The sequence below is a fragment of the Nelumbo lutea genome, chromosome 5 (genome assembly GCF_056320005.1).
Source record: "Nelumbo lutea isolate HS-2025 chromosome 5, American lotus-T2T, whole genome shotgun sequence".
Classification (NCBI taxonomy): domain Eukaryota; kingdom Viridiplantae; phylum Streptophyta; class Magnoliopsida; order Proteales; family Nelumbonaceae; genus Nelumbo; species Nelumbo lutea.
The window spans coordinates 31,402,358-31,474,446 of record NC_142688.1 but is presented as its reverse complement, the minus strand read 5'-3'; the positions used below and the strand labels follow the sequence as shown (position 1 = coordinate 31,474,446).

The 72,089-nt window shown below is 39.4% G+C and overlaps 3 protein-coding genes, 2 long non-coding RNA genes and 1 pseudogene across 5 annotated transcripts in view; 3 read left to right on the top strand and 3 right to left on the bottom strand.

Annotated features, from left to right (window-relative positions):
* The window catches only part of LOC148851454 (NAC domain-containing protein 17-like), a 4,816-nt gene extending 4,586 nt beyond the window's left edge, over positions 1-230 (top strand). The window contains exon 5 of the mRNA XM_088942460.1: positions 1-230. This exon is cut by the window's left edge and continues 264 nt beyond it. Within this exon, the coding sequence (XP_088798586.1) occupies positions 1-119 (119 nt within the window). The 3' untranslated portion in view covers positions 120-230.
* Positions 231-11,599: 11,369 nt separating this feature from the next.
* LOC148851453 (peroxidase 3-like) lies at positions 11,600-13,619 on the bottom strand. The gene is made up of 4 exons (XM_088946968.1): positions 13,312-13,619; positions 13,008-13,199; positions 12,713-12,878; positions 11,600-12,170 (listed from the first exon to the last, which is right to left on the bottom strand). The coding sequence occupies exons 1-4, from the start codon at positions 13,522-13,524 to the stop codon at positions 11,764-11,766; spliced, it is 978 nt and encodes a 325-aa protein (XP_088803094.1). The 5' UTR covers positions 13,525-13,619; the 3' UTR covers positions 11,600-11,763.
* A 9,377-nt stretch (positions 13,620-22,996) lies between these two features.
* On the bottom strand, positions 22,997-36,007 carry LOC148851452 (peroxidase 3-like; annotated as a pseudogene).
* Positions 36,008-55,209: 19,202 nt separating this feature from the next.
* Positions 55,210-61,609, top strand: LOC148851451 (beta-xylosidase/alpha-L-arabinofuranosidase 2-like). Its single transcript, XM_088945395.1, has 7 exons — positions 55,210-56,330; positions 58,066-58,353; positions 58,440-58,609; positions 58,931-59,028; positions 59,340-59,690; positions 60,336-60,746; positions 60,843-61,609. The coding sequence occupies exons 1-7, from the start codon at positions 55,899-55,901 to the stop codon at positions 61,412-61,414; spliced, it is 2,322 nt and encodes a 773-aa protein (XP_088801521.1). The 5' UTR covers positions 55,210-55,898; the 3' UTR covers positions 61,415-61,609.
* On the bottom strand, positions 61,532-62,123 carry LOC148851450 (uncharacterized). Its single transcript, XR_016099364.1, has 2 exons — positions 62,034-62,123; positions 61,532-61,871 (listed from the first exon to the last, which is right to left on the bottom strand). It is a non-coding gene; the product is annotated as an uncharacterized LOC148851450 (long non-coding RNA).
* A 1,163-nt stretch (positions 62,124-63,286) lies between these two features.
* LOC148851449 (uncharacterized) lies at positions 63,287-71,164 on the top strand. The gene is made up of 2 exons (XR_016099204.1): positions 63,287-63,494; positions 70,747-71,164. It is a non-coding gene; the product is annotated as an uncharacterized LOC148851449 (long non-coding RNA).
* Positions 71,165-72,089: the final 925 nt, after the last annotated feature.

Genomic DNA, 72,089 nt, shown 5'->3' with positions numbered 1-72,089 from the left:
ACAGGGGATTCTTCTTGCTTTCAGTTCTTGGGGTGGTATTTGCCATTTCATGGGTGCTGATGATGGGAACCCCACTGAAAGATTTTAGGACTTTCTTGAGGAGATTTGTATCCTCGTAAATATGTGAAGGTTATTATGTACGTTTTCACAGTTCTGTGAATGAACTGGAAAACCATAACTGAAGAGGTTAGATATATAAAGGGTCTGCTCTATTAAGTTTTCCTACAAAATGATTATCATGTACTTCTTATTCATCTCATTTCTTAAGGCTCAGTTTGGAAGGAGTACAAATGCAAATATGTAGAGTGCAAAAACTTATATTTTGTAATATTTTGTATGTATATGCACTGTATATATTTGCATTTGTACTCTTTCCAAACTGAGCCTAAGGGGTACAGTACAAATATATACAAAATACAAGGTTTTATACTACATATTTGTATTTGTATCCCTTTCCTCAGTTTGGAGGGGTACAAATACAAATATGTAAGGTGTAAATACATACAAAATAATATAAAATACAAGATTTTGCACTCTAGATATTTGCATTTACACTCTTCACAAGGAGTACAAATACAAATAGTATTAAAACCTTGTATTTTGTATATATTTGTACTTATACTCTTTCCGAATTGAGCCTTAATTCGGAAAGAATGCAATTGTGCAAATACAAGGTTTAGAAATACCTTATATAAGATTTTGCATTATACATATTTTTATTTGTACTTTTCCCAAACTAAGCCTAAATGTGTTAAAATAAGACGAAATGACTGCTCTTCTGGTTGGGGCTGTAAAATACATGGATAGAAAGTTGAGAGTGATCACATTACAAACCTAGCCCTCCACAAAAAGCCACCCGATATATTTAGGTCACATAACATGTCAGGCCTAGATGGCACAAGCAGTCCTTCGGGCCGGCCCAAGTAATTAATAATCCCTCTCCCCAAAAGTTGTCTACGTCTATACTGGAGTGAACCTGCTAACATACCTCAGTGGCTCAGTTGGGTTATGAAAGCTATAAAAGGGACTCCAAATATACGTGCAAATGAAATTTTCTCGTAGACAAGTACTACGATATACATCTTATTTTATGCATATAGTTATAATAAAAATTTTAAGACTTGCATATTATATTTTCATTGGGAAACCACTAACCAGGTAGCAGGTTCAGAGTTGGATTTAATTGCAATCAAGGTCGAAGGTAGAACCTGATTATGGTGGGGTTGAATGTTTGTAGGCTTAGACTCTTTTTTGACGCCAAGCATTATTGGACGACTGTCACTGACAAGAAGATTAAATATTTGAAAAGGTTCCTACTACTTTGTAGAAAAGTAAAATGAACAAATAATCATGATCTTTTTGTTTTCTTGGAGCTCTTTTAGAATCTCTCGTGATTGCGTACATCATTCAAATGAAAGCAATAAAAAGCCCCCTTGATGTTTATAAACTACGTTGATATATGCTAATTTTGTGAAAATTTTTCGGAATCTGATCCGTTCTGACCCTAATAAGATCTGTTTATCAAAACCGTATAGGGTTTGGGTTTTGATTTTAGAATATTTTGGTTTTATTTGGCATGAATATCTGTTTTTGATACCTGATTATAATCCCGGCTATTATATATATGTACATACATACATATATAATATGTGGTATGGTATAATATATAGTATAAAATACTTTATAATATATAATATATTAAGAGAATTTCTTGTTTTAATCAAGTTCCAATCCTTTAACCTTCATGTTTATTTGTTTACCCATTTACCCAAGGTTTAACAGTTAAGAACAAGAGTCCAATACCTATTGACGAGTAACTTTTGGGTTTTTTTTTCTTGGATTTTTGGTTCTTTGAAATTACAAACTTATTTGTTTATCCATTCTCTTATGTCTATTAGTTTTATTTATTTATTTTTTGACTTATACCATCTTGTTTTGCTCTTTTATATGAAAGTGTTTTATATAATGTTGGTTATTGTTGAATGTTGTTGGTTGATAATGAACTTTGAAGAATATTCTTTTATATGTTTAATATTGAACAAAAGATTAAAGTATCAATATCGAGTGTCGTATCAGATAACTTGGATACGGATAGGGATACATATATGCTTTGAAAATACATGGATATAGATGAAAAACATGAAAAAGCCTAGATACACTAGAGAAATGCATACAAATTTCATAAATACATTCCTAACACTAAATTTAAAGTTAAATAGCCATAAATAATTCATATATATATATATATATATGTTACAATATACTATAGTAATTAATATAGCGGGATGCATAAATATCAAATGATACATTAGAGTCCAAGACACAAAACATATGAACCTATTATATTTATCCTAGTTATTATATCAATTATTTCCTATTTTATTATTTTTTCTTCTTAACATTAACAAAAAGGTTAACCAAATATTAAATTCTCAAAATTTTAAATTTTAATTATTAAAATAATTATTTCATTATTAAAATTTGAACTTTTATAAATTTTTTGAAACTAAAAATCCTTTCTTCATATAAATGTAAATTAGTGGATTTGATAGGTTCAATTTAATATTATATTCTTGAATATTTTGTAAATAATTTATTTTGTAAATGATAAATATGATGCTATTTAATATAGATTAAAATATTAACTAATAAATATAAAAAATATATAAAAATTCTAAGCAAATTTACAAATTTTAAGTACTAAGAAAGTTATCTTAATATAATATTTTATTAGTATATATTTCTTGGGATTAAAATCATCATTTGGTGTAAATTTGGATTTAATAGATTATTTATTTCATTAATTTATAAAATGATAATTTTAAATATTATTTCTTTTATTTTTAGTTTGAATTGTTAATCATAAATATGTATTGTTTGTTTGGATGAACACAAAAGTCAATAAAACTTATTTTATTTTATTAAATAACACAAAAGGTGAGATGGCTCAATGGCTTAAAGTAGTGTTAAGAGTTTCGGTGATATCATTTACTGATCTAGGTTCAAGTCATGCTTTAAGCATTAAGAAAACTTTTTTAGTAGAAAACGTTAATTAACCTTTCAAATCAGGAGGGATGGGATAGGATAGGTTTAACGGGTTTGGAAAATTGAGAAGAAAAATTAAATGGGCTTGAAATCCCTATTCCAAACTCCAAACTAGCATTCTTATTACACTTTCATATCTATCTTCAATTCACTGGATTTATTAGAGCGGGTTAATCTGGGTTTTGCTGAAGCCTTTTCTTCCTTTTACCTCTTTTTTGGAGGAAGAAAAGGGATTGGTTAATCTCTTTGACCCTCTTCCTGTTTGATACCTCTTGGGTCAATTGTGAGTCCACACTAGCATTCTTCTTGCATTTTCATGCCTGGCTTCACTTTTTTTTTTTTTTTATGAGCACACATCTGTCTTCACTTAACCGGATTGATACTCTGATGAACATTCCTTTTTTAGGGTTCATAAAGACTTTATTTGTATTGTCTTAACTGAAAGGTTTCGACATTAAATCGTATAAGGCTTAGTTTAGAAACAGTACAAATACAAATATGTGCAGCATAAATACATACAAAATAATACAAAATATGAGGTTTTGCACTCTATATATTTGCATTTATAATTCTTCTAAACTGAGCCTAAGGAAAACAACACAGGTTGGATCCAAAGAAAGGATCTGCATCTCCCTCCTAGTGAAATTGCAGAGACTGTTGCTGAAGGAAAATGGTGCTTCTGTCCAATAATCTAGTTGTATGTGCAGCTACACCAAACCATCGTATTTTGGTTGGCAATATTAGAGAATATAAACAATTTGTATTTGTAGTTTTTGGTTGGGGTGATCAATTTGAGTAAGAAGGCAATAGTTTGGGTAGAGTTAAAATGAGGTTGCGTTGGAAAATGCAAGCCCTAGCCCGACCCATTTATAAATGCGGGCATGTAACCTGGCTTTAGCGCAGCCGATAGGTCTTCAGGGCCTGGCCTGGGCCTAGAATATCTGTCCAGATTACCAGGCTGGGCTGGGGGCTGGTGGGAGCAGCATTCTTCCTGGGTAGATTAGAAACGTGAGTTCACATCTGCCCCCCACAAACGCCCAATATGTACATCTCAAGCATGCATGGGGAACATCTTCCACATTTATCATTGGGAGATATTTCTAATATACGGTTGGGATATTCTGTGGGGCGCATATATGAATTCTAGAAAAGTAATTTTGGGGTTTTGGGGTTTGTTATCTCCAAAACACTAAATCCACAACTTTTTTTCCAAAGGCTCAGTTTGGAAGGAGTTTAAATACAAATATAACAATATTTTGTATTATTTTATAGGGTAAAATACAAAAACTTTTCTTGAAATTTCTGACAATCATAAAACCTCCCCTATAGTTTCATTTTAGCAAAAACCTTTTCTCTATTTCTTAAAAATTTAACAAATACCTCCCTTCCATCAAAAACCAAGACGGAAAACGTTAAAAGGATGATTTTTTTTTTCAAAATGCCTATTTTACCCTTTTATGAATTAAAATAACCCCATCTCAGCAACTTCATAATCTGCCCAAACACTGCTCATCTTCTTCCTCACGAAGTTGCTCGAACACTATCCCTCTTGACCACTATTGAGTTCGGAAGATAATGGCACATCGATTATACAAGGAGAAGAGTCCCCGTCTCTCCGCCTCTTCTAGATCGATCTCCTAGACTACGATTCTCTTGTGGCCACGTTTAATGGAACCGTCAGCGTATTCCATCTTGCTTCCCCTGCATTGTGGATAAAGTTGAAGACCCTGAGGCCCTTCTCGGAGGCTCTGAGGCAGAACAAATGAAATTAATTTTATTTAATTAATTGAGAGAGCTTTTGGATCTGGCGATCAAAGGGACGATTAATGTGCTGAAAGCGACAAAGGAGTGTGGGGCCAGACGGGTGGTGGTAACGTCATCGATCTCCGCCACCACATCAAGCCGGTACGCCTCTACGAATCGGATGGAGGTTGAAGTCGGAGCACATCGTTTGTCGGGTCAAGAGTGAAGAACTGAACCCCAATTTCGAAGCACCCACATCCAACTATACAAGATTCTTCTCCAACTGAAGTGTCTCCGATAGGTCGATGCCTGGAACCATCGTATAAGGCCTATTGCCAAAGAAAACAACTCCATCTTAGTCATTGACGGAAGGGAGGTATTTATTGAATTTTTTAAAAATAGAGGGGAGGTTTTAGTATTTTATCCTTTCTTATATGTATTTGTATTGTACATATTTGTATTTATTCTCTTTTCAAATACAAATATGTAATCTTTGAGAGAATCATTTTAACATAGCATGAAAAAACCATACATTAGTCAATGATGGCCGATTCTAACCTCTCAAATCTAAATCAACAATAAGAAATTAATTTTAAAATAGGAAATAAAAAGCATAGCTGAGGAAAGTTGAGGGTCCATTTGGTTTGCAGTTGCCAATTGGAATCAGAATCGGAATAAAATGCTCTATTCCCAATTTCCCATAGTTTGTTTGATCCATGGTTTTGAAAACTGGACCAGACTGGATGGTTGGATCAGCTGACCTAGGAACCGGTCAAGCAATTGATTTCATTTGAAAAAAAAAAGACGTTGATTTGGTTAATGACCCACTAACCCAAATGATCGAACTATCAACCTGGACAATGGTTTTTGGTTGTTTTTATTTTAATTATTATTTTTTTTAAATAGAATGGTTCCCCAAAATGGTTCAATGTCTGGTTTGGTTTTTAAAACCTTGGTTTTATCATACAGAAATCAGAATGAGAATTGGAGTAAGCTAGAATGACATTTTATTCCCAAGGGAAGGAGAGGGAATGGCCATTCCCTCAAATTGGGAAATGTCATTTTGCCAAGAATGGGAATAGGATTTCAATTCCACCCAACCAAATAGTTGGAATCGGAATGTCTAATTCTGATTTTGATTCCAGATCCCTATTCCACGAACTAAATGGCCTTGATTTATTTTTCTCCAAAAAATGAATTTGTTATAGTGCCTCTATGATTTGTTGGACAAGGTGAGAATACAAGGTGCCATTTGCTTTTCGATAAGTTACTTACCCAAGTAAATGCACTTACCCGGGTAAGTGCATTTACCCATATTCTTTTATTTTTCAGGTAAATAGGGCAATAGTCATTTTAGCCATAAAAATCCTTTATTAAAAGGGGCATTTTTGTTCCATTTAAATGTTAGAAACCTTCCCCCAGTTGGGAAAGTTATTTACCCACCTAGGAGATGGGTATCAGTAATCACTCCCCGAGTAAGTTATTTCCTTTATAAAATCTAAGGTGAGCATAGGGATGTTGGTGACTGGTGAACACGTCTGAGGCCCGTTCTGCAGAGCTTCTCTTCTACTATAAGCACCTCCCACCATATAAGGTGATATTATCAAAATGCTCCATTTGAAAAGAAACAAATTATATGAACACCCCAAGAGATGCTGATTAGTGAACCAAATTGTTATCAATGTAGGAAACAGAATTATCATTTCCTTTGGTTCCATTTATGTGTAATGCAATTTCATTTACACTAGTATAGATGCGTGGGAGTGCAAATGAGAAGAATGCAAATTTAGATTCGATTTATCCTTCACGTTTGCTTTAGGTTTTATTTTGATTCATCTGCGTTGTAAACAAACAATACAAGGTAAGTAAAAAAAGGGAAAATTCCCAATTAGTACCCTATACTTTGGGCCTAGTGCCACTTTGGTCCACGAACTTTAAAATGTGACAATTCAGTACCCGAGCTTTCAAAACATGACAATCCAGTACCTATTGTTAACTAGTTGTTAACCAGCTGTTAAGTGATTTTTGAAAAAGATACAAATACCCTTCAAGTGTTATTTAATTTTATTTATCAACCATATAAATGTTGACAAAAAATGAACATGTCCCAAATCTTTGCCTTTTCATTCAAGAAAGTTGGGGTCACATTTGAGTGGGCATTCTGGTGTCCCCAACTTTCTTGAATAGAAGAGGCAATGATTTGAGATTGTTAATTTTTTCTCAATGTTTGGATGGTTGATAAAGAAAATTAGATGACACTCAAAAGACATTTGTGTCTTTTTCAAAAGTCACTTAATAGCTGGTTAACAACTAATTAACAATAGGTACTGGATTGTCATGTTTTGAAAGCTAGGGTACTGAATTGTCACATTTTAAAGTTCGGGGACCAAAGTGGCACTAGGCCCAACGTATAGGGTACTAATTGAGAATTTTCCCTAAAAAAAATAGAATTTGCACTCCCATGCTTTTGCAAACAAACCAGGAGTTAGATCTCAAATATTAAATAAAGTTCCAAATATTCTTACACTTCGAATTATGAACAGGGTAATCATTGGATACCCTTTTCCCAAGCTACATTCTTAACAATCTCTTGGGCATGATGAGGAAAGCTAGTCCAATGTTCAAAATTTCGACATGTATCGGATCATATCAGTCAATACATATCATATTGGGGGATTCCTCATACATCCCTACAGAGGGTGTTTCAAGGTTTAACTAATTTAGGGGGTAGAAGGGCTTTAAACTGGTCCCTCTGAACCAGTTGTAGAAAAAAAAAACTATAAATAAATAAATAAATAAATAAAAGCCATCCACGGTACAGAATGATATTTTGAATCTTGAGCTAGTCTGGTAGAAATTCAATCTCAATTCTAAGGCCAGCTTGACAAATTCCAAAAGGCACAAAAAACTAAGGTGGTCTTTCCCTACCCTTTCTTTCAAACCAAAGCACAACCTAAGGCTATGTTTAGTTTGAAGGAAAAGGTAGGGAAAGGTAAGAAAACCTTTATAAACCTTGTATAGGTTTTCTTACCTTTTCCTTCCTTTTCCTACTATTTCCTTCAAACCAAACACAGTCTAAGTGAATACTATTAATCAAAGAAGAAATTTACTTCTCTCTATCAAACAAGGAATATGGTTTAACAGAATGAGAATGAGATGATCATTCAATATAGCCAATGCTTCCTTACGTAGGATTCTTAATGGTATTCTTCGACTGCTTTACATAAGGCACAATTAAGCAACAGTAGGCTATGTTTGGTTTGGAAACCTATACAAGGTCAAATAAAGCCTAAGGGTCTGTTTGGTTTATGGCTGAAATTAGAAATAGAAGTCTATTGTACCTGTTGATGTATTCAATCTTCATTTCGAAGAGAGAGGGATGGAATAGCCATTTCCTGAAATGAAAGAATGACATTCCATTAAGAATGAAAATTGAATTCTGATTCCATTCATCAAAACAATTAGAATCCAAATGAACTCTAACATCTACGTAGACTGGTAGACATGGTCAAAGAAAGAGAGAGAGAGAGATTGGCATGGCTTCCTTTCCAACCCGTCCAGTTAACATCAAATCCCTGACTTTCTATTATTTATTTTCTTAAATTTAAAGCAAATTAACTTAACTGATACGTACTATATGCCTTTTCTTTTTTTTTTTTTGTTATTTGTTGCGTTGGTAAGATGTAGTATCTTCCTAGTTCGTACCCATATCGTGTTTGTCTTGTAATTCAAATTGGGTACTAAAATATTGAAGAAAAACTGAAATTGGAATCTCATTTTCTATGGTTTCCAATAACACATTTGCCATTTGGTACGTATAATTACAATATTTTAGTGAATGGCGCGTGGTATTCTTCTGGATGAGACGTTTTCTTACAGTAGAGTCCAAACAAAAGCATGGAAAAAAAAAGGTGACTCATAGGCTTTGGAAAAGAGTATCGTAAATACTAGCCGGAAGCTTAACCTTTTCCACAGTGGAGACGCACCATGCGGGGGAGGCTGATCTAGACCAGTAAACAAACAACGCTAGTAATATCATGGGTTTGTGCTATTTGTCCATGGTGGGCTATTAGTAATTAAGTAATATATTAATTATAAATTATTTGTTTGCTCAAATGAAGAAAATTAAAAAAAAGGGTTAAAAAATTTATACTTGTATGATTGTATATTTAGTGGTTAACTTAATAGTTATTCATAACCCAATCCAATCCAATTTATTTAAATTGACCTAATGGGTGATTAATCCATTTCCAACCCGCTAAATAAATGAGCGGATTGAATGGATTCAATAGGTTGGGTGAAAAATTGCCACCCTTAATGGTGATCAGATCCTGTTACCCACAATATTTAAGTAAGATGCATTTATTCACGTTAATTTTTTACAATTGTTAAATGTTATGAACATGGTTTTATAACCATCATTGACCCAGTGGTCAAACTGTTCGACATGGAATTAATCATTTGTCCGATTTCATTTATTATTTGGCCTGGATTTTTTCCGAAAGCTGTATGAACCGTTGACTCGGGTGATTGAACCATTAAGCATTCAACTTAAGTAATGATTCGCAATTTAATAAAAAAATTTACTTTTTTAGTTCTCAAATTTGAGATTTAATAGGAGAGAGAGAGAGAGAGGGGAGTGGTGGCAGTGTCGTTGCCATTTCTATCATTTTCACCATTGGCCCATTGCATTTAGGGGCAGATCTATGTAGAAATCATCAGTGTGGGCAATCTTCCCCCACTAACTTTTGAAAAAGTGAAGTTTTATGTGATTAATGAAGAAAATTGTTTTTTAGAATGAATTGCATGACACCCACATACTACGACCCACTTAAAATCTGAAATTGAAATTAAGTAATGAAATTAGATGATTCTTATACAAATATAACAAATATTGTCCTTGAAAGCTAAAGGAGTCATCCAAACCATCTATTAATTCTATTCTTTTTTCAGGTTTATGGTTGGAATATGCTGCTGGAGTGTGGAGTCCTTGTATCTCTATTCATTTTTTAAGGATGAAACAGACTTGAGTTGATTGATGTATTTTTCCCCTTTGGGGTGAAATCTTCGACTTGGTGTTTTATACTCTTTAGAGAGAAGAAAGTGAAAGGCTTTTAAGATTATTATTTTTAATTATATTATTGTTATGATAATGCCTGATCCCACTGATCAAAGGTCGTGATCTCGTGGATCCGCCATTGATTGCACCATTATCTACTTTTTTTTTAATAGATCTCTATGATCAAACCGCTGACCCAGAAATTGGTGGTGAAAGTGGTTCTCTTTCCATATCAGCTTTTAAAACCTTGGTTATGGACAGATGACATAAGCTAAGATGTGCTAAGCACTGTTTGCTAAAAGCAGATCCGAACTCTCCATGTAGACCCCTCAAATTAAATTACAACTTGACAACTTTGGCATGTTTGATGATCAAAGGCTCTACATACATGAAAAATTTGACAACTTTGGCATATTTTCTTTTTCCCTTTCGTAGTCAGACAAACATTGACCAAGAATATAAATGAAGTTTGAAAGTGATCAGGGCTGAGGGGGAGGGGTTGGTATAACCGTAGGGACCTACACCACACGGAATCTTTGGCGTGATTTTGTCTCCATCCACATCGAGGTTTGTACACGTTTACTTCAAATCCACGATGAGGAGGTCTCTGATCATTCAGTGAGTCAGTGAGTTTTTAAATGTTGTCTGATAGATGAATTGCCTCCTATAGAATCCACTATACTGTATTAATTCCGTAGTTCGATTGTTCAGCCTTTATAAATCTAATGTAAATAACGTTGATGAATGAAATTAGTCTCTTAGGAAAGATTGGATTTAGCATCGTCAATTCGTCACATTCAGGTTTACATTGCCAAATGGGTAAGATTACAAGCAAAAGTTGATAGGCCATGGATTATGTCAATGAAGTGGTTTATCGAGAGAATTCCAATAATGGCCCCAAAAGGATCTTTCCTGTGTCAATACCCAACGTTAGTTTCGCCTCTACAGTCTTGAAATCTGATCCAATGTTTTTCAACCGCTGCTGATTCATTCAGTTGAATAATTTGAATCGTAATTAATGGGCGCTTTTTTTTTTTGTTTTAGATTTTGAGAAGGGAAACTTGATTGGATTTTGGTTCCTATTGACCAAAAATCTTATGTTTTTTTTTTTTTTTTCCAGATTTATGTAGGGATCAGGGAAAGTTTATTTTCATGGGCAAGTGGTACCCATCTCTTAGGTGGATAAATAACTTTTCCACAAAGGGGGGAAATTGTCAACACTTGAATGGAATAAAAATGCCCCTTTTAATAATGAATTTTTATTATTAAAATGGTCATTACCTTTTTTATATGAAAAATAAAAGAACATGGGTAAATGCACTTACCCGAATAAGTGTTTCCTAAGAAAAATTTGCCCAAATAACTTCATTTACCTGGATAAGTAACTGCCCCAATACATGTTAATTCTGGGTTCTGATTCTGTTAAAACTTAGTATTTGGTCAAAAACTATTGTTCAATCTAGATGGTCGAACCGATGATTCGTGACTTGAAGATAAAATCAATTTAACCTTTGGATCGGTTTTTAAAACACTGGTATGATCTATGCAAGGAATTTCAGCTTCCAACCTTTAAATGTGAGTATAAAGTAAAATATAGGTCCTTTTTATATGGCATTTTTAGTTAAAAAATAAACAAGTCCTTTTATGAGTATATTTTAAGTTTAAAAATAATCAAACAATGAATTACATAACAAAGAAAATACTCGATTGATTCCTCAAATCAGATAAATTTATGTTCAATGGAAAGAGATAAGTTACAAAACCCAACTAATTTCTTCAATTGATAGAATAGACATACATTTATTTTCACGAAAAAGAAAATCCAAATAACTTTTATCATCTCATCTCATGGTGCAAACTACAAATTAAGTTGAAACTGGAGATCGATCATAAATAATCGTAAAAGGGTACAGAGCTCAAGGGTTCACAACAGAACAGATCTTTCTGATCTGTCCAGAGTTGCCAGTAAGGACTCCAATAGCACCCATCTTTTGGATGGACTGGGCGAACTCGGTGAAGAAAGCATTTTGGTTGAGCAGCTCGGTGACAATATTGCTAGTGATCTTGTTGGTGAGAAGTGCAGCATCAGATTGGAAGAGACCTTTGTGTTGCTTCACGGCAGCGTAGTAGTGGCTGTCAAATGAGGTACCGCTGTTGGGATCCATGAATACTTGAGCTGTGTTGTCTGAAAGGCTCTTGCATTGAGTTCTCAGGACAGCCGCGTAGGTGGGGTCCAAAGATGGATCTGCATCTCCCTTCCCTGTGAAGTTGTACAGTCTATTGTTGAAGGCATTGCAGTGTGCCTGTCCAATTGTGTGCGCCCCTACAATTTACGATTACATTACCAACCCTCTTAATTTTTATCCCATAATTAAGCATATTTTGATGAACACAGGTTATTTTGACATCTGATAAAAATGTTGTTAGGTTATTTGAAAGATGTTACATGATTTACTTATTTTTTATTTGTTAATGTTTTAAAAAATATATTTAAAGATTTTTAATCCTCTGATAAGTTATTTTAGAAAGATCTTCTAGCAGTCCAAATGGCCAAATGACATATTAAGCTTTTTAATTATTGTCTTTATCTTAGATAAAGATGATAAGCCACTTGATCTAATGGGCTTTTAAAAACGTATTTAGAAGCAATCTATCATGCAAAAAGACTAAAAAACTTCATTTTAATCTTTCCGGAATTTGGTATTTTTGGTCTTTTCGGGTGATTCTGTATACACGTCTTCTCATCTTTACTCAAAAAAGATCGATTTTTACTTTTAAGAACTTGTTGAGACCCAGAAGACGACGACACAGAAAGACTTGCCAAACACCTCCCTAATAACATTGAAGAAAATCTGAAAATCTTACCTGATAACACCACAAGGTCGTGAACGTTGAGTCCTTGCCTAGCAAAGTTTTGCTTGAGAGTGTTGAAGTCGAAGGTGGGTTGAGGGAGGTTGGCAACCGCCTCGGAGGCCCGTGACACAGTGCCGTCTCTCCGACCAGTAAGCACGTCCCACAGTGGCTTCTTGAACTGCAAAAATGAATGTATATATGTACGTAAGAAGAGAAAGTACAATAATAAATCATCCATTGATTCAGATGTCAAGCACAAGCACAGACACGCACAATTTGAGTCCATTACATTAATTGAAAAACTTACTTGGAAGGCAACAGAGTCCCTGGCAGACAGAGCAACGATGTCAGCGCAAGAAACAACTCCTGGGCAAGCTTTCTCTACTTCAGTTTTCACCTCATCAATAACATCGAAACCAGTCAAGGTCAAGTTTGGAGGTGCATCCTTCTCCGCCGTGTTATCCTTGGTAGAGTTCAATAGCACTGAGCCATCACAGCCCTGAAACAAACATGGTTTATTTAATTATTAACATATTTATATTGCATTGGCAAAAGCAGAAGATGGTGAATTAATATGAGCTAATAGCAAAAAAGTAACTACTATATATTACCCTAACAAAGCAATCGTGGAAATGCATCCTCACGAGTGCAGCAGGCAACCCTGAATCCTGAGCGACTCGTTTCCAGACGACGGTCTTAATTATCTCCTCGGCGTTGGGGCAGCTACTTTTGTAGAATTTTTTTCTCAGCGGACCTCCTTCACAGATACCAAAAGCACATAAAGCTAGCATACAAACTAATAAGAGAAGACTGTTAGTCCTCATCTTCAACTCAGGAATCAGAACAGATCAGATTCTTCTCCTTCTCTCTCTCTCTCTCTCTCTCTCTCTCTCTCTGTCTCGAGCAAGGAAATATGGATATCTCAAGGCCGACCGGTGCTTCCTTATATAGGACTCTAATGGTGTTATGCACCGTCCAAATTTTCAAAGGAACCAGAAATTGTGACTTGAAACATCTTACAGAGTCAAATAACGTAAAGTTGTCTTCAGATTATGGTCATTATAGATATTTCTTCTCTCTCTCTTTTTTTTAATGTTTTCTTGTGTCAATTCATTCATCTTCTCCGTAATAACTGTGACAACTTGCACCAATTAATTAACATATCTCATTCTAATATTTCCAACTGAATGGAAATAATTCAGTGGGGGTATGTCCTCATTTCAGTGCTTGCTCTGTTCCACCTGATCAGAATCGATTAAACATCTAAACCCCACTTACTATTGGCACAAGTTTTCTTCAATTCTTACACAGTTGTTCTCTTACAACGGATATATGTACCCAATTGTTCCCTGCAACTTATTTTGGATACAAAAAAATAGAAGAAAAGTCAAGCTGGGACTTCCTTTACAAGTCATTGTTAATGAATAAAGAAGGAATCCTGAATGATAATTTACATAAAATAACTGTGATTCGATGAATGGATGTACGCCAATTGCTTTTACCGAAAAAAATAGGAAAAAGAAAGAAAAGAAGATATGCCGATTGCAATTTTATAATGGGCGGCGCGTGGTTTGCTCGTGGATGACAACGGGCATCAAATTTTTAATTCCCCCTTTCATTAAAAAAGGGTTTTTCATCGTGTGGACCCATTTTAACACGTTTTAAATAATATATAATACTTGTGTTTTTTTACTTTTTTTTTTAAAGCCAGAGATGATAATAATATTATATAATTCAGTTTCACACATGCTCCTCCGACTTCGACTTTGTATCAATTAATGCTGGCGACTCTCGTGAATGGAATTTTCATTTTCAGTGTTCACTAGTTCACTATACAATTATACATTTTCCTCTCTCTAATAATAAGCTAAAATCTACATCCCCTACACTTTCAATTAAAATTTTCCGTCGATCAGGTCTCTCTATATTTATTGAAAATATTTTTTTTGAATTTATTAAGTTTTCAATTTTGAAATTATTTGATAATTTTTGTTATATGATTTTATAATCTTCATTAGACAATTAATAATTTTATAAATAATAAAAAAATTCTAATAAACGTAAAAATTTAATGACAACTGTATAAAAAATAATAAAATCAAAGTAGTTAACGAAGAAGAATTGTCATACAATGGTATCATGTTGTCCAATTCGAGGTGTTCCGAATATAGAACATATTTAGATAGTCTTGTCAATTGGACAAGGCTTTGGTGGAAGGATGAAGCGGTGCATCGAAATTTGCAAACAGGAGAAAGGTCAAAGGCTCAAGGAGTTGTTCCCCAGGTAGATACTTTAATGCTTAAGTCAGTAAGATAAGGAAGGATGAGGCCGGAACGAACAGGTTGAAATAGCGTTGGTCCGAGTCGAAGAGATAATGCAAAGAGATATTCAAAGAGTGTAGTTCCAAAAGGTCATTTACCTCGAGCAGGGAATATCTACTTATAGTTGGGTGTCTGTGTCCTAAATGGATAGGGCTTCCAGGGTTATTGAGATGTGAGTGTTCGCCGAGGTCATCGGGAGGTTTCCTCCTCCTCGACGAAGTTTGCTTCCTTGTCCATGCGGGACATTCCTTCATAGTCGTGCTCTTTTGTTATGTGTGGCGTTGATGTGGCCTAAGAGGGGGGCAGCTACAGAGATAGACATGTGGCATCCTTGGCTAGCTCAACCATCACAAGAACACCACTCTCCAGTTTTGAAGTCAATGAGTGTAGTGCTCAGTTGCGACTAGGCGTGGAAGAACTCTGCGGTCCTCAATTGAGGAAATGTAATTTCTTCGAGTTGTCTAGCCTAGGATAAGACCGGTTCGCTAGGCGGACCGACTAGTCACATGGGTGCAAAGTGCAGCATTGAATTAGCATCGTTGGTCACCCTATAAAAGGGGAGGTGGCAAGTCATTTTACTTCGCCATTTTTGAGTGAGCAATCATAGGAGCTCGGTGAGAGTTAGTCCTTGGCAGGTGCTTTAGGTGTCTAGTAGTGTAACTTCGGTAAGATGTCTTCATCTTCCTTCTCGTCTTGTTCTTCCTCTTCGTCTAGCTCTTGTGCATTGGGTAGTGAGTCTAATCTAGGGTCTCACCCCGAGGCCACTGCGCTTGTGGCTGGGTCGGGCCTGAGGGTAAGGGTGTTGCAGTGTAGGAGGTCGTGGTCTTTTGGGAGGCTGAGGTCGGGGAAACCAACGAGGCTGAAGTGGATATTGTGTTATAAGAGGGGCTTGGCGCCCCTGTACGGTTCAACAACCGCTTTGCATCTTCACCCTATGGGTTAACACCTAGAGACCTAGCCCGAATTAGGACCCTTTATTGCATTCCCGATGAGTCCAAGTTGAGGTGCCCCGACATTGCTGAGGGGGCTACCTTGGCTCGGCCGGGGGAGCTTTGTATCTACGAGCACAACTTGATAGACAAGCTGAGGTTTCCTCTAAGTGAGGGTATCGCCACAAAGCAAAGGTGGTAATGCGTCCAACCGACCCAGCTGATGCCCAATTCCTTCAAATACTTGGTTAGCCTCTTTTGCTACTTCTCACAATGTGGACATCACTCTACTGATGTTCACATTCACATGCTTCTTACACCTGAAGAAGCACCAATAGGGTTATTATTACTTCTTCACTCGGCAGCACAATAAGATGCTCGTCGGAGTCTCCTCTTCGGTGAAACACTAGAAGGAGGGGTTCTTCTTCGTGCACTGCCTAAGGGGTTGGCCGTCCCCACTGAGTTGTCAATTCCGAGGACCATGGGGAAGGCGCCAACCGAGGTTGAGTTGTTTAGGATAGGGAGAACTTAGTGGCCATCAGGCGGATAGAGAGGGTAGATGTGTAGGAGTACACATTGTTCTCCATGTTGATCTATGCTGGGCTGATGAAATCCCCGACTGGTCTGTCCTTGCTTTTTTAAGCGTCTTTCTTGTTTCATTTCTTCGGCTTTGACAAATTTGTTCTCTCTGGCAGATATGGCAACCGTTGATGAGGAGGAGAAAACTAAGTGCATGCAGGCTGTTGCGTAGAGGAGGGTGGCGGCCCAGGTTGGGGCATCTCGGTAGCAATGCCCCCCATAGGTTGTGAACTTTTAGTCGCACAAGAGGCAGAGGCCAGCTAAGGGATACGTGGTGGACGTCATCTCTGCCGTGGTTTGCGTCGTGGGAAAGTCTTGAGGTCCCACCTTTAGGTTTGGTGGAGTAGGGGGCTAAAGTGTACAAGTTGAGTTGGAGTGTTTGGTTCGAGGACATTTTGAAAATTGAGGGTTTGCCTGAGCAGTTGGCTTGGGGTATTTTGTTGCCCGACATCTAGAGGGAGACCAGCGACTATACGAACGAGGTGCTATAAAGTGCGGCCATCAAAGAGTCTATTGCGGTGAGGTTCTATGTACTACCTTTTCTGTTCTTTAGTGCACTTTGCTAAGTCCATTAACTTAAGGATAGTCATGACAAGGATAGTCACGGAGTGGAGGATAGTCACGTGAGCTCAAGGATAGTCACGACAAGGCACAGAAGGTGGCCGAGGAGGTGGAGGCGAAGTTGCTTCGTGTCGAGGAAGAAGCGATGTGGAGGTACAAGGAGTCCAAGGAGTTCCAAATCACCCTCGATGGCTTTGCTATGGATTCCTAGCAGATTAGTTTTGCTTGCTGCCAGAGGAGAGTGATGTGTGAGCAACCTGAGACTGCAGCGACAGTGGAGTAGTATAATCCTTTCAATGCTGAGGAGTCATCGATTGAGTAGCCCGCCTTCAACGACAGCGCGACGACTCCCGAGGAGATGATTCCCATGGATATCACGTTTGGACTGGAGTGACGTTTCCCCTTTTTGTTTTTTTTTTAGTTGTTGTATGCAACTCAGTATGCCAAGTTTGTGATTGTATTGCCATTTTGTTAATGAAGACTTTTTTTGCCGAGCAAATTTCTTGTTGTGCACTATCTACTCCCCCCTCTTTTCAAGTTATCATACTTCAAGGTCCGGTGGTGCTTGGTCTTATGATGGCCGAGGTCTTTGGCTTAATGTTCGTTGGTCGAGGTCTTTAGCTTTGTGGCCTCGGTTTTACGCTAGCCAAGGTCCTTGGCTTAATGCTTGTCGATCGTGACCTTGGTCTTACATTGGTCGAGGCCTTTTTCTTGATGCTTGCTGTCCAAGGTCTTCGACTTTGTGGCCTTGGTCTTTTATTGGCCTCAGTCTTGCATTGGACGAGGTCTTTGGCTTAATGCTTTTTGATCGGGGTCTTTGGCTTTGTGGCCTCAGTCTTATGCTGGGTTAGGTCTTTGGCATAATGGCCTCGGTCTTCAATTAGCCAAGGTGCTTCCAATCTCTCAACATTGCCGGGGAGTTTGGGGGAACCTGGGCTTAGAAGGCTTCATGCTCTTTGACTAGGCTAGTTGTGGTCTCGGTTAGCTATGCTTTGACTGCAAGTTGGGAGGATGCATGGAGTTTGATGGTTGTCCTCTTTCCATTCTATGGCGGAGACATCATTTTTGCGATACTCGTCGATGGCTTGTCCTGGCCTCGATTGTCAGTGGTTGGTCAGGTTTCGTGATGGTTTTTAGGCCTTGACCGTTATAGGTCAATCGGGTCCCTGATGAGGTTGCCATCGTGTTGTGACCATTGGTCAACGTAGAGCTCGGTCATCAAAGTTTGGTTGGATAATGTGCAGGCATTTGGTCATTTGTGCTTAAAGGAAAATTCTTTATTCATTGAATTTGTACAATCTGGTTGCCGTTAGTGTTTGGCATCGATTGTCGTCACTACATTTAAATTTCTAGAACTCTAGCTCTTTAGTTTGGGTCTTATGTGCTTAGTTATTCTCCTCTCTAATGGCCTTCTCGCCTGAGATGACGGCGGTGACCTTGAAGGGTGGAGTTCGAGCTGGGGGCTCATCAGTGAGGTATGACTCTTCTTTGGGTTTATACTCTTTGATGTCGATGAAGCCATGAAGGTATCTGTATCAGATGAGGTCTTCCAAGTAATGGTAGAGGTCATGGCAACTTTTAGTCCTGTGGTTGTGGTCTCGGTGAAATACTTGTCTTGATTTTTCTTGTTGCCTTGGGTTTGCATCTTCTCGGGCCACTTGATGAAGTTGCAGTAGTGGATTTGCATCAATATCTTGGCCTGTGGAGCATTGAGTGGAGTGAAGTTGTGATACGCCAACGGTAAGGTTCTTGGTCTGTGGTCAGGTTGGCGATCTTGATTCTTGTCATCTTGGTCTGGTCTTTGGTCATCATGGTCTCTGCGCTTCTGGTCGTGCTGGTCTTCCCCCTTCTTGCATAGTGCTTGGGCCTCTTCAGTATTCATATACTTCTTCACTTGGTTCATGAGCACGGTCAGGTTGGGTGGAGGGTTCTTTTGCAAAGAGAAGCTAAACATTGAAGAGTATAGCCCGCTCATGATGGCGGTCTTGGCCACCGACCAGTTTAGAGTTCTAACTTAGAGGACTTTGGTGTTGAACCTTGCCAAGTATTCCCTCAGGGTCTCTCCTTTCCTTTAACACACTTGTATGAGGCTAGTCGAGGTCTTCTATTGCCTTTGATTGGCAGTGAATTACACTAGAAACTGTCTCCAACTACTCCTAGGAGGAAATGGACTGTGGTGGAAGAGAGGCGTACCAGGTCCTGGCAACTCCGTAGAGGGTTGTGACGAAGGCCTTGCACATGATACCCTTGAAGGAGTCGTGCAACATCATTATCACCTTGAACCCTTCAATGCGATTATTGGGGTCCGAGGCTCCATCGTACTTTTCAAACTGAGGGGGTCACTGGCTGGATGGGGGAAGCTCATCTACAATCTCCTGGACGAAGACGGGTTCCTTTGCAGGCTGGCTGTAGTGCTGCTCTAAAGGCTAGGCCATTGAAGGAGCTACGTTTCTATCTACTTGGCTGCATTCCAGTTTGGCCAACTGCTCTCTTAGTTCTCTGATTTTGGCGTCTCTGTCGGTTGGGACCACATTTACAGACTTTTCCCCTTTTGGAATTGCAGGCCAGTCTTGGACCAAGTTGGATTTGGTTATCGAGATCGGTGGATGCTGTAAATGTTGGCCGAATCATTCTTTAACAGGCACTCGAGTGGAGTGATGGGATCTATTGCGGGCATCATGTGTGCGAGGTTGGGTGGGGAGTCAGTTCTTCTAGATAGCTACGGTCGTTCGCGGTCGGATTGGGCCTTGTGCCTGTCCATGTGGCGCCTTTTGGGGTTCTCAGTGTGAGGATCAACTATAGTAGGTGCCTATGTGGTAGGGCGAGTACCTTGGGGGCATGTGCCATTTGCCCCAGCGTCTCCATCATGGCTAGGATATGGTCATCCTTTTGTTGCATGGCTTGGAATTGCGTGGGGTCGGTTGCTGCATGATGATAGGGCTCCCAAGGCGGGGAGTTGCACAGTGATTGGGATCCTCGAGATGGGGAATAGGCTTCAGAGCGGTCAGATGTGTTTTTTGGCATGGTTGCATTTAGTGCACGAAGAGGGGTTTGGGAAATAACTTTTTGTTCGTTTCCCATAGACGATGCCAATTTGATGATGTTTGATCCGAGGTGTTCTGAACCGAGGATACAATCAGATAGTCCTGCCAACTGGACGAAGCCAAGGTAGAAAGACAAAGCCACACACCGAGTTCTGAATTTAATTAATATGAATATTAAATAGTTATTATTAGCTTCGAATTTAATTATCAGTAATTAATGAAATCCGGTTTGGGTTTAAATGCATTAAATCGGGTTCATGCAAAATGAATCAACTTAAATATATAAAAGATTTAAACCGGATCGACCTAATAATCATCAGTAATTAATGAAATCCGGTTTGGGTTTAAATGCATTAAATCGGGTTCATGCAAAATGAATCAGCTTAAATATATAAAAGATTTAAACCGGATCGACCTAATAATTATCAATTAATTATCATTAATTTATATGAATATTAAATAATTATTATTTTCCTCGATATTAATAATCAGTAATTAATTTTTAGTAATTAATGAAAGCCGGTTTGAGTTTAAATGCATTAAACTAGGGTTGATGCAAAATGAATCGGCTTAAATATATAAGACAGTTAAACCAGGCTGAACCTCTAATAAGTGGTTTCGGCTTCGGATTCTGGATCGACCCGACCCATCGACCCGTATAGAGCGATAATTTAAAATACACAGAAGTCGTTGATAGGCCAAAGATGCGTGGTTTATCACCCATTTCAACAAAAAGATATGTTAAAAATGCGAAAGAACAAAAGAAAATAACAATGGAAGAAGAAAAATTCAAAGAAAAAAATTAAAACACAAAAAAAATACATATCGAGTTCTATAAACAATATTTTACTAACTCCAAACTGTTGAACAGAAATAACCGATTGAACATTAAATAACTACTAAAACATTAACAAAAAGTACAGCTTGATAATACACTAACCAATTGATGAAAGATTGCTAAACTGGACACCTTGAATTTGCAGACTTTTCTGAAGTTGCAGTTTCACAAACCGGACACCTTGAGAGTTTGCTGAAATGATTGGAGGAGAGGAAATTTGTGAAATTGCAGTTTCACGAACTGGACCTTCAATGCAGCACAGAGATTGAATGGAGTTTCAAGTCAGATGTTGTCTCTTACTCTGTTGCAGGTATGAAAGATTGATAGTTCAGTAATCTCTTACTCTATTGCAGGTATGAAAGATTGATAGTTCGGTTACCTCTTACTCTGTTGCAGGTATGAAAAATTGATAGTTCGGTTGTCTCTTTCTCTGTTACAGATTGCATATTATGCGTTTCTTTAAGAAAAGATTGAGAACGAGAGATTCCCACTTTCACATCTTTGTAAAAAAGACATACAATGCCACACATTTTTGAATGCAGTAGAAACTGCGATAGGAAATGACAAGCCCAAGCTTAAGCCCGACCTAATTATATATGAACTGAGAGAATTGAGTGTTAAGAAATGATCTCCAGGAAAGGAAATGGGTTAAATTTGGGCCTTATTTGTTTATTTCAGGAATCTATTTTTTCGGGCAAGTGCATTTATTCATATTTTTTGTTTAATTTATCGAATAAATGTATCTTGTCGGGTACTTTTGATTATTAATTTTTCTGTGGATCCCAGAGTCAATGTTTTCAACCCACCATTGACCTGTTTAACCCGATAACCGGGTTATGGGTTGTACATTAATTATATATACAAACTTTGAGAAAATATAACTTTGTATTCCAATGTCTGATTGAGGTAATTTTTTTTTGTAATCTTTTAAAATCTATGCATCCTAAGGTTAATATATCTATGATATATGCATTATTGACATGGTACAGTCTGATCCGTTCAACCTATAAGGTCAAACTAGTAACATGTGACCCGGAGGCAAAAATAATTCAGACTCCGAATTGGTTTTTAAAACATTAATCTCACATATTTCTGAAATAGTAACATTAATAACTTGATGGATGGAAATTGCAATCCCATTTACCGACTCCCCCCCACCCTCTCTTGCGTACCAACCAGATATATAATACAACAAGGTCATCAACACTGAGGCCTTTCATAGCAAAGTTTTCCTTGAGAGCTCAATAATGTTATAGGGATGTTAGCAAATGCCTTGGATGCCACCGGTGTGAGACTGCCGTGCCCTTCTTAAACTGCAAATGCAAAACATGATCGAGGATACAACATAATCTCTTTTCGGTGGTACACGAAACTAATGATTTAATGATTCAGATTAAATTAATAAACAATAAGGGGGTTTCAGGAAACATAAGTTTCGTACTCTAAGATTAACAAATTAATTCGCTCATACAAGAAAGTTGTCAGAGATTCTCACAATCGGATACAATCTAGCTGCTTCATTTTTTATTTTCTTGATTGAAAATAAAAAGCAGATGTTCATAATCTTCTTTGCACGGTGATTTTTTGCCCAGCTGATGGTAGGAAGGAGGCAGCAGGTCCCTTCTACTTGAAACGAAGGACAGATGGCAGCTGTTGTTGGCCGGCACGGCCACGGACCTGTCTACAGATTTTGATGGGCTGGTGAGTGGTGACTTCGTGTCGATTTTGATTTCATCCGACGATTAACAATACAAAATTGGACTGGATTGTGGGTTTAGATTCTCATTTCTCAAGAAACAAGCAAAAAGGTTAAACTGTTTTGGGTTAGGCTCTTGAATATAGTTTTGTTCTATAAACACAAAAGCCCATCGGAAAGACCCACCTGTATCTATTATTGAAATTTAATTAATTAATTATAGGGAAAATCTGAGATGTATGGGAAGAGGGAATATTGGCTTCTTATCCGAGTCAGTTATTCTTGAGAAAGAAAAAGTAATAAAGAAATAAAAATCACAAAGACGATCGATGGGAAACATTTATGCCACCACAAGCTTGGAGTTACAGAACTTAATTAAGAGTTGACAACCGCACAGTTCTTTCTAATCTCTCCAGAACTTCCAGTAAGAACTTCAATGGCTCCCATCCTCTTCATCGACTGTGCGAACTCTGTGAAGAATTTATTTTGGTTGAGCAATTCGGTGACAATTTTGCTTGAGATCTTGTTGGTGAGAAGAGCAGCATCAGATTGGAAGAGACCCTTGTTTTGCTTTACAACGGCATAGTAATGGCTATCGAATGAGACTCCACTGTTGGGGTCCATGAACACTTGAGTTGTGTTGTCTGAAAGGCTCTTGCATTGTGTTCTCAAGAAAGCTGCGTATTCTGGGTCGAAAGAGGGATCTGCATCTCCCTTTCCTGTGAAGTTGTACAGCCTGTTGCTGAAGGTGTTGCAATGTCCCTGTCCGATTGTATGTGCGCCTGAAACCGAACAATCCTACCTTAACAACCAGAACTACTGATTTGTAGGGGTGATCACGAAAAAGAGAAAAAATCCAAAAATTGAATTAAACTGACAAATAATCAAATCGTGACAAATTGAACCAACGGTTAATCGAACCAATTGACCGCTTTTATGTTTTCTAAACCAAGGGGCTGTTTGATAACAGATTCACTTGTTGAACTGAATGACTTATTGCTTTATTTTTTTTGGTGAAAAAAAAATTAAATAGTCAAATATTCAAGGGTAAAATACTCTACTGAATTTCAATTTCAGCCATTAAAAAACACACAGTTTGCTTATTGAAAACTTATTCAGTAAAAGATAAGACAATAAAATTTTCAGTTCAGTCATTTCAACTGTTATCAAACGGCCTCCAACGTAAATAACAGCCCAGTCCAGGATAAAGCTAATAAGTCAGACTGGGTCTAGGTTGAGCCAACCCAGGTTGCAACTTGTCATCCATAAGGTTTGTACTGAAGGATGTCCAAAGCCTAATACATACAACATCTGGTTTGATACAAACTTAATTGGGTATATATACTTGTCAAAAAAAAACTTAAATGGGTATATATAATTTAATATTTTATATGTATATATATTTATCATATATGTATAAATTACAAAGAAATTATTTTTTAAAATTAATTGCTCTTTATTTTAAAGACAAAAAAGACAGATTTAGGTTTGTGGTTTCAATAATAAGAATCGGATTCAGATGCGCTGGATCCGATCTGAACTACCCGATTACAGCCCTAATTCATCCAGGTACTTAATATGAAACTTGCCTTGAAAGAACAAAAAAGAAAAACTTGTTATAGACACTTGGCAAGTGTTTTTTTCTTTCTTTTTTTTTTTTTGGGGGGGGGGGGGGGCGCTTCCAACTAGATTGCCATGTGGAAAATTCTTGGGTCGTCTAACTAGGGAAGATTGATTACTAAACGACCCAACTAGAAGACCCGCTCCGAATTATAGAACCAACCAGGCTTACTAGATAATACCACAAGATCGTGAACAGTGAGTCCTTTGCTAGCGAAGTTGCTCTTCAAAGTTGTAAAGTTAAAAAGTCGGAGCAGGGATGTTAGCCAGTGCATCGGAGGCCCGTGACACGGTGCCGTCTCTTCTACCCGTAAGCACCTCCCACATTGACTTCTTGAACTGCAATAGATGACAACACCAAATCATCATCAATTCCGATTTCAGAGCTAGATTAATTTGGATGGATTATCGGGTAATTAATTATCTCTGAACCTCTTTAAAGTTTAATTTACATACTTAAAAGATTCCTTCTCCTCTGCTTCTTCCTATTAAGTTGAACTTGGAAAGCAACCGAGTCTCTGGCAGCCAGAGCAATGATATCGGCACAGGAAACAACTCCTGGGCATGTTTTCTCCACTTCAGTCTTAACCTCATCGATGACATCGAGACCATCCAAAGTTAAGTTGGGAGCTGCATCCTTCTCAGCTTGGTTATTTTCGGTTGAGTTCACTAACACCGATGCATCGCAACCCTGAAAGAGAACTGATAAAGCGCGATTCGGCCGGTCTTAGCTCTCAACGATCTTGTTTTTGAACGAGGTAGCAGGGAATCTGAAATGGAGGAGATGAGGAAGCTCCGGGGGGGAACCCGGTGTAGCGGCTCCGAAGCTCAAGTTAGAATCCTTCAAAAGCAAGATAACACCAGATAGTGCAAAGTTGCATACCTTGTTTGTTGGGGGCAGGGGGCTCTTATAATCACTTCGCGCACTCGCTTCGAGGCCCTTGTCAGGTTGGGTATGATTACCCTTGCGCTTGTTAATTCGGCCGTCGTCCTTTCTGCTAGGGCAGAACCGACACTACCTAACCGTCTCTCTAACTAGAGATGGCGGTGTCAGTGGCGGTGGCAGGTGGCCGTTTAGAGTGCGGCCGCCAAACGTCAGATCCCAAGTCAGTCAGGTGCGGCGCCCTCGGGCACGGACTTCCTCAGTGTCAGGCATGGTACGACTTGTTTGGTTTTGGTGCCCAGAAGGTGATGCGGAGTGCTGAGCGAGGCGAAGTCTTGAGTTCAGAGGTATTTATAGGGCAGATCAGTTCGACGAGGTGTATCCCGAACTGTTACAAGGTTGGCCAGTTCGGCGAGGTGTATCCCGAACTGTAAGGTTGGCCAGTTCGACGAGGTGTATCCCGAACTGTTACAAGGTTGGCCAGTTCGGCGAGGTGTATCCCGAACTGTTACAAGGTGGCCAGTTCGGCGAGGTATATCCCGAGCTGTTACAAGGTTGGCCAGTTCGGATTACTCTGGTTTTGGGCCAAGGTTGAGTTCGGGCCCCCCGTAGGGAGTTCGATCCGCTGGTGTCCCCTTGTTCACGCCTTGGCCCTTTTGCCGAGCTGTTGTTTCTGCCACGCGTCGCATAACTGTGAGGTCGGGCCAAATCTTCCTTCATCAATTGCCCCCCACTCCTCGCGCCAAAGGTCTTGCCCTGGTGCGGGGAGTTTCGCGAGGTAGTAGGTGGATTTGTCCCGTCCTTCGAATCTTGACTGTGCGAGTTGCTTTTGCCAGGGTTCTTCGGTTTCCGAGAAGGCTGGAAACGTGCCTACTCATGAATGCTGATGGTTGTGACAGCGCGCGTTTTAAATTTCAAAAATCCGCGCCGCTGGGACGTGACAGCGGGTCATTCAAAAAGGCGTGCCACTACTGTACATGCGCGGGCGGCTGTCAGGGAGACGTGCAGCGCATCAGTTTCGGAAAGACGCGTGTCGACGCGACGTCGGTTTCAAAAAGGCGTGCGCTGACGTTTTGCTTTTTTCTGAAAGACGTGCGCCAATCACGTCTCGACCTTATGGGACGTGCGGTCAGCAAAAACGTGGGCCGTCGGATCATCTTCGATCTGCACGGTCGATTCTTGGTTACTGTAGCTATAAATAGTGGGGGACCCCAGTCGATTTGTCACTTCTGCGGTTTGTCTACTGAGCTCGCGTCCAACTTTTCAGCTTGCGTCCAAGTTTTTTTTTTTCAGCTCGTGTCAAGGCTGGTTACATAGCCTTTAAGGTTCTTTGGCTTGTTCCCGTCTCCGGAGCCTTCAAACTTTCTTCCGGTGAGTACTTTCCTGAATCCACCTTTTCCCCAATGTCTAGCTTTGATAGCTCAGACGATTCTTCAAGTAGGGCCGACGTAGGTTCTACCAACCGAGCCGTGTCCCCCGACTGCCTCAGTGATCCTGAGGTGGAACTCGAGGACTATGAACCAGTAGGCCGAGCCGCTTCGGGCAGTTTGGCGTCTACCTCCCGCCGAGGTCGGATGCTAGACAGGTTTGGTCCCTCGACCATGACGCCTGAGGGGCTTCAATCCATACTTATGTCTTACAACCTTCCTGGGGGGTATACATATTTTATTCCCTCGGGTAGCTTTCCTTGGGAACACAGTCCTGATGAGATCATGATTTTCCGAGAGCAGCTCGCTGCGGGGTTGCGACTTCCTTTCCACCCCCTTCTCGTCGAAGTCATAAACCACTTTGGTGTCACCATTGGCCAACTTCATTCAAATTCTATTCGGAACCTGGTGGGGACAGTTTTCATTTTTTGCGAGCAGAATTTCCCCTTGGACTTAGAGATATTCTCCTCCATCTTGATGCTCAAGAGACAGGCGGGTTCTCTTCCTGGGGGAAGACGGGCGTATTACCTTTCTCCTCGCCAGGGTTTTAAGCTTCTGCACGATCTTCCTAATAAGGTCCCGGCGTGGAAGCGGGACTACTTCGGTGTGCGAAGTGCACAAGGATGGCCCTTTCAGACCGGGTGGGGTGAGGCCGCTCCTGATTCGGGTGTTACTCTTGATAAAGAGACGGTGAAGGGCCTCCGACAATGGGCACGTCAAGGTTTAAAGTGCCATCACTACTTAACGGAGGCCAAGCTTATTGCGGCCAGCCTGAGTTCGGGTAGGTTTCTAGCTATGCGGTTTCTTGCTTGCTTTGTTCTTTCATTTTTTCTGATGTCGAACTCGTTTCTGCAGGTGTGATGGATGCAGAGAGAACTCGTGGGGGGCGTCTATTCCAAGGTATGAAGAGGAGGAAGCGGGTCGCCAAGCGAACTCGTACCGAGCTGCCTCTGGATGAGGAGCCCCAAGTTCCAGACCACACGCCGGAGGATCTGCCCAGGGAGCCCGAGGTGACTCCACCGATGCACGAAACAGCCAGGGCGCCTTACGCTGAGACCACTCATACGGGCGCTCCTGCATACTCAAGTGCTCCTGCTCACTCTGGGTCCGCTCATACGCGGGCTGGGCCCTCGGGTTCGGGAGCTCAAGGGGAGTTCAGGAGCGTGTTGACGCCGAACTACGCTCTTCAGAAGAGTAGGGAGGCTACTTTCCCTGAGGAGGTCGCGGCGTGGACCGATCTTCCTTTGAATCAGGTCGCCTACCGCGCCGTAACACATGCTATGGTGGTAAGTTAGATTCCGTCTGCCTTTTTCATTTTCTGTCGCTTTTGCTGTTATTGCTCACTTGTTTCTTTTGGTAGGTGAATTCTTCAATTCATGCCTTAGCGGCCCAAGTGGAGAGGAGCTCGCGACAAGCGCGAGCTGCTGAGGCTGCCGCTCATGCTGCCGAGGAAGCTTTCTATGCTGCTGAGACGAATACTCGGGCTGCTGAGGCGGCCGCTTATGCTGCCGAAGAGGCTGCTCGCGTCACGATGGCCAGGCAGGCAAGGTCTCAGCGTGACGCCGAGGCCATGGGGGTAGTTGTCAAGCATATGGCAGACTTGAAGTTGGATTTGCAGCATCAAGTCGAATATCTTCAGGAGGACATCAGGGAGAGAACACAGATTTTTTCCCAAGGCATTGAAGACGCCAAGAAGAAGGCCGTTGAAGACTACATTGCCTCTCCGCATTTTGACGATCTGATGGTGGATTCTTACAGGAGGGGGTTCAAACTGAGCAGGTGGATGATCCGGAATACGTACCCTGACTTTGATGTTAGTGCCATATCCACTTCGCGTATAACTCAGGAGATGGCCAATGCTACCGATGGCGAGCCGGACTCTAAAGGAGAGGCAGGGCCTTCGGGTGTTGTTGAAGTGCCTTCTGATGGCGAAGAAGTAGCTCCGGGCATGTAACAACCTTTTTTTTTTTTTGTAAGCCCCTTTTGATGGCCAATGTACTCCTGTCAATGTACTCCAGTTTCTTGCAACGGAATAAATAATCTTTTTGCCCAAGTGTTCCTTTTCCCTGAACTGATTCTTTGTCGAACTGAATATGCCACTTTCTTGTCCGGGTTATTATACTTCTGCGACCTGTTTTTCCGCGAAGGCTTTTTGCAGCGAACTGATTTTTTGCCGAGTTGATAATATGCTCAACTTCTTTGCTTGTTTACGCCGAGGTTCTTCTTGGCTCTGCATCGTGGCACATAGGACCTGATTTCGTCCACTTCGCTTGGCAGTTTATAGGTAGTATCGCCTTAAGTTCACGATGTTCCACGCTCGAGGTACTTGTTTGCCTTCCAAGGTTTCGAGTTCGTATGCCCCCCCGAGCGCTCTTTTTACTTTATAGGACCCTTCCCAGTTTGGTCCAAGTTTGCCCACGCCGGGTTCGGGCACCATAATCTTACGAAGGACCAGGTTGCCGACTCGGAAGCTTCGTTGCTTTACTCTGGTATTGTAGTAGCGAGCTACCTGCTGCTGGTATGCCGCTGTTCGGATGTGCGCGAGGTCCCTTGCCTCGTCCAATAGGTCAAGGTTGGTACGTAACTCATCTCCGTTCGTCCGATCGTCGTATGTTTCTAGTCGCAAAGTTGGTACTTCGATTTCCGCCGGGATCACTGCTTCAGTGCCGTAGGTAAGATTGAAGGGGGTTTCTCCCGTGGCGGTTTTTTCTGTAGTTCGGTGAGCCCATAAGATACTTGGTAGCTCTTCGGTCCATATTCCCTTAGCTCGATCCAGACGTGCTTTCAGTCCGCGTAGGATGGCTCTGTTCATTACTTCCGTCTGACCGTTTGCCTGCGGGTGCGCGACTGATGTGAAGTTTTGCCGAATCCCCATATTCTGGCACCACTCTTGGAACTTGATATCCTCGAACTGCTTGTCGTTGTCGGAGATTAGTACCCGAGGTAACCCAAAGCGACATATTATGTTCTTCCAAAAGAAGTTTTGTATGTTTCGGGCCGTAACAGTTGCCAGAGGTTCGGCTTCTATCCACTTCGTAAAGTAATCTACTGCAACGACTAGGAATTTTCTTCCACCTGTTGTTGGTGGGAATGGCCCCAGGAGGTCGATGCCCATTGTGCAAAGGGCTACGGGCTGGCGAGGTATTTGAGGTCGGAGGCAGGTTGACAGTGGATATTGGAATGCTTCTGACACTTGTTACCTTTTCTGACGAGCTCGACAGCTTCTGCCTTCATCGTTGGCCAGTAGTATCCTTGTCGAAGTGCTTTTTGGGCGAGTGCTATGCCCCCCAAGTGTCCGCCGCATAGTCCTTCATGAGTGTCACGGAGTATGAACTCGGCTTCGGTAGGTCGCAGGCAATGCAAGTAGGGGAGCGTGTGGGACCGTCGGTATAACTGTTCGTCTATTATGACGTATTTGGCTGCCTGCCGCTTCACCCTCTTGGTCGCATTGCGTTTTGTAGGGAGGGTTCCGTCTATCAAGAAGCTCGCGAGTGGGTCGATCCAGCTTGGCTCTGCTTCCAAGACGGGAGCGACCTCCTCTATCCCCCCGAGAATACTAGGCTGAGGTAAGTCCTCTATGTACACAGTTCTCACGTTGTTGTGACTTGTGCTGGCTAACCGGGACAGAGCATCGGCCTCAGTGTTCTCTGACCTCGGGATTTGCCTGATGAAGTGTGACTGGAAGTTGAGCAGGGCCTCTTTTACTTTCACTAAATATGCGATCATGGAGAGCTCGCGTGCTTCATACTCGCCTGTAACTTGGTTGACCACGAGCTGGGAATCGCTGCAGATGACCAAGTGTTTTGCCTTTACCTTTCGTGCTAGGTCCAGCCCAGCTATCAACGCTTCATACTTTGCCTCGTTGTTGGATGCCGCGAACTCAAAGCGTAGTGCGTATTCTAATTTTGTGCCGCCCGAGCCGCATAAGACTATTCCAGCTCCGCTGCCTTGCCGATTCGAGGAACCATCCACGTGAAGGATCCAGGGCTCCTCATCCCAGTTCGCGTTTCGCCTGACCAGGAGAGATGCCACACTGGCTGCTACTTCACAGGGTTCAGACTCTATTGGCTCGAGAGCTCTAGGTTCGCCCGAACTGGGGACCTCCGGCTTGACCTGTAGGGCTTCGTGGTTGAAAGTGCACTCGGCGATAAAATCTGCCAAAGCTTGGGCCTTAATAGCAGTTCTTGGCTTGTACCGGAGGTCATACTCGCTGAGTTTGATAGCCCATTTCGTCAGTCGACCGGAAACCTCGGGTTTGAGTAGAACTTGTCTCAGAGGTTTGTCAGTCAGGACGATGACGGTGTGAGCCTGGAAGTATGGGCGGAGTTTCCGAGCCGCTGTCACCAGTGCGTATGCTAGCTTTTCTATCTGTGGGTACCTTGTCTCTGCTCCCTGCAAAATTTTACTAACATAAAAGATGGGTCGCTGGACCCGGTCTGTTTCTTTTATTAGTACCGAATTGACCACCTCGTCGCTTGCCGAGAGGTACAGTTCTAAGACCTCGCCCACCTCGGGCCGGGCTAAGGTCGGCACACTAGCGAGGTAACCTTTTAGCTCGTCAAACGCGAGCTGGCAGTCCTGGGTCCACTCGAACCCTTTGCCTTTGATTGCTTTGAAGAAAGGTAGGCAACGGTCTTCTGATTTGGACATGAAGCGGCTTAGAGTGGCTATGCGGCCGTTTGGCCTCTGAACTTCTTTTACTTCCCAAGGTGGTCTCATATCTAGAATGGATTTTATCTTGTCCGGGTTGGCCTCAATACCGCGCCGATTGACAATGTACCCTAGGAATTTGCCCGAGGTGACGCCGAAGACACATTTGTTGGGGTTCAATTTCATGCTAAACTGACGCAGGATTTGGAAGACAGAATCTAAGTCTTGTATTAATTCTTGTGAAAACTGAGTCTTGACGACCATGTCGTCTACATAGCATTCTATCTTCGTGCCATTCAGGGGCCGAAACAACCTATTTACAAGTCTTTGGAAAGTCGCCCCGGCATTTTTTAATCCGAAGGGCATGACCTTGTAGCAATATAGGCCGAAGTCGGTTATGAAGCTGGTTTTTTCCTCATCGGATGGGTCCATCCGGATTTGGTTGTAGCCTGAGTATGCGTCCAGGAAACTTAGCAACTCATTTCCCGAGGTCGCGTCCACTAGGCGGTCAATTCTGAGGAGGGGGAAGCAATCTTTTGGGCAAGCTCGGTTCAGGTCGGTGTAGTCGACGCACATGCGCCACTTGTCGTTTGCCTTTTTTACCAACACCAGGTTGGCCACCCAGCTCGGGTAATGGACTTCCGTTATAAAGTTTGCTGCAAGGAGCTTCTCGACCTCCTCGTCGACCGCCCTCCAGCGTTCTGGGGCTAAGTTGCGTTTCTTTTGTCTAACGGGTCTGACTACAGGGTCAGTATTAAGTTTGTGAGTTATCAGGCCAGGGCTAATGCCGGGCATGTCAGCCGCGGACCAGGCAAAAATATCTAAATTTTGAAGTAAAAAACTCACCAGTTCGGTTCGTAGGGGTTCCTCGACGGAAGCTCCAATCTGAAGTGTGCGAGCTGGGTCCGTAGCCGAAGTCGGGATTGCGACCGTTTCCTCCGTGGGCGAAGCTCGTTCCTCACCTTGTTCCGCAGGCCGCTCCAGTTCGAGGTCGTCGGCCGCCTTGGTTTTTCCCTTCAGGGCGGCAACATAACACTTGCGGGACTCGAATTGGTCGCCCCGCGCTACCCCCACACCGAAGTCCGTAGGGAACTTCATGGCCAGATAGTAGGTGGAGACCACCGCCCGTAGGATATGCGTGATCGGCCACCCTATTATGGCATTGTATGGGGAGGGGGTTGCGACCACCAGGAAATCATGGTTGAGTCTGACCGCACAAGGCCATGTGCCGACTTCCACAGGTACTATTATTTTTCCGAGGGGCCTGACTTCCTCTCCGCTGAAACCTACCAGGGGAGTGCTCGCGGGCTTCAGCTCGCTCCTCTGTAACTGTACCTGGTCAAATGCTGATTTAAAGAGAATGTCCGCTGAGCTGCCCGAATTTACCAGTACGCGTCTGACCTCGAAGTCGCTGATCCTTATTTTAATGACAAGCGCGTCATCATGGGGGTAGCGGACCCCTTGCGCGTCGTCCTCTGTGAAGAAGATTGGTTATTCGGTCTTTGGTCTCTTTGGGAGGTTCCGTTCTTCGAGGGCCGCTTCGCGAACTGAAGTCCGGGCCGCTGCCGAGGTACACCCCGCTACCACCGAACCTCCCACAATTACATGGATGGTTCCCCGAACTGGCCTCTCTTCCGGAGGCTGTCGCTGCAACGGTTTGGCAGGTCTGCTGCTAGACTCGGGGGCATCCTTTTCGTGCTCCCCTTGCCGACCTGCCTTATTGTTATTATTGTTGTGCTGTACAAAGTTTCTCAAGTATCCGCGACGGATGAGCCCCTCTATCTCGTCCCGGAGGTTATTACACTGCTCGGTACTATGACCGTGGTCTCTATGGAAACTACTATACAAATTCTTATTTCTCTCGTTCGGGTTTCCCTTTAGGCGAGGTGGCCACTTCACGTACGAGGCGTCTTTGATCGTCATTAAGATCTCAGTCCGCCTTGTGTTTAACGGCGTGTAATCCGTCCGAACTGCTAGGGGATCTCGGAATGACTGGTTCGGTTTTGGCTCCCGGGTCGGGTTTTTTCTGTCGACCGGGTTAGAGAGCTCGCCTTCCCTCTTTCTTTTCTCGTTCCCGCCTTCGGTTCGTTGGTTGATTTCTTCCTCTGTCCTCATGAGCTTGTCCGCGAGCTTGAGGAATTCAGCCATGGTTGCGGGCTGGTTAGCCACCATGTGCCATTTGAATTCTTTGTGCGTTACCCCTCTTTTGGCCGCCGCGAGCTGCACTGCGGGGTCCAACCGCGGTATCTGCAAGCATGCTTCGTTGAATCGCTTGATGTAGCCCCGGATGGATTCTCCTTCCCTTTGGACTACTCCGAAGATGCTTTCCTCTGTTCTGGGGCACCGTTGGCTGGTGACAAAGTGTGTTGTAAAGACCTGCACGAAATGGGCCCAGCACTTTATCGACCCGGGGGCCAGGTTTCTGTACCAAGTGCGGGCTACTCCCCTGAGGGTGGTGGTGAAGGCCACGCACATGCACGATTCGCTGGCCCTGGCGAGGTGCATTTGGGACTGGAAAGCGTCAACGTGGTCGTTGGGGTCGAAGGACCCATCGTACTTGTCCAGAGGTGGGAGCTTGAAATTTCTGGGTAAGGGGACCGCCATGAGTTCTGATGCGAGGGGGGACGGAACCGAGAGAATCGGGGTAGCTCCTACCTCGTCCGAGCTCGTCTCTTTGTCTCTGAGCTCTGACAAGACACGGGTGGCGGTTCGGCGACTTCGTCGGCGCCTTCGTTGTTGAGTGGGCCTTGTGTTGGCGCTGCTGGCCTCCGTGTTACCGAGCTCGATGGGCCCGGAATGCTGGTAGTCTGCCGCCAGGGTGCCGAATCGGATTTCCGTGAGTGGGAACTCGGGCTTGGAGCGCCGGGGTGCCGACCTCGCGGGCGAGGTTCCCGACCCGCCTGCGAGTTGCGAGTCGGGGATGATATTTTTCTCTCTTCGGCCTGGGGACGAGGCCTGGCTGTTAGGGGGGTTCTAGGGCCGGGAGGCCTTCACCTGGTGGGGGCGTCCATCCTGCGGGGAGGCCTCAGAGCGGGGTGGCGAGGTGGAAGTAGTGGTTGGTTCAGCGACAGTTGGGGGAACTGCTGTTGATAGTGATACTGGGAGATGTTGTGTAGTACTTGGTGCTGGTGAAGCTGGTGCTGCTGGAACTGTTGCATCTGGGCTTGCATTGCCCGCATGCACTGCATCAGGTCGTCCAACCGGTTTTGGCTGGCTGCGAGGGGGACGACAGTTGGTTCAGTAAAGGTTGTCTCAATAGGGGGAGGAAAGGGAATGCTTGTGGTAGGAAGGTTTACGGGCGCCACTGCTTGTGGCGTGTTCAAGCTGGGGATCCCATCCACCGAAAGGGGGATGGTGAACTGTCCAACGCACACCACGGGGACTTGAAGTTGTTCCCCGGTGGTGTTTGTCTCCGTGCCACGTCCGACGTTGTTGGAGGAGGCCACGAGTGTTGGGTTTTTTGAAGAAAAGGGGTTATGGAAGTTTGGAGGGAGGCTTTTTGAAGCGTTTCCCACAGACGACGCCAATTGATGAAGCGCGATCCGGCCGGTCTTAGCTGTCAACGACCTTGCTTCTGAACGGGGTAGCAGGGAACCTGAAACGGAGGAGATGAGGAAGCTCCAGGGGGGAACCCGGTGTAGCGGCTCCGAAGCTCAAGTTAGAATCCTTCAAAAGCAAGATAACACCAGATAGCGCAAAGTTTGCATACCTTGTTTGTTGGGGGCAGGGGGCTCTTATAATCACTTCGCGCACTCGCTCCGAGGCCCTCGTCAGGTCGGGTATGATTACCCTTGCGCTTGTCAATTCGACCGTCGTCCTTTCTGCTGGGACAGAACCGTCACTGCCTAACCGTCTCTCTAACTGGAGATGGCGGTGTCAGTGGCGGTGGCAGGTGGCCGTTTAGAGTGCGGCGCCCAAAAGTCAAATCCCAAGTCAGTCAGGTGCGGCGCCCTCGGGCACGGACTTCCTCAGTGTCAGGCATGGTACGACTTGTTTGGTTTTGGTGCCCATAAGGTGATGCGGAGTGCTGAGCGAGGCGAAGTCTTGAGTTCGGAGGTATCTATAGGGCAGGTCAGTTCGGCGAGGTGTATTCCGAACTGTTACAAGGTTGGCCAGTTCGGCGAGGTGTATCCCGAACTGTAAGGTTGGTCAGTTCGGCGAGGTGTATCCCGAACTGTTACAAGGTTGGCCAGTTCGGCGAGGTGTATCCCGAACTGTTACAAGGTGGCCAGTTCGGCGAGGTATATCCCGAGCTGTTACAAGGTTGGCCAGTTCGGATTACTCTGGTTTTGGGCCAAGGTTGAGTTCGGGCCCCCCGTAGGGAGTTCGGTCCGTTGGTGTCCCCTTGTTCACGCCTTGGCCCTTTTGCCGAGCTGTTGTTTCTGCCACGCGTCGCATAACTGTGAGGTCGGGCCAAATCTTCCTTCATCAAGAACCAAGCCAAAACTGAGTAAGAATTAATACATGAGGAAAACTGCATTTCCAATGACATGAGATTTCAAGCAATATAAACTTGATTAGCTAGTGAGTGTTATATTACCCTAACAAAGCAATCGTGGAAATGCAACCTAACAAGCGCAGCAGGCAGCCCAGAATCGCTAGTGACTCGTTTCCAAACGACAGTCTTAACGATCTCCTCCGCACGCGGACAGCTGCTTCTGTAGAAATTTTTTCTCAGGCTACCTCCTTCACAAATACCTAAAATGCAGAAACCCAGCAGCGCAATGCCTAACAATGGACGAAGACTGTGAGTCCTCATCTTCAAAAGCTAGGAAATGCAATTCAAAGCTCTATAACACTAGGATGATTATTAAACACAGCCAATAATTCATTATATAGAACTCATCAAAAGCTAATATCCCACTGTCCAGAATTAATAGTGTCAAAGATCCAGATAGGCAAGACTTTGTCTTGTTATATCTCTACGTGAATGGACAGAGTGAGACAACAATGCATTGTAGATTAGTTGATATTGAGATGGGGTACCCCTATTTTTATTCATTTTGCATCAATTGATCTGTCATAACCTTGTTTTTAGTGACCAACATGCAAAAAAGAAAAAGAAAAGAGAAAGCATTTCTCTTTGCATATACCCATCATATATACCTTATTTTAAACATTTAGAAAGAAAATGATTCGATCGATAAAATTACCCACCTTGTAATGGGATGAATTCCCTCCTAATTAATAAAATTCAGCAGTGAATAAACAGAAAGCCTTCTTCATGGGTATATTACATGAAAGTGATTCATCTAAATGATCGGTATATATAGTTCAATTCTTAAGCTCAGTGAGGAGTACAAATACAATTATGTAGAATACAAAACCTTATATTTTGTATTATTTTACTTATATTGTACCGTACAAATTTACATTTGTACTTCTTCCAAACTGAGCCTGAAGAATTTATCCTTCTCATCAGTTGGATATAAAAATAAAAGAGAGAAAGCAAAAGAAAAGATTGGACGTCTCATCATCAGAATTGTACGTGGATAGTGAGCATGAATTGGTCTCTAATTTACAGCTTCTATTAGAATATGTATGTGATTAGGTATAGGAATTACAATTATTTTTTAGTTTTCTTCTTTCTCACCTAATATTATAAACAATATATAGCTTGTACTTTACATACATAGGGCTTTTAATATATTACTACTAACAATAGGCATGCACCATTCCTATTGCAACCTTAGTTCAATTATTTGAGATAGATAGCTAGTTGAAATCTTTTGGACCCAAACTGTAATACTAGCTTGTAGATTATTTTTAAACATTCATAAAATCACTCAATGTTGTAGTTGGTTAAACCAATTGGATTGTGTTTCAACTTTATCTAAGTCTTCATAATGGGGCCTACATATTAAATGCCTAGGATTCTTGGATTGCATGGTATTGCCCTTACTATATATCTAGCAGCGGATTGCTCATGCAGTATGCTTGCTCATCATCATCATTATCATCATATTAAAATAATTTACTTTTTCAAAATTGGTCAATTATCTATGGTTCTTATCTACAAGATATGGAGAGATGACATGGCTAATCAGAACCTAAATGACTCTTTGATATGAAATAATTAATAATAATAATAATAATCTTTAATAGGGTCCATCTTATATGTGAATGGGTCAGGCAGATTTGGCAGATCTGAACCAAACCGACTCTATTATATAGGATCTGGGGTCTACATTTTATGTCCTAAATATTAAAATTAGATCCGAAAAACTGATTAAAACCCAAATGGTGTTTTATATATAATTCATCATTGTCATTGCCATCATTATAATGTTCTAATGATATTAACATAACACAAAGATATCCGAGTCTGGTACCTATTAATTTCATGACATATATAATATTATAAGATGTCCAAATATGCAAACTTAGCAAATAAGCAGGTTTATTTATTGTCAAATAACAATTATTATTGGGTCATTTAGGTCAGATCCAATCACAGACCCTATAGGTTCTGATTGGAAACTGGTTCAACATTTACTTATCAGGTTTGGACCGGATCTACTCATCTACACAGTCGGCTCTTGTTTTGGCTCATTATTTTTCTAATCGGAAATGGCCCATTTTTTATAACCTAGTAGCTGTCCATTAGATTAGAGACCTTCCTGTTGGCCATGGCCCATGTTTTTTATTTTTACTGTTGCCCATTGGTGTGCAATTACAAAGCTTTCTTGGGCGGCCCATTAAGCCACCAAGTGATGAAGATTAGTTGCCAAGTATCTTGATTGTGAATTTGTCTTATACAACCTCTCCTATTTCCCCACATGTGGAGAAGAGATGATTTCCACTTCACAATTCATACTATCCAGTAGATAGCTCACTCTATCTGCTCTACTCACATTGCCATTGGAAGGTTTTGCTAGCTTTTGCCACAAGACAGATATTGGTTGTTTAGGGAAAGGTAAATGGAGCCTTATTGGGCCATGACCAACGCTTCCATGCACGAGATTCCTTCCCTTAATTAGGTTATGTTTAGTTAGTGTAGGGAAAGGATGTATTGGTTTTCCTCTCTTTCCCTTCCTTTCCATACCTTTTCCCTTTAAACCAAACATAGCCTTATTGCAAGCCTTAGAATTTGCAAATAAATAGAAAGACTTTTGTGCCATGATAGGATTCCTAATCTTGAAAATTAGGTTGTCAATTTAACGAGAGGAGTCTGATCTGCTACCCACACGCTCCCTACAAGACCCCATCAATGACAATATATATGGGACCCCATTGACAATACTTCATATTAGGGGTGTCAACGTTATTTGAAAATCAGATTTTGAATTTGAAATTTGACATAATTGAATCGAATTCAGATAATTTGAATATCTAATTGGTTGAATTTGGATATGACCTAATTCATTTCAATAAATATCCGAATTCGATTAATTATTTACTTCTTATATATAATATATAAAATATTTAAGTGTTTGTATAATTTATATACAATAATTAAATTATATAAATAATTTATATACATTATATAGATAAAATATTTATTTTATATATTTATTAATTACCTAAAATAATTAATTGGTCAAATTTGAATCGGATCGAATCAAATATTCGAATACTTAATCGAATTCGGATTTGAATATTAATTTTTAATATTCATTGGATATTGAATTGAATTTTCTAATCGGATTTGAATTCGGATATTGCTTGATTTGAATTTGATCCATTTACACCCCTACTCCAGACCTTTGCTTAAATAGAAACTCAGTTTGGAAAGAGCACAAATACAAATATGTAAAGTGTAAATACATACGAAATAATACAAAACATAAGGTTTTGCATTGTACATATTTGTATTTGTACACCTTCCAAACTGAGCCAAAGGATTTTTGCCATGTGGTTGCTTGCTACTTTCTTAGTTTCTTGAAATTTACCATGCGTAAAGAGTGAAGAAACAATTTATGAACCCCCTGTTGATTGCTGCCCTAAAGTCTCAAACACTATGCATTTTCAAAAAAACCCAGTTGATTGGTGCAGACAAAACTTTTAAAACATTAAGGTCTGCTTGGTTTACAAATGGAATTGGAATTGGAATCAAAATCGAAAAGGTCTATTCCCATAGTCTATTTAATTAAAATGGAAATTGAAATCAGCTTGAATGGAATTTCATTCTCAAGAAAGGGGGCATTCCCTCCAATAGGAAAATGCCATTCCACCTATAATGAAAATAAGATTCTAATTCCACCCAACCAACCAGTTGAAATGAAGATGACCTGTTCCAATTCCGATTCCGGCAGACCTAATCAAACAGGACCTAAATCATATTCTGATTTTGTCAACTTTTAATAGCAATTAAAAAGAATATTTGTGTAACTAGTATAAGATTTGGTTGGTGATACGACAAAGACTGGTTGCAGATAAAGGTCTTCCATGTGCAGATTTAAAAATTATGTTCCCTAAGTCTATGTAAGACAGCTTTCAAATTCATCATGCATTCTGCAAATTTGTAGGTCCTACTTTTATACAAATCAATATGGTTCATACGACAAATTGAGTTTAATGGTAAATAATAGAGGCAAGATTAAGGAAAATTATATTATGCTAATTGCAGTGTTGAAACGCTCGTACCGACAGTCTCATCTCGTTACCAAATTTGTTCTTTAACCAGCCTCTGTCTTCTATTATATATATAATTTATATTTTTTATTATATTTTAATTTTTTATTTGTAAAAAATATTAAAAATTGCAATTTAAGGCAAAAAGTTCTTTTTTTTTTGGCAAAAACAACGGGACAAGGTGCCTACAACGTCTTGGGATACATAGACATTGAAAAGAAAAAAAGTCACTTCAATCGAACATCAGAGTGCAAAGTTATAGCATCCAAAAGTTTGATAAACAGTTAATGTACAACTCGTGACCCGATCACCAGGTCAAATGAATCAACAGTCCAACCGTCCAAATCAAACAGTTTTTTACCAAGTCAATGATTTTCAACTGTCCACCGATTTTTACTAAAACCAAACCTAAAATCTTGGTTGAGTGATAATTCGAACAATTCAATTAATAGGGTCAATAACAGATTAAAAACATTGCATAAAAGAACTAATAAAACAATATAATACATTATAATTTAAAATATTAAAAATGAACCTACAAAATACTGTAACTAACACTAGAGCTATAGTACCCCATGGTGTGATTGGAGCATGAGAAGAACCTGTGGCCGCTATTTTAAATGTGGTGAAAACCATACCACACCATGATATGGTGGGGTTCAAACCACGCCACACCACAACCGAACGAATGAATTAAGTGTGGCATCGTTTATAACCCAATATAAACCACGCTTCTGAATACCGCTTATAATGGGGAAAGGAGGATCAAATACTTAGATCATTTGGTCAAACAGACTTTCTGACACCATAACAATGAACCGTTGAATCTAAAAGATTAATTTATGAGGTGAGGTCCCTGAAAAGAATTTTTTTTTTTTAATACTTTAACATATCTCTCTTTTATAACTAGCAATTTCTGTATTTTCTAATCACAAAATTCTGTTTATTCCCTCATTTGTCTCTTAATCTATAACTGTAGATTCTACCACTATAATTATGCTAGAACAAAGATAACCATAGGTTTTTCAATAAAAAAAAAACCGAATTGGTTGTAAGTGGTCCTTATTTATTTAATTTTTATTTTTAGACAAAAATTATAATACATTCTTTAATATGACAAGCAAAGAAACTAAAAACAGACTCTTCTCAGTGTCATGCTCTCAGCTGCAATACAAATTAATATTTTATACAATATAATGGTGATTAATCTTAATACTGACGTGTGCAATTAATACATTCTTTATGTGTGATTATATATCTCCAATAATAATGCCGATGCTTGCTTTGGATTCACATCCACATTTACATCTGATTTTTTTTTCTTTTTTTTTTTTTAATTTCTCCTCCTCTCCACTCTACCTTCTCTGTCTCCTATTGGACGCTTCATCTTCTAGAAAAAGAATCAATCATTCTGTCGGTCCAATAAATTCACACCACTGGGTTGGAAAAAGAGAAGAACACTGACACATTCTCTGATCAGTAGGAATATAAGAGAAGATGAGAATAGAGAAGAAGGGCAGGGTAGGAAAATTGGAAAAAGGAAAAAAAAAAAACATTTAGGACGCCTACTGGCACTTAAAAGTTTGATATTTGATCAAAGTGAACTCTGTAGCTGAGATGATCAGTTGGCATCTCTCCCGGTAAGGAGATGCATTTATATACCTGGTAAAAGGCTGATCCAATCCAGTCTAATCAGTAAAAAATTAAGTTGGATCAGATTAGGTTAAGAGTTAACCCACTGATCCGATTTTCAGATTAAATTGGTAGTGATGGCAATATCATCTGTCCCCGTGAGGCCCTGCCCCGCCCCGCCTCGGTCCTGAACCTGAATCCACCTAATATATATTATATAATATAAAATAATTAATATAAAAAATAAATTTATAACTATACAAGTAAGAATGATTGGGGGTGGAGTGGGGCAAATTCGAAAATCCCTATTCTTGATATCTGGGCTGGGGTCTTGAGAAGCTCATATTATCTGAACATGGCCCACAGTGGTAAGAACGTCCTATTAAGTAGTTATATAAAAAATAAATTTATAACTATACAAATAGGAATGATTGGGGTGGAGTGGGGCAAATTCGGAAATCCCTATTCTTGGATATGATATCTGGGCTGGGGTCTTGAGAAGCTCATATTACCTTAACATTGGACTACAGTGGTAAGAACGTCCTATTAAGTAGATATGATGGGTAGCTCTACCACTTTCGGTGAAATATATTTATAAATCGTAATAATGGTACATTATCAGTATTAGTACTAGGAGTGTCAATGGGCGGGTCCTGTCCAAAATCAATTTGGACGGATTAGAGAGACCAATAAGAAATATTGAATTGGATCAATCCATTCTAAAGTATTTATTGGATGGGATTGGACCTGGTCCATCCATAATAAATATATATTGGATTGGATTGGGTTGAGCCGATATATGGTCCATTTAAGAAGATTAGTGTCTCTCATCACAGCAAGTGGGCTTTGGAGGATGGTAGATGTAAAGCGAATTAAAACCATAATGGGGGTATTTTGCCGTCGTTAGGCCCAGAGTGAACACCAACAGCCCGTAAAATGGGCTTCCCTTCCCCTGAATTTATATTGTTCTCCTGATGGAGCCTTGGCTGCAACTCATGTCTGCCCAGGCAAGGCAAGGTTTAAAGGGTGACTTAGTTATATTTCTTCGTTTTGAAACTCCAGAGAGACTCAAGGCTGGATGCAGGTTGTGAGGCTAGAAATCATGCAAACCTAATCCCTACACATTTTCTTAAAAATCTGTGCAATACTTCGCATATTCATGTATGATAATTAATACATAATGAGAAATTTGATTTAATCAGAAATTGACCTGTCACAAAAGTTGTAAACTGAATTCAATCTTATTACTTGGGTTAAACAGCAATCTTTCTTACCAACCGTGAATTATGAATTAAGCCCAAGAAGCTCCAGCACTTTATATTGGCCCTGGGCCAGGATCGGATTCAGCCCAACCAATCCCAATCCCAGTTGCAGAACTGTAACTGACAATATAATTCGGACATGTCTACTGGTCAATTCAACAACCCTGTTGGTTCGATTGGAAGCATCAATGTTCCTATCCATGGCTGTTTCCTTTCCTCCTTTTAAAGGAAAGGATGAAACATGAAACGACTTCTCAAGGACATGGAAGGCTATTCCACATATGATCATTGAAGATATTACTCTGTCAATGAGCGTTTAGCGGTCTTGAAAACTGGGATATAATAAAGACATCTACGATTCATTTAATTTGTCATTTGGTTAGGTTGGTCTGTTATTTGTTAAGTAAAGAAATTTTCAAGGCTTGAGTCTTGAGTCTTGACTTATTGAGGGGGAGAAGCGTGCTGAGTGGTTTCGGGGTTCCATAACTTAGCCATTTATGTCGATACAACATTCTGTTTCCACCACAAAGGTGAATACTGAACACAATAAAATAGGTAGGACCGTAGGAGTGATGACGTCAAAAGCCCATCTTTTGGCTTTGTCAATTTCTTAGGTGTATGCAACTTCACCTGGCAACTAGTCAGTAACTGCATGCACCCTGTAGCCCTAAAGATTCTTTTTTGCTTTCATCATCAATTTAGATATGGGTTGAGCACAGTTTCATCAACTTGACTTTGGTTCACGGATTTGATCGATTTGGGCTCCGGCATTGAGTTGAATCAACTTGGTGGCCAAATATTCAGATCAATTTTTGTTGATGAATAATCACCTTTAGCCCCCTTAAACTTTACACATGATTCATGGAGGATATTTTAATAACCTTGCACCAGCCATGTCAAAATGACTGAAACGGCCTTTAATAGGTGCATGAACCAGGATGCTCTACCCACATCCACGCGAGATGGGATCATGGGATGGGCTCCCCAACAGACTGCGCCCCACAGCCCGTTACCCCCCATGAATTTCGGAACATCTCCTCATATTTCCAATGCACGGGATGGATGGGCTATGGGTTGTTTCTGTGGGCCTGGGGTACCCATCCGAATACTATCTTAGACGGGATGAGGTCTCCACAGAGCGTGCCCCACAAACCATCACCAGGTCCCTACTAAAGAAATTGAATCAACAGCTAAATGCAGAGGTGCTTGGCTTGTGGCAAACTTGTGGTCCTAGGCTTTCAGCATATGGAACACATCATGCCCCCACAACTCAACAACCAGACTTAGAGAGAGAGAGAGAGATATGAACAAGTGCTCAGTAACGAGCATTGCCAAATTATTAGGAGTTACTTCTAAACTTCATACTTAGAGAAGAGCCAAAACCCTTTGCAGAGAGATGAACAAGTGCTCAGTAGGCACCACCTTTCCTTGAGAGAGATTTCATAGCTAGACTCCCCACTTCCTATTAAACAACAGAAAATTAATAGTAAAAAAAGCTTGGCACCAGAATCAGGAACCCTTCCTTTTCCATGCTGTTGAAAGGAAGCAAAGGAATCGGTAAATCCTTCCAAACGAAATCAGCCAAACAAAAGAAGATAAAGAATCATACTTGTTGGATTCATTGTCTAGTCTAGTCGAATTCTGCCAAATCTGGAGGCAATTTAATTAGAGACATTTCCTTCATCTTTAATTAAGGCAATATGAATCATTCCACTGACATGTATCTTCATTCAAATCATCAAATGGTGTGTCGCTGCATAATGAACATCCCATTGAGCATAACTATGCAATTCGTCTGACTTAAATAGAACTAATCTTTTTTTTTTCAGTACCAAACGATCACAGTCACACGGTGGCTTCTTTTAAGGGAGAATTTGTTAGATGAGTGGTCTAGCAAAGAATAAGAATTCTGGACGACCCACTCACAGACCTGCATGGGAGGAAAACATGTTTGGCACATAATCTTTTTCTTAAGTTGAATATAGAGATCAATAAGCCCCCCCTCCTGGCCTCCTGGGCATGGACAAAAGAGTAACTCTCCTCCCTAGACATGTTCTGACTTGTGAATTGAGAGCTTCAAATCTCATCTACAGACTACAGTGCAGGTAAGAAGAATCCAAATCATGGTGGGCAGGTAAACTCAAAAGCATTCATAGCATCCATGGCCAATTCAGAGGTTGCCTCTCTTTGACATACGGCTTGAATTGTCTGCATTATATCTCCACATGGCTAAAACAGTGTAAGTGGCGTGGAAAAGAGATAGAATGGACCCACTTAGAGTAGAAGGCCCATTTTCTCTCCAAATTATCCCCCAACAGAATATGGGTTGTGGTTGAGTGCGTGAGGGGCCCAGAAACCCACCTACCACCTTAATCGTCAGTCAATTTGTTTGATCCCATTTTAGTTATTTTCATGGTTAGGGGAATATTGGGTTGGCGGGAAAAAGGTGAGGCGTGGAAGGAAGACTGTGTGGCTGTTGCTTTGTATTGCAGACTAGAATGGACCAATCTGACTGGAATCGATATTCGATAATGAGGACTGAGGACTGAGGGGCACTGCACGGCACCTGAGTCCTGACCCATCACATGACCCGAGACTCTCAACTGAACCATTTAAGTCCTGAAGAGAAGAAGAAGAAGAGTTTGGGTTTGGGCAGTTGGGCTGCCTTGCCCGAGAGGCAAGAGGGCAACCAATCACGGGAGTAACAACCACCCACCTCAACTTCAATCTCTCTCAAGTCCGAGGCGCCAACCAACTGGCCAATTGCCAACTTTCTCATCGCTGTTTCCCACTGAATGTACTTGTTTTGTCTTTCTTCTCGGTTTTCGCCCCTTCCGTCTCGGGATCCCTTTCTCATTCATCCCCTTGGCTCCGCTCCTCTTTCAAATCTTAATTCGGCTGATGCTCAGCTTTGGGGCCATGTTTATTTGAAAGTTGAAACCAAAGCCTTTGCTTACAGAAAACGATGATATCCACGTTGGAAAATTTAATGTTTTAGAAAACGATAAACGATAATATGTTTGGAATTGTTTTTCTATAAAAAATAGTATTCCAAGTTGCACTTTTTGAAATTGAGAAGGTATGGTTTGGAGAAATGTCAAAATTGATTCTTTCTCCATTTAGAGCTCCTTGCTGTTAATAATACATGATGTGGGCTACTGAGCACTTGTTTGACAGCAACATTTTCAAACAAAAATAAAAAAGACACCGTTTTCTCCAACCCACACATATACAACACATTTTTCTTAGCATCAATGCCAAACATATACTAAGAAAATGGTGTTTACTGATATGTTATTTTCTCATAAAAAAATGTTTTTTTTTTGGACTGTTGCTGGTTGTTGCCATATAAACATTTTTTAATATCATGCACATTAACATTAGGGTTGTTCACGGGTCGGGTTGGGTTGGTTTACTACGATTTTTTCAACCGACCCGACCTAGTCGGGTTACCTGACATAGAAACTGAAACTGACCCAGTGTTAAGCAAAACCGACTTAGTCGGTTTGAATCGGATTGGGCCGGTTTCAGTTCTAAGTTCATCCTTGTGATAAAATCTTGCTAATTTTAAAAATAGTCATAAATTGAATACCATTTCAACCATCTCCTATGATAAAATTTAAATGAAAAGTTAATCACAAAAGTTGTTCATTAATCACTATTCACTAATCCAAAGTTTCTTGCAACCATTCAAAAACTAGGTGGACTAATGGGCTTTGGAACTTCATGTTTGAACTAAATCAGTTTGGTTCGGGTTGGTCCGGATTGATCAGTTTGGTCGGGTTGGGCTTTCTTATAAACAGCCCTAATTAACATATCATTACTAGCAACCGTAAAAATAAAAAAAAAAAAAACACCAACAAAGGTGTTTTCTTAAATCATAATTTCCTCAACGTTTTTATAAAACATATAGCCAAATGGTGGTAGATGTACTCTAAAAAATTTTCTGACACGGTGCTGATGTAAAACTGTTTTTCAAAAGGTAAAACGATATTGACTCCAAACACTAATTGCGCATCAAAAACCTCTATGGAGCTTGTACCTTGTACTCGAGAGTCGAGAGTGCAGACAGAAACAAAGGCTGAATGGCGAGGCTGAATGGCGCAATGCACTCTAATACCAATGCAATGATCCGGCTTCCGGCCCACGGCTGGAAAAGAGAGACGACATTGGGCCCGATGTAATAATCCGGTCCAGGGCTTGAAAGCAGAGGACCATCATCAATGCCAATGGTGTAGAGACATATAGTCATATAGCCAAATGTGGTGTCAGCTTTTCTTTTACTAAATAAAAGATGGCTGAGTCAGCATATATAATTGGCCATGAGCTGAAGTGGGTCTATGGGTTTGGATCGGCCCAAATTAAGCATGTGTGAATTGGGATCTGCTCCTCACATAGGGTGCCTCACAACAACCTCACATGCATATCTTATCATGGATTGGGAACACTTCCCATAAATAATAACACATAAATACAGAAGATGTTCTCAATGCACGGTAAGATGTGCCTGTGAATCAGTGTGAGGTGCCATGTGTAAGGAGAAGATCTGGTCTCAGCGTGTATTTTATTCTATAGATGTTTTGTAATATATGTTTATCAAAATATTGCATATTATTATCAAATTAGTATTTTTCTCATCATATTCATCCGTATACATTGATATTTACAAAAGTGAGTTTTAGTTTATATCAGTACCAACAATTGAGAAAAGCTTCATTTTAGATCATTATACATTTATTCACTCATCCACTGATATAATACCTAATGTCACCTATTGGTCATCAAACAGTTAATCAAATGCTTTACTCGATTTTAAAGAAAAATAAAATACAAATATTTATTTAATAAACGAAAGTTAAACCAAACAAAAAATATATTTACAAATAAAAGCACATAAAAACTTGTATAGCTTTACAAATAAAAATACAAAAAACGTTTATATGCATATATTTGTAAACGTGGTAATATTCTAAGGTTTGATTTGATTGGACGAAAGAAGGATTTATCCACACTCCACAAGATTGTAAGTGAATATGGGTAGATTGAGACCCATATTTTACTTACTGAAACACGGTTGGGATCACAATCTGATGATGTGACTCACAAAAGAAATTTACATGAAGCACTGCCATGGTCCCGATAAAAATTTAAGAAATGATCCATGAAATGTGATGTAAATTATCTGTTGAGAGAGAGGTGAGAGGAAGAGGAACATGGAAGAATAGAATAATAAGGATGTTTCGGAGAGGTTGCCAGTTGATGAACAAGTGAGTACGTACAAGGGACAATACATATATATGTGTGATGCAATTTAGATACGATGTATCACTCACATCATATTTTTCATATATGGGTTGTTGGGTGTTGGAGTTATTACATGGATCTTCGTACATCAATAAAGTCATCTATTAAAATCGACGGTGTCGTCTTTCTGGTTTCCTTTTAAAGGCATTTGTCTTTTTTATGTTTTTTTTTTAATTTTAAAATTTAAGATCGAATAAAATAATTCAAGTGTTTGATCATTTTTTTTTAATTTTAACCTTTTTCATTAACTCACCATTATGCCATTAATTCTTCTTTTCAATAACTCATGCCAATAATTCTCTCTCCTCTCGATCACCCCATTAAATTGCCTAAAATTTATTAACTTTATTTATATTTATATCCATTTGAATTTAACTATAATTTTATATACATTAGATATATTTATATTAAACTATAATTATTAATAAAAATTAATTATATTGAAATGAAGTTATTCAATGATATATTATTAGTTTAAATAATCTACTACCATTTAAAAGATAATTAATTAATCAAATGATTTGCATTTTAGAATAAATATTATTTATGTCACCTAACAAATAAAATTGATGTTTTAAAAACTAATTTAGAGGATGAATAGTTTTTGCCTTTAGGTCATAGTTCAACAGTTCAATTGTTTGGGTTGGACAAGTCAAACCATGACAAGTCATCCATCTATATATGTAGAATATAAAGTTTTATTTATTTTTAATTTTTTTATAAATATAAGAGCCAAAAATTGAAATTTTATTATTTCCAAATGGAATATAAAGTTTTCCAGAAGTTTTCAATACATTTTATATTGTTACATATAACCTAATGACAGGGTCAAAAGGGTCAATGGTTCAATTACCCAAGTTCGCATGATGGTTTGAATGGCTCAACTATCCGAGTCAATGGCATGTTGAAAACATTGAATAAAACATCATAATAATTATATTCCATTTGGAAATAATAAAATTTAATTCGCTATAAAAATGATTCAGTGAGATAAATAAAATAAAAATAATTATTAGTTGTTGTTATTGATAAAAAAAATTATTAATCTAAAAAATAATTTAATTAATAAAAAGGAATAAGATAAATTAAATGTTAATATCAATTTAAAATTAAACAAAACTATCTAACAATTATTAGTTTTATAATTAATTTTAACTAATTTAAAACCAACTTAAGTTCTACTAAAAAAATAAAAACTTAATATGGTTAATTAAATTTAATAGGGATTAATAAAACAAAAATTAACATAACCCCCTATTGTTATTAAAGTTTGGAAACTCAAGCCTAACCAGTGGAAAATCTTTGATTGAGTTGGCTCAAGCTCGGGTTGGACCCAACCAAGTTGCACTACTAGTGCCTTTTGCCTCAAATTCTTTTAATAAAGTCCGTGCATCACATGGGTCCTTGCTAGTGAGGATTTATGTCGTGATATTATATTCTTGAAGACTCACTGCCTAAGAACAAGGAACTAATGGTTGGTTATGAAAGTTTGAAGAGGAACTAGTTGGAAAAGTTGGGAAAAAATGGCTGATCTCTTAAAAGGGTTGTGTATCCTCCAGAGATGGATTATGCCACAATAGTATTTATGATAAATCTGATGTTTAAGAGAAATTGAGAGAGAGAGAGAGAGAGAAGGCAAAGAGGGGTTTGATGAAGAATTAGTTGAGAAAGTTCGGAAAAATGGCCAGATCTCCTAAAAGGGTTGTACTACATATCCTCCAAAGAGGGATCATATTGATGTTACTCGATCCGAGGTGTTCCGAACTGAGGTTGCAGTTAGATAATCATGTCAATTAGATGAAAACCATGCAACAAGATTTGAAACCAAGAACAGTCAGAGCCCACGGAGTTATTCCCCGGTTAGGTACTCCGACTCTCAAGTTAGTGAGAAGAATGGGATGTCGGGCAGAGCAGTTGAGAGAACAATGTTGGTCTGAGCAGAGTAACAGTGGATACTAGAAAGTCAAAATGTCCCTTACCTTAAGCGGGAGTTACCTTTTTATAGTCGAAGATCCGTGTCCTATTCGGATGAGACTTCTGTGTCGTCGGGATGGGGCTGTTTGTTGAGGTCTTCAAGATAAGACCTAATCCCCGTCGGAGCTTCTTTATCTATGTGATGCTCTCCTGTCTTGATCACGCTTATCCAATTGACATGGTATCAACGCGGCCAAAGAGATAAAATGACTACAGAGGTGACATGTGACATGTGGGGCCAACTCAACCATAACCCAAACACATACTACCTTAGTTCTTATAGAAAGTGAGGTCTAAGAGACATTGAGAGAGAGAGAAAGAGAGATTTATATTCTACTTTGACCTACGCATGGTGACCTAGGTTGGTTATTGGAGAGTAGACTTGATTTTTGGCTTGGGTTGGTTTAAACTAGGACTCTGGAGATTTTCAAGTCTATGCTCTTAGAATCACTAGCTTGGTTGATGTACACCACTCACAAATTCCGGCCAAAGTAATTAAAAATTATACACATTTTAATCGAAAAAATCTATAATACGGGAAATACATAGTATCGAAAGAACTTTTACCAATCAAACCCCATCTGTAAACTTTGATAAATATTGTATGACTTATTTTGGTATTTGGTGTCATGCACCACTAATACCTCCTCTTTCCCTAAGTCGTTGATTGCAAGACTAGATTCCACATCAATTCTAGAATAAACAACCACTCCTCGATTGGTTAATAAATATGTTATATGACTGATTGACTGGTTACGATGTTTATGATACCATTTGATTAGTCGTTATCTTAGTACTCTAACCCGTTTTAATCATTTATATAAACCTTTGAAAATGGCATGTGTATAATGATAAAGTTTGTGAGAGGTGGGGACGACCTATATAATTCAAAATGTTGGGACAACATTTTGATGACGATGATTACGTTTGTGATATGTCCCCACTCCCCACCTCTCTGCATATTTTATCTCTAGGTTTATATAAAAGAGTCTGTATAGACAAAAAAGTTGTGTATATATAGGTTAGATTTACCATATCATCCTTCCACATGGAAGGTGATGGTATTTAAGCTACCTCCTTATGTGTAAAAATATTCAATCAAAAGAAAATAGTAAGTTTTCAAACTGTTAAATACTTGTACACCATTAGAGCAGTGATGATTGAAAATTAAGTTCTCTATCTATGGATTTGAATGTCCATCATCGACATCGACGCATCAGTCCTATATCATATATTCATATTTCAAGTAAAGGCTTAATATATATAATCAAATTTGATATTATATAATTAAATTTAACTTTTATCATAAATTAAGACAAAATAAATAAATGTTTTATATACAGTAGTGGAAAGGGCGCTTGGGCATGTGTTTGGTAAAGGCATAAGTTCGACATTTATAATCACATTTAACCACTTTTATGAACTGCACCAAAAATTAGGGCAAATTTCCACTTAGATTTGATTTACAAAATAAAATATTGAAAAGATTCCCACCTAGTTGTAACCAATATCAGGCAGACGTGCCATATCATGCCCGGGGAGTAAAAGGATTCAGAGTCGATTGATTGATGGAATGTGTGTTGCAGTGTTGGCTGCTCCTAATCCAGCTCACGACACTGGTTTATTTGGGGTTCACCTTTCCTGGGATGCAGTAAAACTGTAAAACTGTGAGTGTATTGATGTGGCCCCATCTAATTCAAGCTGGGGCCATAGCAATGCATTTTTATATAGTATTTGGTAATACAAAATTTATCTCTGTATTCCTCCTTCTGGCTTCGTTTATTTATAAATTTCTCATTTATTTGGCTAAATGTTTTTTGAGAAATATTTATTCGAATAAGTTCATTTATTCATATTGTTTGATTTTCAGATAAATAATATAATAACCTTTTTATCCGTAAAAAGTTAATGTTAAAAACGATAAATTTGTCCCATCATGTTTTATAAGTTTTAGCCTATGTGAAAAAAGTAGTTAATTACCCACTTTAAGTTTTATTTAGTTAAATGAAACTCTATTTACCATGGAGCTCAATATTGATGCAAAAAAAAAACATTGTAAAGTTAGTCAATAGTAAATCCATTGACTAACTTTGCCCCTCTTATTTATCGATAAACAAATGGGGCCTTAGAGGGATGTCAAGTAGCCATGTGTTTTGGGCATTTGAAAAGAATTGATTTTAACAACCTTATTGATGAGGGGTAATTTGACCCTCTAATTATCTTGCACCACGTGGCACTTCCAAACCATTGCATAATACCTCTCACCATGTAAGGCAGAGACGTGTCCTCACCAAGTCCGTTGAAACCACCTTGGCTCTACCTCAGACGTTTTGAGAGGCTGCGAGTGCCCAACATCACCTTGGCAGAGCAAACTAGAGACCTCAATAGGAGCAGACTGAAGACATTGGTAGGAGGGCCAACCTCCTGCCGAGTACTCATCGACTTGACCAAGGTCTGAGGTGGCGACCAACTTCCGCTACGTGCGATTTATCATTTCTAATTCCTTTAGGACCACATCGCCTAATCGATATATAGAGTTGACTTTTGTGTTGTCCGCTTCGGAGATAATTGGATAAGCCTTATCACTATCCACTAAAACCACCTCCAAGTGTGGCGAGCCGATAAGCCACGTTTCCCTAGAGATCTCGAACATGCTACGTGAGACCGTATCCATATAAAAGCTCCTCCTTCACCTGTAGAAGGTATGTGCAATTGTGGACTGAATTCATTCTTGCATTCTAAGCTCTCTTACTCTCTTTTACTCATATTGTTGATTTAAGCATTAGAATGCTCACCTCGAGTAATCTGACACTGTTTTCTTATATCTTGGCCTACTGACTTCACCAGCCCAACGACCAAACTGTCTTACAGTAAAAAACTGCCAAATCGGACACCATCAAAACACTTTCAAACTCAAAATCCCAAGTCTAAAATTGGGGAATTTTGCTTTTGGGTTTTGATACCAGAGAGTCATCCAAACCGAACCTAATTTGGCGAGGCTATCATCATCAGCGTAACTAATCCCCTAGTCCCAACTCCAGGGGTTGCTACTTATGACAACATGAAACGACACTCCAAAGTGTTACCAACCAACCATGCATCCAGCACTATGAAGGCCCTACAAGGTGACATATAGCCCCACTAAAGTCCCTAGAAATGCTCAAACTTGTAGTTTGTTCAATAAAACAAGTATATAACCCATAATAGCTACTATTTATAAAGAGTCTTTGATACAACTATTTATTAAGAGGTAAAAAAAAAAAAAAAGTGCAGAAACAATACAAAGGCTGATCGATCGAGACACTTAATGTAAATAAGAGTCTCATATCGTTCTTTCACTTTTTATCTTTTTAGTCGGCGACTGTGATCTCTTTTTCATGGCTTTGTCGATTCATTCTCTTCTTCCTTACAGTCACGTACTCCAACGATTCCTGATGCCCCCCGGCCCACCACCTATATCATCCCAGAGATTTTAAATATTTATCTTCATCGCAGCTTGCTCTGAGATGATGCACATCGATCCTTGTGATATTGTGATCTTATCTCCCTGTAAGTCCGATTACTAAGAATTAGAAATTCTTCAGTCGACCCTCTAGTTCTATTTGAGCTTGTCTTATTACTAAGAAATAGAAATTCAGCTTCATGCCTGAGATGTTCTTTTTATTAAGTTTACTTACAGTAGTTTTTCTATCTTCACAAAACAAAAACCATATCAGTAACTACAATTTGGTGATAAAGACCGCTTTAATTTAATAATGATTTGGGTTCGAGTTTTCAAATGTCTGATCAATAAGGCTTATTTTGGTTTGAAGGAAAATGTAGGGAAAGGTAGGGAAAACCTTTACATAGGTTTCCCTGTCTTTTCTTATCTTTTCCTTCAAACCAAACATAGCCTAAGAGTAAATGTAGTACATGGATGTATTGGCATTTATCGCTTATGGTTCTGTTGGTTTCCATGTTAAAATGGATAGATAATTTTTCTTGAAGCAATTTTAAATTATATTTGTGTCTTCGACGATGAAAGCTTGGTTTTCCTTTGTCATTTACATTGAAACAAATTACAAGCGGCTAAAAACAAAGATTCACTGTTCGTAAAGGGGACAAAATAATAATTTAAATATCTAAATCTGAAAAATCTCAGTCCATTTCACGAGCAGATTAGAATTGAGTTTGAACATACTCTAAGGGGGTGTTGTACATTCCCTTTTGGGTGGAAATATGTTTTGTTATTTCATATAAAAGTGTCATTTAATTTCAATTAAAAAATGCATCATAAACAAGAATAGTTTGGATTAATTATATTAATGGTTCTTAACAAAAATAACAATTTATTGCTAATTACTTTATTAAGTAATCATTTTCCATATTATCTGTTAGTGTTCTATTTTATTTATTTTGCCTTTTAATGATTAAATGTTACGTTTTTATATAAATATATAAAATCATAATTAAATTAATTTAAGCATGAGCTTGAGGTTTTAAGACTTTGGGTTGGGCTTAGATTGATCCCCAACCTGACCCAACCCATCTAAGTTGCCCATATAAGAGCAATGTGAAATTCATAATTGGATTGAACCAAATTGAGTACAATTCATGCATACATTATTTTTGAATATTTAACTATTTCTAGATAAAAATTATTAATATTCTAGTTAAAGGAGCTATTGAGGATGGGTTACCTCCATTGTGTAGCCCAATTAATGAACCAAAAAACAAAAGATCTCCTACTAGATTTTGATTGTATTAATAGGTTTTAAGGTTGCTTGGCCCGACTTGGCCCACAACGGCCCAAGCTTGGGCCGGATTGAAATGGTCACCCCTAAACAATTTGCTTTTGATTGATTAGATTAATGAGGAGATGAAGGAGAATAAAATAAAAAATAAAAAAAAATAAAAAATGAAAAGATCTAATAAATTTTAAGCAATTTAATGGATTAATGAAGAGGAGAGAGAACTAGTGGAGTTAGTTGTTAGAAGAAAGAGAGTTAATGAAATGATTAATGAAGAGAGATAACCAAAGGAATTAATAAGAAAGATAAAATAGAGTTTTTTTTTTTTTTTATAAGAGAGAGAGTTAATAGTGAGTTAATGAATTTAAATTGATAAGAGAAAAGAGAGAGTTAATAAGAAAGATGTGAGGATTTGGCATGAAATCTTCAAAAACAAAGCCATTAATAGCAAAAGAATTGGGACATTAGTTAGACAAGGTCACAAGGATTCACTCGCGCATACAACGCAGACGTGCGTATTAGCAAAGCAACTGGTTAATCACCGGCTGTTCTCCTTGGCTCAGCTCAATCTGTGTAGGCGTCGAGCCATAATTTTCTTTCTACCAAAAGAAAAAAAAAGAGCCATAATTTTCTCGACCATCAGATTATTCACGTGACTCACGGTAGAAGGCACAAACAAATTCAATTTCTCTATGCCCGAGATAATGGTCTCTTTCTGTGTTCTGTCCTCGTTCCCTCCCCCCTCTCTCTACTCTTATATTACATTTACATCATTCTCTCCCGCACTCTCTCTCTCTTTTCTGAGCGTGACTGTGTGAGAAGTGAGAACCTCCAATTCCAAAAGCTCATATTAAAGGGAGCGAAAAGAAGAAGCAAGAAAAAATATCTCACAGTTCTTCACGGGCGCATAGGCCCACGAATTCCTGAAAGCTAGATTCTCTTTACCTCTGGCTTTTTCTTTCCTCCTTACTCTTTTCTCTGTAACATTAAATGGCGTTTCAGAGCCAGCTCGATTAACGCCTCCATCTCTCGCTCACGGGCTGCAAAGAAACAACATGTCTTACATGGCTTATTGACTATAAATGAATATACATTACACGTTATAAGAGACCCCGCATCCATATAAGCTCATCCCCATATATCCTCCGTCGAACCTTTGCAGCATTCAGAAGCCATGGCTTCTGGAGGAAACAGAGCTGAATGTTCTGTTTTCTTGGTGATTCTTCTGCAGTTTCTCTTTCTTTTTCTCATGGGTTCTAAAGGTGTTCTCTGCCAATCTCCTGTTTTTGCCTGTGATGTTGGCAAGAACTCCGGCTTGGCTGCTTTTGGGTTCTGCAATTCTTCATGGGGTATTGCTGCAAGGGTCGATGATTTAGTGAAGAGGCTCACATTGCAGGAAAAGATTATTTTTTTGGTGAATAAAGCAGGGGCGGTGACTAGGCTTGGAATTCCGAGCTATGAGTGGTGGTCTGAAGCTTTACATGGAGTGTCTTACGTGGGTCCTGGGACACATTTCTCAAGTGTAGTACCTGGAGCTACGAGCTTTCCTCAGGTCATTCTTACTGCAGCTTCGTTCAACACGACTCTGTTTCAGGCCATTGGGAAGGTAAAGCTTATCAGCATCATTTTCTGTTTTTTTTTAGGAGAATGCTTTATGTTTAATCTTGAGTCTTGATCGTTTGAGTGAAAATGGTTCGTGGGTTTGATTTATAATTTGAGGATTGGAGATGGGTTTTTAGTTTTGAATAACAATGCTAGGTTTGAAAAGGACAAGTTCCTGTTATGGATTTTATAATGTTCAACTTTTCGTATTTTCTTGTTTGCTTATCAATGTTTTGGTTCAGCTTTAAATATTGGAAATGGGTTTAACCATGTGTGATGAATTTGATTCAAACTTTATCCTTAATTGTCGCAAAACTGAGAAGACTGTACTTCAAGTATTATATATGGATTTAGATTGGACTTATTTGTGGATTTTTTTTTATTTTAATTGATAAATTTCAGGACCAGCATTTGAGAATATCAGAGGTTGATTCTTACTGTTACTTCTATTATTCCTATTATTGCTGCTGTTATTTAGTCCATTTGGCCTCACTCCCCCCATCTACTTTGATCTGATTGGATGCGAAAACGATATATCACTGAAGAAAACGAGGGATATGCAGAAAAGATGATTCATATATGTTAATTTAGAGCCTTAGTTTCTCTAAAAATAAAAATAAAAAAAAAAGAAGAAGAAGAAGAAAGAAAGAAAAACAGAGCCTTAGTTGTTAAGCACTTAAGCCTAATATTCTAATCACTGCTGTGGTTGAGTGGTGTAGCTCTCAAGTTTAATTTGGTTCTAGTTGCAGCTTTGATTACGCAGTGAGTAAAGATGGAAAAGAAAAAGTAAGAAAAAAATGGCCAACTTACCATCAACGGCTTGCCTACCCCAACAGAAAAGAAGACCAAAATAAGAAAATGCTTTAGTATTTATCAGCTATTTGAAAAAAGTAGGTGGTCCAGATTGCAAATATTTGATTTGATAGTAGAATCTGTTATATATTTTTTTACTTTTACTCTGGTGAATGAGATTCTGGCAAAAGATTCAATGAATTTGGATCTCTCATTTATAGTACGTGAAAAGACAAAAGAGTGGGTGGGCTTATTATTGAAGTAGTTTGAAGAGAACTAGAAAGGCTTGTAGATAAAGCAGTAGAGATGATTGAATACAACTCTGTAATTCCTCTTCCTTTTAGTACTTACGGGTTGAATCTGGCCAGTAGGTAATTAAGCTTCAACAACAAATTATGGTTGTTCTGTTGAAGTAGGGTACATGATAGTGGCAATTGAGCTGTATTTGACTGGTATCACCAATAAGAAACAGATTAATCGATGATGTTCTCCAAAATCTGGCCTTGTTATCGTTTAGTAATAGAGAGTTTGAACCCCAATTGATCTGTAGTGAGTTAAAGTGTCTTCTGATGGGCATTGGGGGCTGGCTAAAGATATATGGAGTCCCAAAAAGGCTCAGTTTGGAAGGAGTACAGATACAAATATGTATAGTGCAAAACCTTGTATTTTTTTATGTATTTGCACGGTACATATTTGCATTTATAATCTTTCCAAACTGAGCCAAACTATCATGGATTGCAAGAGATTTCCCTGTGAAAGGCAAAAAGGAATTCTGAAGCTAATAAAATCACAAGAAATATCTTCTGAAAGTCAAGGCAGGTCGATCTACTTGCCCACCAAACCTAACCTGAATAAAGAAAGGTCTGGCCTGAGACTTATCTTTTTTGTTTTTCTTCATGCCTGTATAATACAAACACACACAAAGTCATACATGTGTATATCTACAGGTGGTCTCTACTGAAGCCAGAGCCATGTATAATGTGGGTCTAGCTGGGCTAACTTATTGGAGCCCAAATGTGAACATATTCCGGGACCCCAGATGGGGAAGAGGCCAAGAGACTCCTGGTGAAGACCCCATCCTCGCCAGTAAATATGCAGCTGGTTACGTTCAAGGTCTGCAACAAAGCGACGATGGCAACCCGAATCGGCTTAAGGTTGCTGCTTGCTGCAAGCATTATACAGCCTACGATGTGGATGCCTGGAAGGGAGTGGATCGTTATCACTTTAATGCTCAGGTAACTGAACTGTCCTTAGTGATCATTCATTACTATTTGTTGATTTCTGTGCTATATATATGTGAATTTGGTTGTGGGTGACACAGGTGAGTAAACAAGACCTGGATGATACATATCAGCCCCCTTTCAAGAGCTGTGTTGTGGATGGGAATGTGGCCAGCGTCATGTGCTCTTACAACCAAGTAAATGGGAAACCAACCTGTGCAGACCCGGATCTCCTGGCTGGGGTCATTAGAGGCGAATGGCAATTAAATGGGTCTCTTCTTTTTTGCCTCATCTTCTTGATTTTTTTTTTTTTAATTTTTAAAGTCATTTTCTTAACCCCACTTCTTAGAAATTAGAATACTGCACCTAGGGGTGTAATCGAGTTTTATGTATTTGGCTCGAATTCAAATTTTAGCCCACTTCTTAACCCCACATCTTTACCCAATTTTAGCTAAAATTTAATTATGTAAACACTTCAATAGAAGTTGGAAGCGAAAAAAATTAAACACTTCAACAGAAGTAGCAAGTAGGTGATACATTATTAATATTTGCAATATTAATTATTTATGACATAAAGCCGCTGCTCCTCCAGATACATCGTTTCAGATTGTGACTCAGTACAAGTGCTCTACAACGATCAGCACTATACCAAGACCCCAGAGGAAGCTGCGGCTAAGTCTATATTGGCAGGTGATTGTGATTGCATTTCCCTAATTTATTTGCTTTGTGGCCGGTGATGATCGACAAATATATAACGATCGATCAGGCTGGATCATCTGCTCACATTGATCTTTGGAGTGTGGCCCATCTAATAGATGATCACCACTCGCCACTCACAAGTGATTGGATAGCTCAGATCAATGGGCGCGTCCAGTTGTTGTGTGATGAGATAGCTAGGTGAAGCCCCACCATCCATATATAACTTGATCGTCATTCAGTAATTCACCGAAAAACAAAAAATTAATTTTGTTTACTGGTTCTTTGGTTTGGAATTGTAACAGGGTTGGATCTTAACTGTGGATCTTTCCTGGGCCAACATACGGAAGCTGCAGTGAAAGCTGGGCTCCTGAACGAGTCAGCCATTGACAAAGCAATCATCAACAATGTTGCCACTCTGATGCGACTTGGGTTCTTCGATGGAGATCCCAGTAAGCAGCTCTATGGGAAGCTGGGGCCAAAGGACGTATGCACTCCAGGGCACCAGGAGCTGGCCCGTGAAACTGCACGACAAGGGATTGTCTTGTTGAAGAACAGCGCAGGCTCATTGCCATTGTCGCCCACGGCCATCAAGTCCTTAGCAGTGATCGGGCCCAATGCCAACGTGACCAAAACCATGATCGGCAACTACGAAGGTACCTTGATCCATTTAACTTTACTGCTTTTAGCTTTGTTCATTTTTTAGGAACCTACTTTTTCGGTTAAGTCGAACTTACTCCGGGTAAGTGTTTTCCATGAAACACCTACCTGGCTAATTACACTTATTCATATTCTTTTTTGTTTAATTTACCCGGGTTAAAGTATCTTGTGGGGGGCATTTTTGACCATTTTGATTTTTTTGGGAGAAAGACGGTTCAGCCCAGGGGTAGAATTTTTAAGCCCAAAGTACAGTTGGGTGGGTGCCAGCTCGGAATTGATGTCAATTCACGGGCGGGCATTGGTGTATAGAGTGGGGTTTTTTGACATTTTGAATGTTTATAGCTGTGCATTCTCCTGTGAAAATCAGAAATCTGCATTCAAACTTATCCTAGTGTGAGAAGGGTATCACTTATTCAGGCAAGTGATACCTCAAAAAATTCAATCTTGCCATGGATCCCACATGTTTTTGAAATAAAAACACGAGTAAATTGGTCAATGTGCACCACAATCCGATTGACAAACTCCCCCCTTCAAAATCCTAAAAAATGTTGAAGGGGCCTTAGAGTTATTGGATATAAACACAGCAGAGATTAAGCTAAGCTTAACTTCTATAGACTCTATTGACACTTGTTTCTTGGCAGGCACTCCATGCAAATACACAACTCCTCTGCAAGGCTTGACGGCCTCGGTTCCGACTCTCTATCAGCCAGGCTGCCCCAATGTGGCATGCGGCAGTGTCCAACTAGATGATGCTAAGAGAATAGCAGCCCAAGCAGATGCCACAGTTTTAGTAGTAGGTGCTGATCAATCAATCGAGGCAGAGAGCCGTGACAGAGTTGATCTTCATCTTCCTGGGCAGCAGGCACTTTTAGTAACAGAGGTTGCAAATGTATCCAAAGGACCTGTGATTCTTGTTATCATGTCTGGAGGAGGCATGGATATCTCATTTGCCAAAGCCAACAACAAAATTACGAGTATTCTCTGGGTTGGTTACCCTGGCGAAGCTGGAGGGGCTGCTTTAGCTGATGTTATCTTCGGCTATTACAATCCAAGTAAGCAAGCATGATTTGGTTTGTTGTTTGTTAGAAAGACTCTAGCTTTCTCTTCTAGAATTTGGGGATTGAATTGTCTACTCATTTTTTATTCAGGTGGAAGACTACCCATGACATGGTACCCGCAAGCATTTGCAGACAAGGTCCCTATGACAAACATGAACATGAGACCAAATCCAGCCACTGGCTACCCTGGCAGAACTTATCGGTTTTACAGAGGTGAAACCATATACTCATTTGGTGATGGCATGAGCTATTCTCAGTTCAGCCATCACCTTGTCCGTGCACCTAAGCTAGTCTCAGTTCCCCTGGAGGAGGGTCACATTTGTCGCTCCCAGAAATGCAAATCTATCCATCTTGTGGAAGAAGGATGCCGAAACCTGGCTTTTGAGATTCATTTAAGAGTTAGAAACATGGGAAGGATGGGCGGAAGCCACACAGTTTTCCTGTTCAGCACTCCCCCATCAGTACACAATGCCCCTAATAAGCATTTGCTGGGATTTGAGAAGGTTTTCTTAACAAGTCAAAATGAAGCACTGGTTAAGTTCAACGTGGATGTCTGCAAGGATTTGAGCGTTGTGGATGAGCTTGGGAGCCGAAAAGTGGCTCTGGGTTCACATGTGCTTCATGTGGGCAGCTTGAGACACTCTCTAAATATCAGGATTTGAATCTCATCTCCTTGGTAGAAGCAAGAAAGTCTTCGACTTCTCTTGGAGATTGGTAATAAAAGCCTCCAAGTAAATTCAACTCGCATGTAAGTTAGAGAGTCGTAACAATTTTCTCAATTGTTTCAACGGCCAATCTAATTGAAATGGAAATTTTCAAATCCAAAACAAGGCAATGTTTTGGTGGGTGTTCGTCAATATGGTTGATTTGGTTTTTTAAAGCAAATACAACTATCCAGTACCCACATCAGGATAATAGATCTAATGCTACTGTGAGTCTGACAAAGCTTCAATATACCAGGATTGCCTTTCATTGTCCTGAAGATTGCGACGAGAGCTGTCTCTTCATCCTTAATACTCGCAGAACCCATAAGGTCATATGCTTTTGGCTTCGCCAGTTCCTCAATCAATAACTAATCTGAAGCATAAGGATGTTGAGAAGCATCTCAATCACAAATTTCTGACAAATGTTAAATAAAAAAGGAATAAATCAACAACGTAAGCTTTCTCCTTCCTGGACTCCAAAACAGAAAACAGAAAACAAAATATCATCCTGGACTCCAAAACAGAAAACAGAAAACAAAATATCATTCTATTCGAAACTTAAGAAAGAATGTCCGACCTAAGTAATGCAACTAGCCCAACCTCTTCACAGATTTGTATAAACTGTTGTTCTTCAGTCGCATCATATGGTACTCCCCAACTGCCAGAGAGATAAGATGAAGATCAGATAACAAATTAAATGACGAACAGAACAGGGGGTCTTTTTGGACAGAAGGCTAATGGAAGGGGGTCTTTGTCTCATGGTCATAGTACATGGAGGTCTTTATTGCAAAACAAAGTACAGGGGGGTCTTTGTCACAAATCCTATAGTACAAGGGGGTCTTTATAATTTATTTGACAAGATGTAAAAATCCATCGTGAATTTATTTGAGTTTTTATTATTCAGTAGGCTCCGTTTGATTTGTAGGATGAGGATGAGAAAAATTGAATATTTTAAAAATATTCATTTTTCTCTTGTTTGTTTTGAGGGAAATAGAAGGATGGGATTAGAAAAATGTGGGATGCTAGATCGACCCCAGTAGAAAAACTTGAGAAACCACTATTACGACAGAGGCAATCTTCACCAAATACCGTCTCTCCCTCTAGCTTCCTCTTCTTTCTTCTCCGTCACCTTCTTCTTCTTCCTATTCTTCCCGTCTTCCTCCCTTTCTCTTCTCTCTTCTACGAGGGACAGCGGCAATCTTCACCAGATACTATCTCTCCCTCCATCTTCCTCTTCTCTCTTTTCCCTCGTGTTCTTTTTCTTCCTATTCTTCGTGTCTTCCTCCCTTTCTCTGATTGCCGTTGCTACTCTGGGCAGCGGTGATATGCTTTCTCAGCACTCCTATCTCTCTCTCATTCCCTCATTTCCCCTCTCTCTCTCTATCTATCTCTCTCTCGGATCACCACTGCAGTCATGGAGCTCTCTTCATCTTACATGAATCTGGCAAAGAACCTGCTCGTGTTAATGCTTTTCTTATTATTTTCTCATATGTAAAACCAAACAATAAAAAAATAAATTTTTATACTTTTCCATCCCATCCCATTTTTTTCCATCACACCTAAATCTTTCCATAAACAAAACGGAGCCTGAGGAAAAAGTACAGACAGGCTAAAAAAAGTACATCAGGTGGATGAACTTTAAATTTCCCATTTAAAATTGTTAATTGGTTATTGGGTCTGATCAATGGTTCGATTTACATAATTGTGGACCATTGGAAAGAAAAATGGGCACCGGTGGCGGTGGGTAGTAGAAAGGGCCCCACCATGACAACAAAATAGTGGCCTTTTGCAGATGGCCGGTTGATTGCTTGCTCAAGCAGTTTTACTAGTGAAGCGCGGACAGCTCATACAATTGCAACCACAAAGCATCTTAGTCAATCGTCGACAGCCCTATTCGTCATTACTCATTACCTTTTCCTCTCAAATCTGATATATCCTCTGTTTGTTAAAGGAAACGACCAGTCGAGCAGTCTCTCTTCTCTCTCAAGCACAATAACAAGATCGGATCTTATTTGTTTCATGCGAGGTGTTTGAAGCAGTAAGTTCATCCCTCCTTTTCACTCTCAACATCATCAAAGGGTTTTTCAAACAGTAATTTCATCCATTTTTTTCACTCTCGACATTTTCAAACACTTTCTTTTATTCTATCTGCTTTTCTATCTCATTGTTTATTGGATCACTCGTCACTGTATAACAGATCGGGAAGTCAAGCATTAAAGTTTTATTTCTATTTCTTCCTTCTTTATCATGTATTTAATCCTCTCTCTCTACATTTCCATTGAATTATTAGTGAGTAATATTGGGTTTGGGGCGGGGATCATATTCCTTCTCCTTGACCCCGATTTTAAAATAAATTCCCGTCTTCGACCCTCATCCCTGTCAGGGATAAAAGTTATCTTCCATCTCTCATCCTTAACAGAGATGGGTTTCTTGCAAGAACTCATATCCTCAATTTTTTTAATTAATAATATTTTTTGAAAAATAAATTTATTTAAAGTAAAGAAAACATTTAAAATATATTTTGAAAAAATATAAATAACATCATATATAATAATATATATTTAATATAAATAATATTTTTTATATATATAATCGGGGTCAAGGCTGAGGTGGGGACTTCATTCCCCATTCCCGATCCAGACCCTGGTTAGGGGGATCCCTACTAATCCCCATCCCTAACCCCATCAGGTTAGGGAAGTCGAGTATTTGGCAGGGATGGGAAAAATTGTCATCCTTAACTATGTCATCATATTGATAATTCTTAGGGGCGTTCTTTTTTTAGATTTTGAGAGGGAGAAAAGTTGGTCAATGGGATTTTGGTTCCCATTGACCAAGAATCTCATGTTCTTTTTTCAAATTTATGTGGGGACTATGGAAAGTTTATTTTCTTGGGTATCGCTTACCTGGATAAATTATACCCATCTCCTAGGTGGGTAAATAACTTTCTCACCTAAGAGGAAAGTTTCCAACGCTTGAATGGGACAAAAATGCTCTTTTTAATAATGGTTTTTTATGACTAAAATAGTCATTGCCTTATTTACATGAGAAATAAAAGAACATGGGTAAATACACTTACCCGGGTAAGTGTTTCCCAGGAAAAACTTACCCAGATAACTACATTTACCCAGATAAGTAACTTACCGAAAAGCAAACAGGGTCTTAATGTTATATTAACATAATTTAATAATTAATATATATTATCATATTAAACTCAAGAATATACATACTATATACACATCTACTATAAGTACAACTTGACATTTAATGGTATACAAATTCCATTGTTTTATCATAAAAAATTATTTAAATTGTTATTATTAAATTTGAAGGTTAAATATTTTATGATTATGATTTATAATCAATCATATATATCAATAAGAAAAACATTATTATGAACCAATCAAGCTTAGAGATTATATGGGTTTAAAATGTGGAATGTTTATGATAGTTTATTATCCAAGGTCAAAGCTTTGAAAGGGAAAAAATAAAAAATAGTATATCATTATTTTTTTGAGGCTATGTTTGATTTGAAGAAAAAAGTAGGAAAAGAAAGTGAAAGGTAGAAAAACCTATACAAATTTGTAAAGGTTTTCCTACTTTTTCCTTCAAACCAAATACAGCCTTAAAAGAATAGGTTTTATGAGTAAACTCTCGAAACAACCTTAGAACTGCACGGGTAAAACCAAAACAGATATTAACAGGGAGTGGAATCGAACCAACCCGATTCATGTTCACCCCTAATAGGATTGGCAAGTCAGGGTTGAGCAGTTGAACCATCAAGGTTGATCCACTAAAAAAGAAAAACTTTTAGAAGATACGAAGGATCGATCATAGCTCATATTTGAGACCCACAACCATGGTAATTTCTATTTAGTAAATGTTTTGACCATATTAGCCATCAAAAGTCCTTTTTAGAACGGAAAAAGTTTGGCCGTTTAGGCATGACACATTACCATGGTGGGGTAAAAGAGTAATTGTCCTCAATAGTTTGTTGAGATGCAAGCTGTACCAAGAGAAACCGTTCAAAATGGCCAATCCCAAAGGGTTTTGACCAAGACTGAATCCGATCTCCATGTAGGGCATGTGTGGCCAGTCCCAAAGGCATCTGTGAGAGTTCAGATCTGCGCCACAGTGTCGCACAGCACATCCCGCCATGTAATTGGAACATCTCCCATGATGACATCGTCAAGACTGGTACTATTATCGGGAGATGTTTCCAATTCATAGTGGAGATGTGCCGTGGGATGTTGTGGGGCACAGATGTGAACTTCTCTGTGAGGAGTGCATTTGAATTTGAGCTAAGGCTCTGTTTGGTTGCAGTGTAAGTTTATTTATACTAGTATAAATGCATGGAAGTGCAAATATAAAGAATGCAATTCTTCTTTAATTTTGTTTATGATTTTACTTTATTTTGCTTATGTCTTAATTTATTTTATTTGTACAGCAATCAAATCAAATAAGCTAAAATTTAAAGTAAAAATAGATCGAATTTACACTCAAATCATTTTCACTGTCATGGTTTTGCCTCAGTGTAAATTTATTTGTATTGCAACCAAACACAGACCAACAACGAATTCAGCCGTTTTTAATTTTTTTTGGATAAGAAATGCCCTCAGAGAAATTAACTATTAAATAATATTATAAATCCTTTAAATATATCAAAAATTAATTATTTAATGGATAGTTACTTATATATACCATGTACAATTGAGAAATTACTCCTATATACCCTAAATTTTCATAAACTACTTATGCATGTCTAGGTGATTGGCTCCACAACATATATAGGACCACCGGTTAGTGCACCATTTAGTGCTGTTACTGCAAATGCTTTTATAATACTAATATTGCAAAACCAAAACCTAGAAAAAAATTTCTATGCTAAAGAGACAGATGATAGTAAAAGACTAGAACCTATAAGTGGCCTCTTAAATCATCTCTAAGGCTCAATTTGGAAAGAGTATAAATGCAAATATGTAGAATGCAAATACATATAAAATAATACAAAATATAAGGTTTTGCAGTCTACATATTTGCATTTGTACTCATTCCAAACTGAGTCTATGGCTGCATTTGGAAATGATGCAAATAAGTGTGAACGCAAATATGTAGTGTAAAACAGTTTATATAAATTGTAAAATTTGGTTAGTTTTGCACTAACAAATTTACCTTCTTACCAAATAGACTTTTAGATGTAATCGATGCAAATACAAATTCTAATAAAACATGTCTTTTTTTTTCATCAAAAATCCACTTGAATGCAAATATACTTCTTTTTTAATGTACTTTTACATCTTATTCTCAATATAAATATATGTATTTTCTGTCATTTATCAATGCATAAATGTAATGTTATCAAATACAAACAAAAGTGAACCAGAATGCAAATTTACCCTCAACGAGTTTCAAAGGCAGCCAAATGAAGTCAAGGAAAATTAAAAACACAGACGTTCCTAGATTTATCGCTACTCTTGGCCAAGCAAAGACGAAAAAAAAAAAAAAAAAAAAAAAAAGACAGAGGCACGCCTGTGTGTGGGTTAGAAGCTCCGGACTAACTCAGAGGAAGGCTGGTAGTATATAAGGATATTCCGGCTCTCCCCCACAGTGAGGGTGGCTCAGTTCGTCTCATCACGGGAATCAAGAATGTGGTGCAACTCATACCTGAAGCACACGGTGCAACTCATTTCTTTGGCGTCACATCCAACAAATAAAAAGCAAAAATAATAGGGAAGCCTGAACAAAGTTAAAGCTGAATAGCTGAAGAGTGGAGGAGGAGGAGAACTGGAGAAGAATGAGTGGCCTTTTTGCCCAAGGACCATAGGGTAAATAGAATTGTCACATTGGTTTTTAAGGATCAGTTTTGGAAGGAGTATAAACACAAATATATATTATGCAAACACATATAAAATAATACAAAATGCAAGGTTTTACATATTATATAAATAGGTATCTGTATTTCTTCTAAACTGAGCGTAAGAGAATGAAGGTGGCAGTGACAGATCCCGCCATAAAGCACCTTGAACCTCGCGTCCTCATCTCCGATTTCCTTGTCAGCAAGGAACGAATTGTTAGTGTCAATCAGCCCATCCATGGTCCCATTGTGATAATACGAGCAAAACCCTAAATTAAAGCAGAACTGAAAAAGCTTCAGCCCGTAACATCTCGATAGCAATAAAAAAAACTGAAGGCAACTTTGAATCATTCAGATTTCAGACTTGTTCAGCATTGTCATTTTATCTATTTTGGTTCATAAATAACTATATTTTCAAACCCAAATTATCTAACTTTTAGATAGAAGCCACTATGTTTTATATTTTTAAGAAAATGGCATATTTTGAAAATTTAATGTACAGCTAAGGATATTTTTATCTTTTACATTAGACTTAACCTTTAAAAATTTAACAAGATATACGTAAATAAGTTTTGAAAGTTCAGGGACATTTAAGTAATTTCTTAAATATATAAAGTAAATATAAATAATTAGCCCTTATTTAATTTCTTTATAAAGGGGTAAAATCTAGGATGCCAAATAAAAAAAACATGATACTAGCATAGCATAGCTTTGCCCAATCAAGCCCCTTGACTTTTGATGAATACTACCTAATTTTATGATAATGTTGATTGGTTATAAGATTTTCCCGTATCATGTCATTTTGGTATCACAATCAACCCCTATTATAAATCATTTTAACTGATTATTATTTTCTTAGTTTAATATTAATCCTATATATTTTACTACAGCACTACAGGAAGCTGAGTGTTGAGCGCATAATGAAAAGTGGGCCTTCAAGTGAGCGTACTGTACAGAAGATACAAACCTCAAAAATGACAAATTTTGGAAGATTGGAGTATGGGGAATAGGAGGGGTGGGCAAAACGACGGTAGTGAAGATGTTGAATAATGTTAAAGTGAGCCAAATAGGGGTAGTTTAGTCATCTTATGTGTGTTAAGTAGTTTGCTTATGTGACAATTTTATTAGAGTACTCTGCCCCACACTTAAGTATGGGCAATTTAGTCTTTGTAAAGGATTATTAGACTCTAATAAAGATTAAGGGAGTCGACTGGATGGGTAGATCATCAGATTTCAACAGACCCTTATTTCCTTCTTCTTCTTCCTCTTCTTCTTCCTTCACTTCCTAGTTCGGGTTATTGTAGCAACATTTGAAACATGGTATCAGAGCCATGTTCCTGACCTACTTCAGTTGGTAAAGCACCTCAGCAGTGTTCATGGCTCTCATTCCCTGCATTTTTGGTTAGTCAATGGAGAAAACTAGTTCGCCCTATGTCTGAAATCTCACAGCTTGTCTCTCTCTGCTGCGCATATTCCTCTTCATCAAGAAAAGTGACTTCAACAGTGAATAGTTGGTTAAGACTCTCAAAGGAAGGTTGGTTATCTCTTCTTCTTGTGTTGCTGGTATTTCTGGGTAGAAACCCTTCAAGAGGCCGTTTAAAACCTAGAGAACTAGGTTCACTGTTGCCCTAGAACGGGTTGTGTGTACAGTAGTCGAATGGTGTAGGGGCTACTATAAGTTGTTTAGTGGTGTTAGGGCTGCTGTAAGTGACTGAGTGGTGTAAGGTGTAATGCTGTGACCTAGCCGAACTTTTGTGGCTGTGTTGTGCCCTCTTAAAAGTGTTAAACTAGTATGAACTGAGTATAACATGTTTGACTATGTTGTGGTGGTTGTGTGGCACAATCCTTATTGAGTGGTTGTAAGTGGGCTTACATGTGATTACTGAAGTGTTAAATTGATTCTTATGTGGTTCGTAGTGTTGTGAAATCAACAGTAGTGTGAGTAAGAACAAGGTGTGTGTATCCACTGTTGTGTTTAGGGGTTGCTATAAGTGCTGGAACATCGATTTCTAGATAACAACAGTCAGCTTGTTGCTGAGAATTCAGGTTAGAGGCAACTGTGAAAGGTACCATGGCAACAATAGGAGATGGGTGTAATGATCAGAAACCTAGTGTGGTGGTTTCCCCTGACTACCTAGGTGTATAGATGACATTAATTCAACTGAATGGGGAGAACTATGTTCCATGGGCTAAATCTGTGAAAGTTTTCCTCAAGACAAAGAGAAAAGTTAAGCACATAAAAGATGAGAAACCATCGGCTGACTCCCCAGGGTTTGATGATTGGGGACAAGAAGATGCTCAAATCATGACTTGGCTATGGAACAGTATGGAACCAAAAATTAGTGCCAACATCATGTTTCTTGATACGGCTAAGGACATATGGGAACATGCTAAGAAGTTGTATTCTAGACAAGATAATACAACGAGAGTATATCAACTTTATCCGGAGTACTTTGATTTGCAACAAGGAAACAAAACACTAGAAGATTATCATGCCAACATGAAGAATATAAGGAATGAACTCAATGTCTATCATCCCCTCACTCCATATATTAAAGTTCAGCAATAGCAAAGGGAACAAATAGATGTTATAAGATTTTTGGTTGGGCTGAAACCGGAGTATGAACCAGTTAGAGCCCAAATATTAGGGAGCTCCACCCTTCCTACACTTGAGGAAGTATTCTCACAGCTTCGCAGAATCTCTTTGGAACAAACAGAGAATTTCACACAGTTTGATAGATCAACACTTGTGACAACTAGAGGAGGTGGACACAGTACAAGAGGGGGAGGACATGCCTCTCGGGGTGGCCGTGGCAGTTCCATGATTGGTCGTGGTGGTCATGACTTAGGGGGAGGCTGTGGCAGAGGGAAGAATAACTCTGCAAGGAAGTGTACTCATTGTGGTAGGGAAAGACACATAGTGAATTTCTGTTATAACCTACATGACCCTCCCTCCAAATGGGCTAATCATGTTGTAGCAAGTGAAGTTGACATCAGTGACAATAAACAAGCAGACTGAACTCCTTCCACATCTACATCTACTTCTGGGAGGGAGATGGTGAGTGTATCGCGTGATGAGTATGAATGGTTCCTTTAAATTACTTCACAGCATACCACTGCCACACTTGCCCACTTAGGTATTGCTTGCATGTTATCTAAAACCTCTCCCTGGATTATTGACTCTGGAGCCTTAGATCATATGACCGGGTCTCTAGGTGTGTTTTCTTCTCTTTCTGAAACCTCCACATCACAAACTGTTACTCTTGCCAATGGGTCATCATCTCCCATCTGTGGTGTTGGTAATGTTGACATGGCTTTTGTGCCCTTATCATCTGTTTTATATGTACCTAAATTTTCATTCAATCTTATGTCTGTTAGTAAAATAACCAAAGCTCTTAACTCTTCTGATACCTTCTTTTCTTCCACTTGTGTTTTTCAGGATCTCAAGACGGGGAAGAAAATTGGTGAGGGGCATGAAGTTGGTGGATTGTATTATCTTGACGGTGGTGGATCTTCAATTGCTCTTCAGACTTTACTTACTCCTCTACAATGGCATTACTGACTGGGATGTCCATCTCCCAAGGCTTTCAAGATATTGGTTTCGTCATTGATTCATTTGTCAGTTTTGTAATGTGAGTCATGTCAGTTTGGGAAACATCGTCATGTGTCCTTCAGTCCAAGAGTTGAGAGTCATATGTTGAGTCATTTTTCTTTGGTTCATTCAGATGTTTGGGGTTCAATCAAAATAGTCTTATAATGGGTACAAGTATTTTGTCTCCTTTATTGATGATTGTTCAAGAATGACATGGATTTACTTAATGAAAGAAATAAGTGAATTATTTTCCATTTTTCAAAAATTCCATGCTGAAATGCGCACACAATTTGATGTTCCAATCAAAATTCTTCGTTCAGATAATGGTCGTGAATACTTTCTTACTTCATTTCAATAGTATTTAGAACAACATGGCATTATTCATCAGACCTCATGTGCATTCACCCATCAACAAAATGGGGTAGCTGAATGGAAGAACCGCCAGCTCCTTGAAACTGCTCATGTCTATTCTTCACCACATGACTGTTCCTAAACGGTTTTGGAGTGATATTGTACTCACTGCATGTTTTTTCATTAATTGGATGCCCTCATTCATTCTTCATGGTCGGTCCCCCTTCTCTATCTTGTTTCCCACTTTATCTTCATTTCCATTAACTCCTCGTGTCTTTGGTTGTGTGCGCTTTGTCTACAATCTAAGTCTTGAAATAGACAAGCTAGATGCATGCTCAATTAAATGTGTCTTTCTTGGCTACTCTCGGACTCAAAAAGGGTACAAATGTTATAATCCCATTACCCGAAAATGATATGGCTGCTCTGATGTCACCTTTTTTGAGTTTGTACCCTTCTTCTTGAGTTTTGAAGCTCCCTTATCTCCACCCTTACTTCCTATTCCTCTTCCTGTCAGTGATCCTATTCCAAATGCTGTTGTTGGAGCTGACTCATCACCTCATCCAATGCCGATCACCACCGAACGACCACCAATCCGACAAGTGTATACACGTCGAACGACATCGGCCCCTCCTCTAGCTTCTACCTCATCTACGGATCCTCTCATGGCTCATATTGTTGAACCTTCAGACCTTGACCTACCTATTGCCTTACGGAAAAGTAAACGCAGTTCTACCCTCCATCCCATTTCTAATTTTGTTTCTTTATCTCGTCTTTCTATCTCACATCGCCACTTTGTTTCACTTTTGTCCTCTATTTTCATACCTAACAATGTTCAGGAA

Excerpts from the sequence above, each read along its gene's own strand:
- LOC148851451 (XM_088945395.1), top strand. The coding sequence starts at position 55,899 with ATGGCTTCTGGAGGAAACAGAGCTGAATGTTCTGTTTTCTTGGTGATT. Across the intron at positions 58,610-58,930 it reads GGCGAATGGCAATTAAATGG|ATACATCGTTTCAGATTGTG; the intron begins GTCTCTTCTTTT and ends CTGCTCCTCCAG. Across the intron at positions 60,747-60,842 it reads CTTCGGCTATTACAATCCAA|GTGGAAGACTACCCATGACA; the intron begins GTAAGCAAGCAT and ends TTTTTTATTCAG.
- LOC148851453 (XM_088946968.1), bottom strand. The coding sequence starts at position 13,524 with ATGAGGACTAACAGTCTTCTCTTATTAGTTTGTATGCTAGCTTTATGT. Across the intron at positions 13,200-13,311 it reads TCCACGATTGCTTTGTTAGG|GGCTGTGATGGCTCAGTGCT; the intron begins GTAATATATAGT and ends TGTTTGTTTCAG. Across the intron at positions 12,171-12,712 it reads CGACCTTGTGGTGTTATCAG|GGGCGCACACAATTGGACAG; the intron begins GTAAGATTTTCA and ends CGTAAATTGTAG.